At 40.5% G+C, this 72,089-nt stretch overlaps 1 protein-coding gene across 1 annotated transcript; it reads left to right on the top strand.

Annotated features, from left to right (window-relative positions):
- The first annotated feature begins 28,992 nt into the window (after positions 1-28,992).
- Positions 28,993-66,735, top strand: sf3a3 (splicing factor 3a, subunit 3). Its single transcript, XM_048558155.2, has 17 exons — positions 28,993-29,157; positions 35,176-35,223; positions 37,646-37,698; positions 38,212-38,317; positions 39,817-39,889; positions 40,559-40,650; positions 40,929-41,011; positions 44,813-44,951; positions 46,800-46,868; positions 50,755-50,822; positions 51,375-51,479; positions 52,662-52,731; positions 55,069-55,233; positions 56,828-56,938; positions 59,684-59,774; positions 62,326-62,381; positions 66,142-66,735. Exons 1-17 carry the CDS (start codon positions 29,062-29,064, stop codon positions 66,217-66,219), a joined length of 1,503 nt encoding a protein of 500 aa, XP_048414112.1. The 5' UTR covers positions 28,993-29,061; the 3' UTR covers positions 66,220-66,735.
- Positions 66,736-72,089: the final 5,354 nt, after the last annotated feature.

Raw genomic sequence — 72,089 nt, 5'->3', positions numbered from 1 at the left:
CTTTGCTGATGGGAGACATCAGCATTTCCCATCTTTTTCATCTGCTTATCCTCCCCAACTGTCTTACGGCATAGCCACCATTAGCTTTCCAGCCCCCTTCAGTTCCAAAATGGAGTCATATTGGAATTGAAACATGAACTCTGTTTCTTTCTGGCTGCCAAATCTGTTGAGTTTCTCTAGTATTCTCTGTTTTGATTTAAGATGCAGTCTCACCATTTTTACTATTTAACCTCAAAAGGTGTTCCAGTCTCACACTGCTCCAATTTACCCACTGATTTTTTTTTCATTCATTAGGTGATGGCATCACTGGCCAGGCAGCATTTATTGCCCATTGGGCAGTTGAGGGTCAGCAACGTTGTGGTGGGCCTGGAGTCACATGTAGGCTAGACCAGGTGAGGATGGCAGTTTCCTTCTCTAAAAAACATTAGTAAATCAGATGCATTTTTCCTGTCAATCAATAATGGATGCAAGGTTATCATTAGATTCTTAATTCCAGATATTTCACTGAATTCAAATTCTACCATCACCTTGGTGGGATTTGAACCCAGGTCCCTAGACAATTATCTCAGTCTTTGGATTAACAGACCATCAGTAATACCACTAGGCCAATAACTCCCCCAAGAATGACAGCTGCGAAAGCTGCTAGAACAAGGGATGAGAGTGGGATGAGAGTGTGGGCACAGCAAGTTGACAAGGAAGTTAAGAAATGGCTAGGAAGTTGACTTTTTAAATAGAAGCATTGAATAGCAAGAAAGTCTTGCCAAACTTTTACTTTTATAAATCACTAGTTAGCCTTCAGCTGGATCATTGTGTACAATTCTTGGCACCATACTTTTCAGGAAGGATATCTTGGTCCTGAAGAAGTTACAAATGAGATTCAACAAAGTAATACCAAGGATGGGTGAATCTGTCTGCATAAATATGGTAGAAGTAGCAATTTTTCTCCTAACAGCTGACAAGGTCAAGGGGAGATGGAATAAATATATCAGAATGATGAAGGCTTTTGCTTGAGACAGTATGGAATAACTGTTCCCACAGTAAAGAAGTCATAGATCCAAAATAATTGGGAAAAGCGTTAGAGAGGAAACCAGGAGAAATTTCTTCACACAGCACATAGTTAAGATCTGGAGCATGCTACCAGATCCTGGCAAAGACTGACTGACAGTGACTATTTAACTGAAAAAACACTTATTGTTGGACCATCTCATGGTCACTTCTGTGCCCAGTGGACAAGACCATGTTGGGTTGATTAAGTACCACCTATACAAGTTTAAGAGTTTCATTTATCTGTTGTTGGCATGTAAGTATTACTGAAAAGGAAATAAGAGGTGCGTTAACCATCTTCTTCAATCTTTATATCCATACGTAGGCAGGGGCAAGGACAGAAATCAAGAGTTCCAATGCTGCACCTGACCAGAGACAATGCTCCCCAACCCAAGAACTGTGGACTAACTCCTGACTCAAATGGAGCAAGGTCTCACTGATAGCCCCAGCCTCTAGGCTACAGTTCATGAGCTGTAGTGTATTCTCTGTCTCAGGCCCTAGTATAGATACACCCACATGGCTGTTAGGGACAGAGTTCCATTATTTGATATAGAAGCATTGAAGGAACAAAAATGTAATCATATTAAGATGGTGTATGACTTAGAAGGAAAATTGTAGATGGTTGTGTTCTCATACATTTGCTGCCTTGTCCTTCTAGTTAGAGTGATCACAGAAGTATATATTTTCATTTTCTGGAATTTATTCATTCAGCAATGAATGCCCATTTCTAACTGATCTTAAGAAGCTGATATTGAGATGTCTTCTTGAACAATCACAGCCCATGTGGTGCAGGTATATCTGTATTGCTGTTGTGGATGGAGCTCTAGGATTTGGATCTGGTGATACTGGTGGAACAGCAATATATTCCCAACTCAAGTTGGTGTGTGACATGGTGTGGTGTTTTCCCCATGTGCCTGCTGCTTTTATCTTTATAGATGGGAGAGGTTTAGAAATTGCTATAGGAAGAGCATTGGAGAGTTGCAGGAGTGCATCTTGTAGATGTTTCTCACTGTTATCTTTGTCAAGAGCAAAATTGGAAAGATGTTGGATTAGGTCAGCCATACATTCTCCACAAGTATCTGCTATCATATATTCTTTGAAAATTTCTCATCCATTCTTAGGTATCCCTCTAATACTCATCCTGTCAAGGTTAAGATAAAATGCGAGGACATGAAGTTGAGTAGAAAATCAACTATGATCATATTGACTGGTGAAGTAGACTCATCAGACAAAAAGTTTATACTGCTTCAATGTTTTGTCTATCTTGTGTTTCAAAATCACCGGGTGAAATTTTTTTGAATATTGATCTCTGGATAAAGAGCTGGCAAACACCTCACCTCACCTCTTTCCAGGAAGGCTCCTTGCATTTTGCTCCACTTAGGCACTTCAGAGGACAGCAGTGGGTTTGTTGATAGAACTAAGAACTTTAGCAGTGGAAATGACATGCTCCAACGCTAGTGGCCAATTGAATCTTGGCTATCCAATTGAATGATAGTGATTCTAGGCTGGCAGTGATATCTGCCAGTAGACATCTATCTGAGGCCCACCCACCACCGGATTCTACATGAGGAATGAATATAATGGTTGGGGGGGGGGGGGCGGCGTTGAGAAGGAAAAGTTGGATATCAAGGTGAGGGTAGGTGCTGTCAGAAAGGATTTTCTCAGCAGGACCCAGTCCTGGGGTTGTGTCCCCTGATTACTGAGTACCTTTGAAATAGTAGCCCCAGCCCATTCAGGAGCCTGCAAGTAACCCTGCCTGGATTTTCATGTTGCCCAGTCTGACCAGCCACGCACCAATCCTTAGGCTGATAACCACAGCAGGGTGCAGCCCTTAAGTTGGCTTAAATTGGTGAAATGCCGCACTGTGGAGTAACGGGTCAATAATACCTTCAGTCTAATTCTGGCAACTGAGCTTGTGCTTAAGGAACTACATTATAGTAACATCAGATCACATGGAGCTGAGACCTAAGTCTATCAGGTTCCAGCAATGCCCTTTCTTATGATCCTGTTATATAGCTGTGTTTAATAAAACCTGTTAATGCTGAACCACCTGATCTGGTATCAACAGTGATAGTCTCACCGAGCCAAAGTGAAGCTCAAGACAGTACTGTTTAAGTAGTGAAGGAAGAAACCTAGCCAGCAAATCTGATTGTGGAAGAGAGACAGAATCCCAAAGGGGAGTGCAGAGCAATAGAGTGGACTGCGACAAGGATTCTAAACCACACCCACACAGAGAGCAATACAGGAGACAGATTTTAACTGGAATGAGCAGTGAATTCTGCCTGAATGCACACAAAAACATTTTGGGCGTTACAGGGCTGTACCAGGCCTGGGGTGCTACAGTGGGTGCAGAACCCAATGCACATCACATGAGCAACATGGAAAACATGTGGAGAAGGCCTTTTGCAAACTCCCTGGGATGGCCTGAAGAAGGTCAAGTTGTGGGAGGAAGGTCCCATCTCCACTACAGAAAACCATAGTTCCAGTACCTGCAGTCCCCTTTTATTACAGAAATTCATATTCAGCAAAATGCCAACCTTTTCACCAACTTTGAAGGCAAAGCTGCAGAACAATTTTTTTTGTTGGGAATGTCACAGACCAGGATTGTCACTATTGGAATATTAACAGTGCTATCAGTGAATACAGCGCACATTTTAAATCACCAACAGAGGCTGGAGTCACTGTTTTGTCAGGCAGCCTTGAATAGCTTTGTAAGCTGACCGGAACATCTTCATCTTTTTCCAACTACAAGGCCCAAAAGGAATCAGGCTGAAGGTCAAAAGTCAGCTTCAAGCAATGCTAAGACACAAAGATACTGTTGGAATGCCGTAGGTTATCCATATTCACTGCACAGCAGGGAGCCTGCATAGCTCTCAACTATTCCTTAAAGTTGTCAATCAGGAAGCAACTCTGCCACACTGTTAAAAAGAACGATGTGCAGATTCAAGGTTTCTCCAGGGTTCTGAAGCATTTCCAAAAGGGTGAAGGATGGAGTTTGCAGGTTGTGTAAATAGTCAATGAAGTAGTTAGTTTGTGGGAAGAGTGAACTTGAATTGAGCAATGGAGTGAAGGGTTTACTGCGCCTTCTCTTTGAAAATACTAATGGGTATGTGCCTAATGAGTTAGGTCATTACAATATCAGATCACATGGAAGTGGTACAATGTCTCTAGGATATTAGAGGAGCCCTCACTTCCCATTGCTGGTATATTTTTATGATCAGAAAAGTCTGTTAATTTTCAGTCACCTAAGTGTAGTACACAAGAACATTCTTGACAGTTCAGAAAAATGGCTAAATCTATTGCTTGTAATAAATATTTACTCAGTAAAACCTGTTGCTTATAACTGATTGGATTCTTTGAACTCGCAATGTTTTTTTTACTCTAAGAATTGAGAAATACACCACCAACAGCCAAAAGCGAACATGTGATCATCTGCTCTCGTCACTACGCAACAACTTGCTACTTCCTGTTTCCTAGAAGAACACCTGGCAACTGTTGCTAATAAAGTTCAGCAACTTCTTTGCTCCCAATTTTTATATTGCGCAAATTTTAGAACTTGGTGTTGACTTCTTTGTTTTTCTTGTAAAGTTTCTCTTGAAAGGAGATTCGTGAGGCTGTTGCACCATCTTTGTACACCATCTGCACGAATCTGATTTTTCTTTTGCTAAAACTCCTTTAAAAGCACTTTAAGTGAAATCAATCTCACCTTTTCAAATCAATGTTCTCCTCTTCTTTAATTGTCAGATTTAACTGGGTGGTTGTGCTTTCAGTTCTGTTTCAGCAAGTCATGGGTTCAAGTCCCACTCCAGAGATTTGAGCCTCTAATATAGTCTATGCTTGGTGTCACATCGATGAGATGGTAAACGATGATCTTGTCTGTCCCCTCAGGTGGATGTGAAAGATTCTATGACACTAGAACAGCAAGGTAGTTCTCTCAGTCTTCACATTGATACCTAACCCTTATTCAATACCTAATGACAAAAATCTAGACATTTATTTTCTTGTTATTTATAGGAGCTTGCTGTGCATGGACAAGTTGAAACGTTTCCAACAGTACAAAGTGACTGAAGATCACTTTATTAGCTATAAGGGGCCTTGGGCTTCGGCTAGGATATTGTTATGACTCCAGCTGATGTTATTACTGGAAAGGTCAAATCCCATACATAAAAAATGGCTTGAAGGACTATAGTTTGTTTTGTATTCGTTTTAATGAGATAGCCTCTGATAATGAAAAAAAAACATGCATTGTTGCACTAACAGTAAAACAGGAGTTTCTTAAGTAAAATAAATGAAGATGAACTGGAATAAAGGAGTAATACAAATTCAAAGAGTTTTAAACACATGGTAAAACTATAATCCCATTCCTCCCAAAGTATTCCTTTACAAATTTTAAAAAGTCCCTGTATAGTACCCAACAGCAACCTTGCATAACACTCATACCAGAATCCTTTGTTTTCTTTTAACAAAACCTACTCAATAGATTTAAGGTAAATGTGACTTTAACAGCTAGATTGGAAGCAGTGATTGCTTCGTCCTGGAGCTTAAACATTTTCAACTTTAAATAGATTCTTCAGGGTTTTTATTCTTTTATGTCTGGCTTGGGACTATCACTAACTCCTTACTCTAGGATAATCAAGTTTTATAATATTCTTTCTTTCTCAGGAGTTCTGCTCTATACATGTATATCCACACCAGCACTTCATAGCCCACTCAAAGTAAAACTGAAACAAAATTCTCTCTTTCTCTAATACAAATGTTTCTCTTAAGCTTTCCTTAATAAAAAGATCTTCCAGTCCAGAAACACCTAACAAAAATCTTGAGACATGATTGTCTATCTTGCTAGGTTGTAAAATCCTAAAGTAAACAAGAACCTATTAGGCTACTAAAGTAGCACTCACAAACTGTTTTAAAAGAAATCACTATGGCTACAGAAATACTTACAAGTTAATTACTAACTTCAGACACACAGAAAACCATACGTTACTAACTAAAAATTCAAAACCCAAACCTAAAATAAATTATATTAAAAAAATATATTTTATGTACATATAAAAATATGGGTGATTAAATGCCTTCTCTCATTCTAAACAAGGCATCATACAAGGGTGATAATGCCACTTTAAATTGGGAGCAACAGCTGTCTGTAAATCCTTTTTTGGTTAAATGAATCAGTTTAATATCGTTTTAAAGAGTTTCTTTGCATGGGATTTTTTTCTTCCAAATGCAGTCATTGTTGCTTTAGTAAAGCAGGAGCAGGACAGGCAGTGGTTCAGTTGTTTGAGCAAGTCTGATATCAGCCTTCTCTGTCAGAACAAGTAAAATATGAAGTCCTCTCCGTCATCAAATCCAGTGTCACATTATGATGTGTCATGAATTATAAAAATACAGTATGCTTTTACTGATTAGATCTGGGACTTTTCAATGAACTGTATTGTCAAATATTAACTTGCTGCCTGAATGAAATGATTGAATAGCTTTTATAAATATTTCAGGAGCGATGCTGCTGTACTTTGACTTGAATATTAAAATAACAGATTTATTTTTCCAATGTTGGGCACTACGATTCTTTGCTCCCAGATTCTAAAAAAATGATCTTTGGAGAGTAAGACCTAAGTATAAGCAATAAATGATAAAATTTGAAGAAATAATCCTTTCTGTTTGGATTTGTGCTGGTGTAGCTAATGGATACCAATGGTCGGTGCTGGGCAGGGGGAAATGGTGTGGTGGGGATGGTAGTGCAATTGACTCTGAAGAAGAATATATGTTTAAAATTCAAAAAATTAACTCTGTTTTATTTTCCACAGATGCTGCAGACCTTGCTGAGTTCCTCACTTTGTTTTTATATAAGCTCTCCCTTCAGTGACTGCCCATACAATGCGTACTTTCACAGCAAAAAAACACCCTGCTAAACTGTGAGGTGTTCCCTTTCAAAGAATGAAAGTCCACCCAGCTCTTTGTAATAAACACAAGCAATATCATTCAGCTGCCTTTGAAGTGCCTCATTCAGCCCAGTGACCCTTCTCTCTAGTTCCTTAGCCATGAAATCCTGTTGATAAGTGATTGCCGCTCTAGTTAACTAGTTTACTTTCAATTTTAATCACCTTTAAGAAAAAGCTGGAGGAAGTTACTTCATACTATGTTTGTGGTTGACTGAGGTCATCTGCCTGCTTCTTGAATGCTTCTCACAGATCAGCATCTACAAACATGATCATGGATTATTCTGGAGAATTGGTGTAATTTTCTGGAATTATCACCCATTCTGTTATTATCTTTCACAAATTTCTCCACTCAAATCGTTTCTGTAATTCCAAGTGAAGATCTTGCTGTAATGGGTATCTTATCTAAATGGCCAATCATCATTGACAATGCAGAGTGAGGAAAAATTGCATTGCCAAAGATGCAGCCTCTCATATGAGACACTAATAAGAGCCCACCTGCTCTGAAGGATCCCAAAACATGATTTCAAAGATGACTAGGCTATAGACCCTTGTTGTTATGGCCAATAATAATCTCTCAATCAACGTCTCAAACCAGATTATCATGTTGCCAGCTTGTGGGAACCTGCTATGTGCAAAATAAATGTTTTGGTTCCATGGGAAAGTAACCATGGGTGATTATACATACTTTAAAAAGCACATTCCTGACTCAAAAGATCTCTGGAGATGCCTGAAAGATTGGAAAGAATTATATAAATATAAACCTTTCCATCATTTTAAGTGTCAACATGCTATTTAGCCACAGTGGTTATCACAACTGAATTAGCCTTGACCTAACACATACATGCATGCTAAAAGAAATCTTATTGTTATCAGGAGTAGGCTGGTAATCCTAGATATTCAGGACCAACTACATTTCTCCAACTGCTATCCTTGTAATCAGTTATCTTAGCACAGTAACTGAGAACCATGCCTGGGTCTCAGGTATATTTCCTAATAGACTAGTGGGGGTGAGGGAATCTGATACAAAAAGGTCAATGAAATCAACAAAAAAACTTCTGAGCACATCCATCAACTTTAAGCTAGGGCTATCCACCATGGTATAAATGCAATTGTAGAAAGTCATAGAAATGGTAAAGCTGACCTGCATTGTAGTGGGGACTGCAACAAAGAATTCAGGCTAATATGCATTTTGCCTCCAGCAGGGCATCCGTACCTGGTATGCATTGGTTACATTGTCTCCATAACATAAGGATTAGACATCGGTAACAGGATATTGAAGAATCTAGCTTTTACAGCTCACTGTTATATTGAAACAATTGGGTTCGCAAACAACGTTCTGTCGCTAAGTCATCGAACAACGGGAAATTCAGAGAAGTGACCAATCTCAAGGATGTACTTTCCTTGTGCATATTGAAGAAGTCTGTTGCCACCTTGGTTGTGACTCCTTTGTGAAAGTTGTTTGGAGAAGTACAGCCTTGCTGTTCAATTGCAGGTGAGTACTTTCAGGTTTCCGTCACTCGTGGTTCATGCCATAGAAGAAATGATCTCAGCATAGGCTCTTTCCTCTCGTTTTGCTGCAAATTGGATTGGCAAAGTGGCCAAACTAACTGACCGTTACAGGCAGGTAATGTTTATTTTTGTGGAAAACTACGTTTAAGTGTTCCTGATAGCTGTATTCTCTTTCAAGAAAACATTACAGCTGTGCTGTGAGGAGCATCAAACTGCGTTTGTTTTCAGTTTCGGACTGCAGATACACAGATCCTTGAATAAAATGAGCAACAGTGATCTAGAGAGACAGTATTCACTGCCTCAGTGCAGCACTGAAACTGTCAACCTTGCTTTTATTTGTAACTTCTCTATTAGAAGTTTATTCAAGCATTAAAGAACTTAGACTTCAATCAGAAAAAAATGCTAGCTCGGTCTTCTGCACTTAGAGAAATGGATAATACTGATTGTCTGAATTCTTTGATTTTTTAGGGCTATTATCAAATTGATCTTCAAGTAAATTTTCAAAATATCTGCCACTGAGACTTTAAAATCTTCTTTGTAAGCAGCCACAGCTGCTCTCCATGATGTAATTTTTTGCCTCCAGCAGTGTATTTGTACCTAATGCAGCAAGACTTATGTTGTCTTCCATAACATCAGAACCAGATGCAGATAAAATGGTATTGAAGAAACTAACAAAACATTTACTGCAGCACATTATGATACACAAAATCAGATTCAAAGACACTGAAGTGTTTGAGCTAATATTAGGCTATTTGGTTACAAATAGCAGTTTGCTTTCCTCAGTATGTCTTACCTCAAGTGACCCAATTAAGATGGTATTTGGGACCTTTTATACACTCAGGTCACATGCTCTGATACTGTGATGATATCATGACCATGTCTCTTAAAAGGATACTGATGCACTGACCACAAGGCATACTTTTAATCAACTACTTTGGTATTGTAGATGACCAGTGGATGCTGGCGTTCTTTGGCTTTTTTGGATAGAAGAACAGTTTGTCACAATTCAGGGCAGTATGTAATCTTTCCTTAGGAAGTAACGCCAGCTATATTCAGAATTAAAAATCAACATGTATCCAAAAGCTCTCATTTAATTTCCTTTAAATAAGAGTGAAGTTCTTAAAGGTAACAGCAGAATGAATGAACATTCTGCAAAGTTATGTCAATTGTCCAGGACATAGATCCACAACAAACTGGGTTGTACATATTAAATTTATATCATCTAGATGCTTGGCACGGTGGCTCAGTGGTTAGCACTGCAGCCTCACAGCGTCAGGGACCCGGGTTCAATTCCCGCCTCAGGCGACTGTCTCTATGGAGTTTGCACATTCTCCCTGTGTCTGCGTGGGGTTTCCTCCGGGTGCTCCGGTTTCTTCCCACAGTCCAAAGATGTGCAGGTTAGGTGGATTGGCCATGCTAAATTGCCCATAGTGTACAGGGGTCTGTGGGTTATAGGGGGATGGGTCTGGGTGGGATGCTTCAAAGGGATTTGTGGACTTGTTGGGCCGAAGGGCCTGTTTCCATACTGTAGGGAACCTAATAGAGACAATGAAGTGTCAATTTGGGTTTGAGACACTAACACAGTTTGTCTCTGCACAGATTCTGCCCGATCAACTAAGTTTCTTGAGCACTTGTGTTGATGTACTAGCTGTTGATCCATGTGCAGTATTTAGGAACTAGAATGTGGATTCTAGTCAAGCACCAAAAAATAGCCCAAAGCAGCTTCTCCCATTTTGGTCTAAATGTTTTAAAATTGAAGGTGTGACCTGGAAAAGCAGGTGACAAGAGAAATAATCACTTATCAATAGAATTGCAATATGTAGGAGCAGAATAGGCAAGTCACAGGACTAAATGAGGCACTGGTCTTCAAAGGTAGCTGAAATACCTTATCCTGTAAACTCTTGCATAGATAACAAAATGTTTGGTAAACTTATTCTAACCTAAAATTTATTAAAACATAGAAATTGGTGAGAGCAGAACAGTGGCAGATCTTGGTGCAGTTTCTTTTGTAAATCATTGTCACGATGTGTTCAAGGTTCTAATATCACAGTTGGATGCTTGTCCATTTCACATCATTGCCTGGATGCCCTGATAACGAATCTGCCCTCTAGCACACAACCATTTATTGTCTATTTGCTGCCGACCATATCTTGCTTCACAAGCTATTGCCTGAGTCTTTATTATACAATGTGTATCTAGAAATCCACAAAGCAAATGGTGGAGTACAAAGGGGCACATTAAATAAGTATTTACAGATTTTGTTAAAGTTGCGATGTTTCTGAGAACATAATTGCTGACACTTAACTCTCCTTAAATATCGCAAAAGCACTCCCTAATTAAAAACAAAACAATTTCACTGTAAAGTGTAATTTCTGAAGTCATTTTTATAATTGGTTAATTCTGGTTGAGCTAAATTCACCAAATTATCAACCAGAACATTTTCACATATGGACTAATAATGGATTCCTTATGTTGTTCAAACATGAGATGTGCTAAATATGCCTTTTATTTAATGATCAAATATATTTTCTCTCTGTGAATCAGTTTGGAAGTTCTGCTGAAGTTGCAAAGCCATAGTCTGCCCCTGTAATCTCCCTGAAAAGCCATATGTGCATTATATAGTCTTTATTATCATTCAGTCAAGTTTCTCACATGTGAAGGTTTAAAGGATGACAGTGAGCTGCTTGACGATTCTCACAAAGAAACACAGTAATTACCTGAAAGTTGACCATTGCTGGTGACCATAATATTCACTCGTTGGATATTAATGGTGTGGAAACCATCTTGAAACATGTCAGCAGTTTGTGGGTTCAAGTCCAGTGCAGATACTTGTCCATAAATTTGGGCTAATGCTTCAGTACAATGGTAGTGCAAATACTACACTGCAAGAAATGCTATCTTTCAGATGAGCCATTCAATCATCGGACCTTCCAGGCAGACTGCAAAAGATTCTATGGCAATTTTTCCAAGAAGACCAGACGTGTTGGTCCAGTTTCCTCACCAACGTTATCTCACAAGCAGCATCCAACACAGGTGATTTGGGCATTTCTCCTGTTGCAATTTGGGTAGCCACAATCATAATGACAATGACTCGACTTGATAATACTTCATTGGTGTAAAGCAATTGATGCTGTTTCTTTTGAGTTCGGGAATTATGAACATCACCTTCCTATGCTAGATCATTGTAACTGCTTTCTCTTGTGCCATTCACGATTTATGGGAGTCATGAGAAACTGGCAATTGGGCAAAGGTAAAAACAGTGTTAACAATCCTGATGAGATCATTTAATAACAATTTCCAAACATTATTAGATCATTTCTCTAGAGGGGGGAGCACAGTTCCCTGTGGTTCAAGTGGGCTTGTGAATTTACAGGAGCATGATGTCAATTGTGGTTTTTGCTGAAATATGAGCTAGTTTCTCAAGTTGCCAAGCAGATTTTGTGTGGTTGTTCATGGCAAGGTAACATTCTTTCATAAATGTAGTTATACTTAATTGCTCAGGAATCACCACATGGAAACAGATTGTTTGATCCAAACAATCTCCGTGGTTCTTACAACTACTCTTAATCACATGTGCTCCCTCTGACCCTTTTTCTCTTTTTTCAATCACCTATGGTCCCTGATACAGTTCCGATAGTACACTTCATAGTCTTTTAACCTTTCGTGTAAAAATTTTTCTCCTGTTATCTCATCTAAATCTCTTGTATTTAGACTTACAACAAGCTCTTCTTATTCAAGACCCCTCTTTTAATGGAAGCAGTGAGGTCCCAGTATTGACCAGGAGGGAGGGTGGGAGCCAGGGGCTGGTGGTGGGGCAACTGGCCAGAATGGGAAGCAGGTTAGCCATCCAGCAGGAAAGGCAGCAGTAGAAGTTTAGAGCCGAGGATCATTTATGATTGATTCCAGCTGACATGATGATAGCCTTGTGTGTACGATGTCTTTACGAATTTGCTGTAAGACGATGACTGCGTCATTGCAGAGGTTACATGTCTATGACAAGCTAGTATACTGTGTACAGCGTTATATATCTATCCTAAACACAGCACTTGGCAATGATTATTACATGACATGAGGGTCCCAGCATCATAATCTGGTCTCTATCCTCTTCCACTAAGGTCAAGATCTTTTCGTGGAGGTGATGACATGAATATTGGACCACTTGTCATGGCTCTCTCTGCCCTATTGTCAGCTATTTTGTCCTGGAATGAGACCAAGGGAGGTATTGACTGAGATGAAACTGGCTGGCATGAAGCGGTTAGGTGGGGAAACGGTGGTGAAATGGGTAAGAGGCACAGAGGCCATGCAGGATTTATAGTCTGAGGCATTGGAGTGGGAGAAGAAAGATATTGCATTCAGTAGCGAAATGGGTGCATCATGAGTCTTGGTGGGTGGAAAGTAAAGGTAGAGTGAGTGTGAGGAAATTAAAGCTTTTAGCACATGGAATGCAGAACACCATTACACTTCTTGTGGCATTGCTGAGCATTTCTCCAGACTACAGACACTGCACAGACCTGATTGGCAATATCAGACTGGTTGGTGGGGTCTGGTGCTGAGCTCTCCTCTGGCAGTCTTGAAGAAAAGAGGTCATCCTTTCTCTGCACCATCCTACCCCCAGGACTTTCATGTCTCTATCACCAAAGCAAGGAGCTAACTTCCCTTTCTCAGCCATCTCTAGGGAAATTCTTCATTACAAAGAAAGGCAGCTCCATACTGGCAGCATATAGCTGAGTACACAGCTTTAATAAGAAAACTTTACATAGTTTTAAAAAGAATTCCAGCGCTAATCTTGGGAGGTCTCTGCTACAGAGTAATAGAGCCAGTTAGACAGAAACCAATGTTTTAGTCTAACCAGTCCAAGCTGACCACAATCCCAAACTTAACTAGCCCCACCTGCATGCACTTGGCCCATATCCCTACAAACCTTTCTTATTCATGTATTTATCCAAATGTCTTTTAAACATTGTTACTATACCTGCATCCACCATGTCCTCAGGAAGTTCATTCCACAAGTACTGAATATTTCTCCACTGCTGAGCAGGTTGCTAGAGATCTGTGGTATATAGCTTCAAGAAGTGAGTTGCAAAGGATAACATGAGAAAACCCATTAGAGCTCACAGACAGACACCTTCCATGAAACCGTCCAAACATTTTGGTAAAATTTAGTCTTTTTTCTCATGTGGGTCCAGAAGATTTCAAACAATTTATCCTTAAGTTTCTTCACGGAGAGTGTTGCTCTCAACAGCATGTTAGCCATATACATCTGTTTCCTTTATTTGTCTGCCACACCTTTATCCCTGAAAAAGGAGTAACATTTTAAAAGGCTCTAAGGAGCGGATAACAGCGGCTTGAGTAAAATACTTTGAAGTGACTTGTGGTTAGTCTCCATTGTTACTTTTTCTCTTACTATTAAGAATTAATCAAAATATTCCTAAGCAAAGACTAAGCACTCTTTCTCAATCTGAATATAATGTCATCCATTTGCATTCACAAGGTGAACTCCCTATCTTTGTTACAATATTTTAGCTCTAGCACGACCGTCATTAATTCCTTGATTTTAGTGAATGCTGATTCTTGTTCTAAGCCTCACTTTTATTGTATGTCCTTGGCAGTAAGTGACAAAATGCCTCATACTCTGATGCAATTCAGAGCACAACATTGAGGAGGGAAGGAATGATCAAATAAGAGTAATTATATTGTGAGAGTTGATTGATTGCAGAGAGTGGCAAACAGATCAAAGCAGCAAGTTGGATTCTGGGACCAGGGAAAGCATTCTTAGACCATCAGTAATGCTGTTAAACTCATGTAGCCGCTGCAGATAGGCACGGCTTTTTCCCCTTCTGTCTGCGTTCTTGGTTGATGCAGCAAACCCAGCCCTCAACTGTTAAAATTCAAGTGGCTCTGAAAATCTGACGAAAAGAGAACTTACGTAAGTACAATAATTACAGAGTCAACTTTCCAGAGCAATTTGCTCAAGTGGTTTCAAACCCACCCACTTATATTGAAATTTTACATGCTTTCAGTCAGTTTATGTTGGGCGTCTTATTCTGACTTGTGTATTGCCCCTCCTCCTCAGCTGGGGAATCGGGTTGGCAGAGGTACAGGTAGACAGGGACTCATGATTCCCAATGTTACTATCCATTTGTGTCCTAACTTGATAATTTTAGCACACGCTATAAAAACACTCAATAATTTCCAATAAGCTTGAACAAAACAAGCTTAACATTTTTTTCAGAGATAGTAGGAACTGCAGATGCGGGAGAATCTGAGAAAACAAGGTGTAGAGCTGGATGAACACAGCAGGCCAAGCAGCATCAGAGGAGCAGGAAAGTTGACACTTTGGGCCTAGACCCTTCTTCAGAAATTTCACCTTATTATCTATGCTTAACATTTTTCCGGTTTTAATTTGTATTTCATTATAACAGGCAAAATCCTTGTGGATTTTGTGGGTCTTGACTGTACTCCTGTAAAGGTCTTAAATATATAATTCTTATCTGTGTATTTAAATCTCACCGTGTTTTTTCCTGTTTCTACAGTCTTCTCCAGCCAAAGAGCAACATGGTGTCTCAAAGGTTAGCGCTGGTGCCTCACAGTGCTGGGGAGCGGGGTTCAATTCCAGCCTTGGACGACTGTCTGTGGGCCTGGGTTTGATTCCAGCCTTGGACGATTGTCTGTGTGGAGTTTGCACATTCTTCCTGTGTCTGTGTGGGTTTCACACTCAGTCCAAAGATGTGAGTTTAGGTGGATTTGCCATGCTGAATTGTCCCATATTGTGCAGAGTAGGTGAGAAGGGTTGGGTCTGTGTGGGATGCATTTTGGAAGATTGGTGTGGGCTTGATGGACCAAATGGCCAACCTTTGCACTGTAGGGATTCTAAGGCAGTTCAGCAACAGGGATGATGGGCACGGACCACGGAGTTTTGGTGGGTGGATTGGAAGCCGCATTCAGTGCTTAGAGGGATGATTTGATTGTTTCAAAAAGCAACAACAAAAGGCCTAGAAAACCATAGCAGGCCTTGGAGCAGATCCAGAAACCATAAATGATTTTGGCAGATGTCCCATCGCTAAATCGCACATTAAGCTCTGTAATGCTCACCAAGCTGTGTCTTAATTGGCATTGAACAGCAACAGCAGTTTAAAGGTTAACTGGCTATTTCATATTTCCAGCAATTAGGATTTAACATTAAGGATGAGCCTATCTGAACACTGTCTCACATTAATGCAAATTCTGTGCTTCATTCATCATTGTTATGACTTCAGAAAAACCCAAACTTAAATCAGGCATCTTGCATTCCAACTCTGCACACAAGTACTCACTTTATTTTAACCCTTAGAAGATGGTAATCACTTAATGAGAGGACTGAGTGTGTGATAAATTCTTTTCACCTTTGTCAATAACCATTTTCTTTCTTTTGTCTATGAATAGATGGGGTATCAGTCATCATGCTTACTGATTTGTTTAAAGATATTTAAACACTTGTCTTTCCTATCACAAATTGATTATCAAAACCCTGCCACGTGTCAATCAGCCAGTTTGATCCCGTGGTTCTGTCTTTCAGTTTTGCATCATAGATAGCCATAACTCTGCATGCCTCGGCCTGTGCTGTTTTGTCAATTGAGGTTTCTGGGCAAGAAGTTATAAGCCTGATGAGTGTGCACCTTGTAACTATCATAGTGGAAAAGAGCTACCAATATTTAACTTCCAGCATATGACATTAATACCTGGCACTTTCATTAAGTAAAAATGGTTTTAAAAAGGACATTCCTGACCTAAAATGGCTACTGTGATCACCTGACAAATCCAGGCCATTCACATTGAAATACAAAAAATGTTTGCAATTTTAATTAAGAGGTGCTGAAACTTGGTGAGATGTCAAGAAATAGATAGCTCTTGTCTTACGCACACTTTCATACTGAGTCACAAGATGTTTCCTTCGATATCCAGCTTGGGATGAAACCATGACACACACCTCAGGGTCTGCAAAGGAACTGTATATCACCTGTGGTCATTGAGGAACAAGTACACAGAAAACAACATGAATTGATAAGAGTAAGGATAATGAAAGCTCTTCCCTTCTTATTTCTCCCAGCCTCTGTCACGTTCAGAAACTAGCCGGCAAAAAAGAAACTTAGAAAAATCACAATTCACCGAGAAATCAACGTTACCTGCAAACGTCACCACTTTTAAAGAAACAGAAGACGAGCTGAACAGTTGGGAACCACATATCACTCAATAACTTTAAAATCTTTTCAGTGCAGTGGCCTTTCAAATCCCTTCCCTATTTCCTTATCAGTTTATTACCTGAGTTAGTGTATATGTCAGATGCTATTTTCTTAATTTTCTCATTTGTGATGGGGAATTAATCTCCACTTTGTATCACGCAAGAAAATCTTAGAATTGGCTTCCCTTCATTTTCATCTGGTTCACTTATTCTAATCAAAGTGTGATATTCCAAAAAAATTGTCATGCCCATTTGAGGAAAAGTAAAAGCAGAGTTGATCATCAACCTCACTTGGTGGCAACAATATGGAAGGCTGTTGGCATCTGCGCTGGAATGTAAATAACTCAAAAAAGTGCAACACTTGAGGGCTATTCCTTGGCTGGTGCTTATGCCATCGTCTGAGACTGCAATTCTAGTTGGTATTCCAGTTTCTGCCAGGAAGCCAAGTAAAAAGTAATGGTTTATTGGTTTTATGGATACACTACATAAATTAAATCTGGTCATCCAGACTGAAAACATTGCTCAACCCCTTTTGGTACTGCTCTAGACCAGAAGATTTTCAGGTTTGATCAAGGGCAGAGTAGTAATTGAATGAGTGAATATGTCGATGTGGTTGAAAGCTAAGCTGTGGCATCACTCAGTCTTCAAAAGTCATTCATTTCAGCAATAAGTGGGAACCTATACAGCTCAGAGCCTCTGTTGTGTAGCCTTATATGGTGCAACAGTGAACAAAATTCATCAGTCACTAAGAAGTCTGGCCTGACTTTACAATAAGGCCTGAAGAACCAACATGAAGAATACAAAAGAACAGCAGTGCTGAGTTAGCTAACCTTAGCTGGGAAGGCAGTGTTGCTGGTCTTTGGAGGGAAGAAAGAATTTGCCAAAGGCTCCTGCGGGTAAGACTTCAGCAGAGGATGAACTGGGCCTGCACTGTTACACACTCGGCAGTCTGCCAACTCTTACTAAGTTCAAACATGACAATTGGCTACTTGTTGAGATAACAGAGTGAAGTTGAATCTATGGAATTCTACTCCCACAAGAATTCAGCCTTGTCAGAAGAGGAAGCAAGAGGCCTCCAGCAAACGGCTGTGGTTTGGCAGTAACTGCTGCCCTCTGCTGATTACCCATGTTAACAGCCTCGAGCATGAACATGAGCCAATGTAATTTGGTGAAACCTTAACAGTATAAGTGAATGGGTTTTCAGTCAGTTAAAAATCAGGCCCAAGTAACTGTATTCCTCAGACAGTGTATTTTTAGACACTCTACCATACAGCAGTTTCAATTTCAGCTGGTAATAACTTTACCATGTTGATTTAAAACCAAATGATTTACGCTGAACTGGATGAACACAGCAGGCCAAGCAGCATTAGAGGAGCAGGAAGGCTGATGTTTCAGGATCTAGGCCCGAAACGTCAGCTTTCCTGCTCCTCTGATGCTGCTTGGCCTGCTGTGTTCATCCAGCTCTACACCTTGTTATCTCAGATTTTCCAGCATCTGCAGTTCCTACTATCTCTCTCGATCTACACTGAACGCCTGGGCCAGATATATCTCCTGTCTGTGAATAGTTTCCCAACAGGCACCCATATACTTATAGTGACTATGGTATTTTCCCAGATGGCCGCTGCTGGCATCTTATGGTATTTGCCACTTTGACACGGATGAGGTACTGGGTAAGAGTTGTTTGAGGTAGTTCACTACCACCAATCCCCCTTTATCTATGCTTGGTGTTGGGCCTATCTAGTTATTGGGAAATATTCCAAGCAAAATGTTGACAAAAGAGGTGATGCTCCTAGACAGCAAGAAGGTTTACTGCATAATAGCAATAACGGCAGCTATATTTGGTCAAGCATTATTACTAGGACCTTAGAGAGCTGGCACAGTTACATCTATGCCCTCCGAAAGTTAGAGGAGAACTCCTTGTGTCCATTCACTTAGGAAGTACAAAGTCTTGAAGTTCGAGGGGGCTGAGTAATACTGAAAGAGAGATGGGAGCGGGTAGACAGGGAAGTAAGGAGTGAGAAAGAGGGAGAGGGAAAAGGGTGAGAAAGAAAGACAGAAGGATAAGAATGTGGAACAGGGAGAAGGAATACAGGGAGGGGAAAAGGGGTAGTAAGAAGCAGAATAGCAGCATGGTGCACAGGGAGAGAAACAGAGAGGGGAAGGAGGAGGCTGTGACAGACTGAGGTGGAAAAGAGGGAGGAGAGGGCATGATAAAGAATAGAGTTATTGAGAGCCATTGTGGGAGAGGGGAGTGAGGGATAATGAGGAAAGGGAGAGAGCAACAGACAGCATGGAAGAGTTTAGTGCTGGTGCTCGTGGACAGGGATTTGGGGGTCACAAAGTTGGACAGTGACCCAAGCACCATCATCAACCTGGCTATGTCCCATACCTTATTGGAAACAAGAGGTGGCAGTACTATGGTAAATAGGGATTCCTTAACATTGATTCCAGACTCATACAGTGTCACAGCATCAGATGAACATAGGCAAGCTAATCTCCGTCGGATTAGCACCTACTAAACACACACACACACACACACACACACACACACACACACAAGTAATTGAGTGAATGAGTGTGGGTGAGTGAATGAGAACGACACCCGCCCAATATCCCCCACTCTGCCCTCCCCAAAACGCTATCCACAAAGCAGGCAGCAAGAAGAGGAAAGCCCAGGTTGAAAGTGAATACACTTCATCCCCCACCAGGCCAGTTTAGAGAGGCAAGCCAAGGTCAACATTAGTTAAACACAACTCCTTAGTTCATTCCCAGTTGCTACCCCCTTCCCTGGTGATCATGAATTGGAACCAATTCTCTTTCTCTCTCTAGTTTGACTTTTTAACCCAAAATGAAAGAATTGGCATTGTATTAAGTTTTGCAGCTTTGCACATATTAATGGCCACTTGCATTAGTTACCTACTTACAGTATCAATTTATTGCTTTTGATTTTTTTTCATGAAGTCGATATTTACTGTTCTAGCAGCCCTTACCTATTTGAAGACACCCCTCAAACAAGGAGAAAAATTGAAATGTACACCCCATGCACAAGTTTGGACAGCCTTGATGTACAAGATGCTCTACAGCAACTTGCCATGGCTCTTTTGACAATACCTTTCAAACACGTGGTATTGATTGGTGCACTGAGCGTAGGAGTTGCAAGGTAATGTACAGGCTGTACAGGACATTGGTTAGGCTGCTTTTGGAATACTACATTCAGTTCTGCTCTCCCTGCTAAAGGAAGGATCTTGTGAAACTTGAAAGGGTTCAGAAAAGATTTACAAGGATGTTGGCAGAGTTGGAGGGTTTGAGCTATAATGAGAGACTATATAGGCTGGGGCTATTTTCTCTGGAGTGTTGGAGGTTGAAGGGTGACTTTATAGAAGTTTATAAAATCGTGAGGGGCATGGATAGAGTGAATAGCCAAGGTCTTTCCCCAGAGTAGGGGAGTCCAAAACTAGACGGCATAGGTTAAAATGAGAGGGGAAAGATTTAAAAGGGATCTAAGAGGCAACTTTTTTTCTCAGAGAGGATGGTGTGTGTATGGAATGGGCTGCCAGAGGAAGTGGTGGAGGCTGGTACAATTACAGCATTTAAAAGACATCTGGATGGGTATATGAAAGGAGGGTTTGGAGGGATTTTGGCCAAATGCTGGCAAATGGGACTCAATTAATTTAGGATATCTGTTTGGCATGGATGAGTTGGACTGAAGGGTCTGTTTCCATGTTGTACATCTGTATGACTTTACGACCTCTATCGTCCAGAGGGGGAAGGGCAGCAAATGCATAGGAACAACACCATGTGTAACTTTTGATGATAGCCTAAGCCTGGTTACAGACAGCATTGTAACTGAACTCAACAAATTCATACATGATGCTGACAGAAGGTAATTTTCCATGAACTGATCTGTAGTAGGAATCCTGATTGATATTTATTCTGCCAGCAATTCTTGTGATGCGAAATTATTACTAAGGCTATTACTTTTGCTCATCACTAATTGTCCAGAGAAGTTATCAGGAGACAGCTCCTTGAGCTGTTTCAGTCTGTGTGATTGAGATACTCCTTAATTAAGGGTCTGAGAGTTCAAAGACAGTCTTCTAGTTTCACGTACTTGGAAACAAACTTCACATTTTCCGGTATGTACAACACATCATTACCAGCTCTTCCCCCCCACCCACTGCATCCCAAAACCAGTCCAACCTGTCTCTGCCTCCCTAACCGGTTCTTCCTCTCACCCATCCCTTCCTCCCACCCCAAGCCGCACCCCCAGCTACCTACTAACCTCATCCCACCTCTTTGACCTGTCCGTCTTCCCTGGACTGACCTATCCCCTCCCTACCTCCCCACCTACACCCTCTCCACCTATCTTCTTTACTCTCCATCTTCGGTCCGCCTCCCCCTCTCTCCCTATTTATTCCAGTTCCCTCCCCCCATCCCCCTCTCTGATGAAGGGTCTAGGCCCGAAACGTCAGCTTTTGTGCTCCTGAGATGCTGCTTGGCCTGCTGTGTTCATCCAGCCTCACATTTTATTATCTTGGAATTTCCAGCATCTGCAGTTCCCATTATCTCTGATTACAGTCAGTGGTGCTTTTTTTCTGATGTCGCTGGGGGTTCAGAATTTCTTTTATCATTTGTTCACAATATGTGGATGTTGCTGGAAAGTTCTGCATTTATTATAGACCCTATTTTCCGTTGTAAAGGTGGCAATGAGCCTATTTGTTGAACCACTCCAATAGCCACACCTACAGTGATGTTAGGAGAGGAGTTTCAGGATGTTTGCCCAGCAAAAGTGAGGGGATAGCAATGTAGTTTGGTGTATGAACAGCGGCAACTTGCACATGGTTTTGTTCTACTACATTTGTTGCCCTACCCCCTCTAGGTGATAGAGGTGACGTGTTTGAAAGGTGTTGTCAAAAGGGGCCTTTCTGAGTTGCTGCAGTGCATTTTGTATATCAGGGCTGCCTGATCTTTCTGCATTGGGTGGAGGGGTTGCATTTAATTTTTTTCTCCTCAGGAGGTGGGGTATGGTGGTGCTAAGTCTTCAGAAAGATAAAGGCTGCCAGAACAGTAAGTTCAATTTCATTTAAAAAGTCAAAAGCAATAAGTTGACTTTTTAAGTTAACACATAGCCTCTTGGGTCCCAGTGCCTGTAATTATTACAGAACTAGTCAAGAAGGTCCACTTATTGCTTCCAACTGTTTGTTCACCATTGATTTTGCCTTTGCAACACTTAACTCTGAATATTATTTTGTGTCCCAAAAATAACAACAATAAAGCTAGCTTCATGATGTAGACTTGTTCCTATAATAGATTCTGTATATTTTATTTAGTGGAGAGCCGTTGACTTAGAACTTCAGTGACTCCTTCAATGGAATAAAGTCAACCTTGAAATAGCTTGATCTTAACCGTGCATTGAGTCTTGTTCCACAAAAGAGAAGAAACATCTTCTCCCTGTTGTTTGAGAGGCACCACTCTACTGCAAGTGTGGAGTGAGTCAGATTTCAATAAACCACCACAGTTCGCGCACAGATTAAACTTATGCTGTTGCTATCATTGAGCATCTCACTCTGACCACCTGAGCTGAATAACTCCCAAACCATAGCCTTAGGGTCAACCCAAATCTGAATTTAAGACAGCATTCACCTGAAACTGATGCCAAAGCTAAACTTTAACTTGAACCAACATCACTGTTACCAACATAACACAGTATGGAGCTGGATGAACACAACAGGCCAAGCAGCATCTCAGGAGCACAAAAGCTGACGTTTCAGGCCTAGACCCTTCAGAATCTGCAGTTCCCATTATCTCTGATCACTTTTACCAATTATTATTTGGGAAATTTTCCTGCCACAAGCGCAGCAAGAATAGCAACAAGAAATTAGGACTGAATACAAAGATGTTGCGACTGAAGATAAGGTGACTTGAGAGCTATACCGATACTGGGAGTAACAACAATGGGACTGGAAATGACTGCAAGGTTATTGGAAAGTGACAACAGGCAGAGAAGAATACGACAAAGCTGATTAGGACAAGCAGAAACTGAATCAAAGGCTAAAAATATGGACATAGCCACACTACTTTTGATGTGTTCTGAGAGTTTATTGAGGCAGGTCTGGAAGACAGGCAATGAAGCAAACACAAAGGAATTTCATTATTTGATGTAATCCAACAGGCAATGGAAAAAAACAGCTAGTTTCAGTAATCTTGTGAGAAAATCAAAAAGTGAGGCCCTGCAACTCAAGCAGACCTCCGTCTGCAGAATCACGGCAACGCTTGTGGCTCTATCAGAATGCCAAACTCAGCCCAAATTATGGGGTTACAGAAACACAGTATGATTTCAGCATTCATACAGGGCAAAAGGCAGACCTGGTAACTGGGCTGTGTGCATTTTCAGTGACTTCACTCAAGAACATTCAATACTGAAATCTAGGAGATTAGGCTTTCATTTGATCTGTCTATTTTAGTTGATCTCGCATTTATTTTTGTTGCAAATTCCCAGCACATTTGTGGCATAGACTAGGGCCTTTGGGAATCAGACCAAGGCATGCAGCTCATTTTACAATACTGGTTAATTAGAAGAGTCAGGTCTGGTGTCATTAATAATTTCTTACTTGCAAATCCCAATTCCTGCTGACAAACATTGGAGAAATTCTTGGCAGCGTTGTAGTTTAAATACGAGCAACAGACAAATCGGGTCTGCCAGACATTTACAGTACTTACCTGGCAACTTTGACAGTGGGATGTTCTTGTAAATGATACGTGTTCTCTGTTCCCACTAGCCCTCCCCCCCACCCCACCCCACTTCTTTGTGACCATTACAGTAATTATCTGCCTTCACTACATTTCACCTCTTGGCTTAAGTTCACTAATAGTGATTGCTTACCTCTGAAGATTTGTTCATCTCTTTTTGCTCCTACACCCAGGAGGTTTACCACATGATTCACTCTTTGGCCTTTTGTCGACATCATTCATATATCCAGCCCAGAGTAAACTAGGGAACAGGTCAAGACAATGTATTCCACAAACTTCTCACAACTTCATCCTTGCTCCTACTCCAGTTTTATCCTTTCTATTCCTTTCTTACCCCTCCAACTTTTTTCCTTTCGTCAGTGTGTGGTACCACATAAAGTAGCCGTTCTGCATGGATGTCAATGAGTATTAGCAGTATTTTTCTAAGGCAGCATACAAATGGCCACAGACTCGGTGTTTATACCCAACACTCTCTCATGTACCACATCCTGCATAGTCAATTGGAACTGGAATTTTGTTCCCCATCCCTCTGTAGCTGAGCAGACTTGAGGCTAATTATAGCTCTTGCCCTGTCCATGAAGGGCAGCTGATGAGCATTCTGTCGATTTGCTTCATTTAGCCATCAAACTATCAGAGAACCACTGGGCCTTCCCCTCCATGACAAAAGAAACTTAGCTTCCATATTCCCTTCTTCCCTGCCAATAGATCTATCTCAATGAAGAAAGAATAACAAGCTCAGTTCTGGCATCCATTGCCTTCATTTTTCAGTCTTTTGAGTATAGGATTTGGGACGTCATGCTGACGTTGTACAGGATATTGGTGAGGCCTCTTCTGAAGTACCGTGTCCAGATCGGATTGTCCAGTTACAGGAAGGATATTATGAAGCTAGAGAGGGTTCAGAAGAGATTTACCAGGATATTGCCAGATACAGAAGGCTTGAGTTATAAAGACATTTTACACTAGAACATAGGAGTCTGAGAGGCGGCCTTATAGAAGTTTATAAAATCATGAGGGGTATGGAGAGAGTTAATGGTAATTGTCTTTTCCCTAGGATAGGGGGTTTCAAGACTAGGGGGCACATTTTAAGGTGAGAGGGAAGAGATTTAAAAAAGACATGAGAGACAGATATTTACACAGAGGGTGGTTCCTGCAAGGAATGAACTTTCTGAGCAAGTGGTGGATGTGGGTACAATTACAACATTTAAAAGACATTTGGATAAGAACATGAATAGGAAAGGTTTGGAGGGATATGGGTCAGAAGTATGCAGGGGCTAGTTTAGTTTTTACTTATGGTCGGCATGGACTGGTTGGATTGAAGGGTCTGTTTCCATACTGTATGGCTCAATGGAGAATTTCAGAGCAGGCACAGTGCAGAAGGAGAACATTGAGCTCACAACGTCTACATTGGTTCTCTGCATGCGCAATTCACTTAGTACCAATTTCTCACCTTTTCACTGTAACACTGCACATTTTTCCTTTTTAGTTAGCCCAACAGCCTTCTAAGTGCTCCTACAAAATTGATCTCCACCATGCTGTTTGGCATGCTGTTTAAAAAAAGAAGTTAGGTGCTAATTAAATCAACAATGTAAAGAAAGGTTTTACTCCTTGGCTTCCTATATTCATCCATCCACGTATTAATTTGCGTCCAGCAGTTGCAAACACGCGAGGCGAGACCAGTTTTATCCAAAAGATGCTCATCCATTGGGAGCTGAATCAAGACTGTAGCCTAGAACTTTTTCTAGTAAGAAATTTAAGAACTCTTATGATGGTGGAAATGATTACTGGACTTGGACCCAAGAGACTGGCCTAACATCCTCTGGCAGCAGTTCTCCAGCTCAAGTATTTGTGAAGGTAAAACCGAAGCTGAGCTCAGTACTCACCATCCATAAGGCACCTTTTGTGCCATCTAGTGGTCATTGAATGATTAACCCAAACACTGGATGGGATAAGAAGCACTGTTGAAGCAACGAGCCCCAAGTGTTGGACTCACTGAAAGTTCAAATGAAGAATTTATATGAACTTATAATTCTTTGATAGAAATTTCTGGAAGTGCTGAGGTCTTCCAGCACTTTCTGCTTCCACCACAAAAAAACTGGAAGCACTCGCTTTTCCAATTGGTCTCTTTATGAGGGTGTCACCTGTTAATACCAGACTATGCAGGCAAAAGCTGACACCTGAACGCTTCTTGTAATGTACTTGTAGCATCCCTACCTTTGAGCTAGGAGGCCTAGGTTCAAGTCACACCTGCTCTAGAGTTGTCTAATAATATCTTTGGCCAGGTTTGGTTAGAAAATATAAAAACAACTACCTCCTGTACTAATACAGTGTGGAGCTGGAGGAACACATCAGGCCGGGTAGCATCAGAGGAGCAGGGAGGCTGACATAGGCTTTTCTGAAGAAGTGTCCTGACCCGTAACATCAGCTTTCCTACTCCTCTGATTCTGCCCGTCCTGCTGTGTTCCTCCAGCTCCACATTGTGTTGCCTATGACATTGGCAGTTCTTATTATCTCTGACTCCTGTATTTCCTTATTTAGACATACTTTCCAAACCTGAAGGAAATTATATTCATCCTTAATATTAAAATCATGCAAATTAAAATTAACATTACACACAGATTTTGAGTTATGTTGAAGTGCATCTTAAATTTGATGTTAAGGTACAATGACAGAAGAAATCATTGACACAGACACAAAGCAAAAATTAAAGTAACTGGTGGAATAAAATTCTGACATCCCTTAAAAATTAAAAATAGGCAGATTGGGAAGCAATTCTTCTCTCAAAGTGCAATGAAACTTTGGAACTATTGCTGCCAAAAAGCTGGCTAAGGAGTGGGGTTGGGACGGCCACAGGGTAAACTGGATGCTTGCCTTGGGCAGCATGATTTGGGGAGCTGCAAAAAAAACCCTGCGAGCTTTTTAAATAATTTTGAACTGAAACGCATAATTTTATACAACTTGGTTTCATTGTTGTTGTTTCCTGGGTCAAACACCAGTGCCATTATGATAGGACCTGACAGCTGCCCCGTAATTTAGCTCAGATTATGTTACCACAAAGGTTGGGTTCTTATTGGGACAGATATATTGAAGTTTATTCACAATATTTATTATTTACATAGCTGTAATATTATAAACATAGAAACTGCACAGGTTCTGTACTTTCTGATATTAGCCCATATGTTATACAGATGACAAATTGGCTGAACATACAACCCTGACTCCATGACACAGAAGTAACTGGTAGGTACTGGGACATCATGTATTTGAATGATGTGATGCTTGAAGGCGCACAACATGCCTTGGCCTGGAATCTATGCAATACCAAAACATCGCAATTCACACCCTTGTCTGCAGGGAAAGAACCTGCAATTGCCATCATCTTCCAGCATTACCATATGTTGATATCACATCCAATGTAACATCACCCAATCAAATTCAAACATCTTTAAACATACCATAAAAGCTAAGAGAACAGTGATTGGCTAGGATTCTGGTAGGTTGTGATGTGATTGATGGTGTTTTGAATTTCATTGAGGGGTTGGGTTAGTGTTTTGCAATGGATGTGAGAGGGGATTCATATCATTTTAATCTTTGTTGGGTCAGGGTTTGTTTTTAAGATTTACTGCAGATGGTCTTGCATTATTTTGACTGCGACTAGAAGTTAAACAGCAGAGCTTTAACCAACAGCCAATTCATTGCCTGGGTGTGTCATGTTAGTGATAAATTGACCAATGATAGTTCACTTGTCAAGAGTGACTGGCTCTGAGTGTTGGTCCATCCAAAATAGGAAAACACATTATCACTTATGAAGCAATTCAACTGACCTCTGTGTGTGTGTGTGTGTGTGTGTGTGTGTGTGTGTGTGTGTGTGTGTGTAGTACACACACTACAGCAGACTAATAGATGGGTAAATTTGCCGTATGGTACATTGGTAGAGGAGCGGGTCTGGTGGTTACATAGTCCACCAGAGCTGGAGTGGTGTGGGTGCTGACAAGGCCATAACGGTGTGTGGAGGTGGTTAGCTGCTGTCACAGCTGGTCCAAACTTTGAGTCCCCCACCACCGACGCACCTGAGCAGGGAAGGTACATGTACACATTGGATAAACAAAAAAAAAGCTATAGTGTACTCTGTACTGTGGAATAGTGCTACTTTGAGAAGGTCAGACCCTCGATATGCAAAACTGGGACATGGCATATACAGTTAATGGTAGGACGCTGTAGAGTGTTGCCAAACAAAGAGACCTCGGGGTATCGGTGCATTGTTCCTTGAAAGTGGAGTTGCAGGTGGACAGGGTAGTGAGGAAAGCATTTTGTATGCTTGCTTTCATTGGTCAGAGCATTTAGTGTATGAGTTGGGGTGTCATCCAGCAGCTGTACAGGACATTGGTGAAACCACTTTTGGAATACTGCTTACAATTCCGCTCACCTGTTTATGCAGCATGATTTTGTTAAACATGAGAGGGTGTAAAAAATATTTACAAGGATTTTGCATGGACAGGGGGTTTTGAGTTACAGAGAGAGGTTGAATAAGCAGGGGCTGGACTCTTTTCCCTGGAGTGGTGGAGACTAAGGGGTGACCATATAGAGGTTTATAAAATCATGCAGGGCCTGGATAGGGTGAATAGCCAAGGTTGTTTCCTGGGGCAGGGGGAGGGAGTCATGCAAAAGTAGCGGGCATAGTTTTTAAAGTGAGAGGGCAAAGATTTAAACAAAGATCTGAGGGGTAGCTTTACCATCGGTGTTGCATGAATGGAATGAGCTGCCAGAGGACATGGTGGAGGCAGGTACAATTACAACAGTTCAAAGGCATCTGGACGGTATTTGAATAGGAAGTGTTTAGAGAAATACGGGCCAAATAGTGGCAAATGGCATGAGATTAATTTAGGATATCTGGCTGGCATTGTTTGTTTCTGTGCTATATATCTCTACAACTCTACGTGGGACAAAGTCTTGGGTGAGCTCTGAACAGTGAGAGCAGAAAGCATAGTCACAGTCACTAATGTACTGCAATGGAGGCAGGAGTTGTGAACGAACCTGATTGCAACAAAGAATGTTCCGACTATTGACCAAGTTAATGCAGATATTTCATGAAGTCAACACTCCAGCCTCCGTGGACTGTGCTGTGAGCAAACCAGGATAAAACTCGCAGAAACATCAACATGAAGTAGAAACATGTTTCCTTGAACACTCCTGTGTAACTTAGTTGTGAAACATGTTGTGCGAATCTCACTGAGTTGGGAACTGCTGTCACTTTGGACAAAGCTGATAGACCCAGATGGGTTTCCCACAGCAACTCATTTTATTTGCTGAACAAGAAACAGAAATCACGGGAATGGTGGGATACATTTCCAACAAGGGAAACAAATCGACGTAAAAACACAAACAAATGAACGCAACAGTAAAATATATTGGCAGAAATGAAGCGTTTTCACGGTTGTTTTGCCTCTCTTTTGGGGGGGGGGGGAACGTTTCTCCAGCGGTCGCTGACGGCGGAGGCAGGAACGTGAACACCCCGAATTCCGGAAGGCAAGTCACGTCACGTCCGGCGGTCTGTCCAATCCGGGAGCGGGTCCGTCAGTTTCAGCACGGTCGTCGTGTCCCGCCGCAATGGAGACCATTCTGGAGCAGCAGCGCCGTTACCATGAGGAGAAGGAGCGGCTGATGGATGTGATGGTGAAGGAGATGATGGTGAAGAAGTCCACGGTGAGCGGGGGAGGGCGGTTGTGTTCAGGTTTTCGGCTGCTTCCTCTCCTCCCCCGGGAGGCCGGGCCCCTCAGCCTCGCTGTAGGAAACCCCTGCCCCTCCACCCCCCGGGGGCCCGGGGTCGTACACAGAAAAGCTCATAGTTTTTAAAAAGGGCATCTCAGACTGTTAGACCGTGAAATGTATCGGTGGAATAAGGCCATTCAGCCCCTCGAATCCACCCATCACTCAATGAACACAAAAGCTGGCGATTACAGTGGGTCAGGCAGCATCCACCCACGCCCCTCCACCTCCTCCCGAACTTCCAGTTCCCCGGTCCCCCACATCTCATTTTCACCGTGGACGTCCAGTCCCTATACACCTCCATTCCCGTACAGATGGCCGAAAGGCCCTCGGCTTCTTCCTGTCCCGCAGATCCGACCAGTCCCCCTCCACTGACACCCTCATCCGCTTATCCGAACTCATCCTAACCTTCAACAACTCTTTCAATTCCTCCCACTTCCTGCAGACAAAGGGGATGGCCATGGGTACCTGCATGGGCCCAAGCTATGCCTGCCTCTTTGTACGTTACGTGTAACAATCCCTCTTCCGTAACTACACTGGCCCTAAACCTAATCCCTTCCTCCGTTAAACTGATGACCATATCGGCACCGCCTCCTGCTCCCACGAGGAGCTCGAACAGTTCATCCACTTCAACATCTTCCAGCCCAACCTTAGGTTCACCTGGATCATCTCTAACACCTCTCTCTCTCCTTTCTGACTCCTCTGTCTCCATCTCAGGCAACCACCTCAAAACCAAGATCTGTTTCAAGCCCACATACTCCCACAGCTACGTAGAATACACCCCCTCCCACCCACCTTCCTGCAAAAATGCCAAAGCCATTCTCAATTCCTTTGCCTCCTCCACATCTGCTCCCAGGATGAGGCATTCCACACCTGTACATCTCAGATGTCCTAATTTTTCAAGGACTGCAAACCCCTGTAGTGGTCAAGAATGCCCTCAACCATGTGTCCCGCATTTCATACAACTCATCCCTCACTTCCCACAACTCATCCCTCACACCCCGTCCCCGCAATAATCACCAAAAGAGAATCCCCCTTGTCCTCATGTACCATCCCTCCAACCTCCAGATACAACGCATCAACCTCCGACACTTCTGCCATCTGCCAAAGACCACCTCACCACCAAATTCATTTTTCTCTCCCTACCCTTGTCTACTTTCCAGAGGGATCACTCTCTCTGTGACTCCCTTGTCCGCTCCACACTCCCGTCCAACCCCACCACACCCAGCACTTTTCCCTGCAACCACAGGAAGTGCTACGCCTGCCCCCATCCCTCCTCCCTCACCCCCATCCCAGGTCCCAAGAAGACTTTCCACATCAAGCAGATGTTCACCTGCACATCTGCCAATGTGCTATATTGTATCCAGTGGACCCGGTGTGGCCTCTGCCACATCGGGGAAACCAGGCGGAGACTTGAGGACCAATTTGCAGAATACCTCCACTCGGTTAGCAATAAACAACTGCACCTCCCAGTCATGAACTATTTCACCTCCCCCTCCCGTTCCTTAGACGACATGTCCATCCTGGGCCTCCTGCAGTCCCACATCGATGCCACCTGAAGGTTGCAGGAACAGCAACTCTTGGGAACCTTGCAGCCCAATGCTATCAATGTGGATTCACAAAAAACTAACTGCAACTAACCCCTACTGCATCCCAAAACCAGCCCAGTTCATCCCCGCCTCCCTAACCTGTTCTTCCTCCCACCTATCCCCCGCCTCCCACCTCAAGCCCCACCTCCATTTCCTTCCTACTAACCTCATCCCGCCCCCTTGACCTGTCTGTCCTCCTCAGACTGACCTATCACCTCCCCACCTCTACTGGCTCCATCCCCGCCTCTTTAACTTGTCAGTCTCCTCTCCACCTATCTTCTCCTCTGTCCAACTTCGATCCACCTCCCCCTCTCTCCCTATTTATTTCAGAACCCTCTCCCCCTCTCCCATTTCTGATGAAGGGTCTAGGCCTGAAATGTCAGCTTTTGTGCTCCTAAGATGCTGCTTGGCCTGCTGTGTTCGTCCAGCTCTACACTTTGTTATCCGTGGAATTGCGCACATGCTAACATTTCATGTCCAGATGACTCCTTGATCCCCAGCACTTGTTTTTAGTACAGACTCCAACATCTGCAGTAATTTGCTCCATCACTCTGTGAGATCGTTATCTGACAGTCCATTTCCCTGCCATACTCGATAAACTCCTTATCTCGTGCTGGTCAGAAATCTCTCCAACCTGGCCTGAAATGGATGTTGTAGTGCGGGGAATCCAGGCCAAGTGCTTCAAAGAAATAAACAGGAATTGCTGGAGGAACTCGGCAGGTCTTGCGGCATCTGTGCAGAGAACTGAAAGAACTGTGGACCTGTAAATCAGGAACAAAAACAGAAGTTGCTGGTAAAGCTCAGCAGGTTTGGCAGCATCTGTGAAGATAAAAGTCAGAGTTAATGTTTAGGGTCTGGTGACCCTTCCTCGGAATTGGAAGGGTCACCAGAACTGAAACGCGAACTCTAGTTTTTTGTTTCTTCGTAAGTGCTGCCAGATCTGCTGAGCTTTTCCAGCAATTTATGTTTATGGAGAGAAGTTATGAAGAACAGACACTGGACTCAAAGCTGTGACTATTTCTCTGTCGACCATTGCTGCAAGGCTAACTGAGTTTTTCCAGCATTTTTTTCCAGATTTTTAGCCATTCTTTGTTTTGTTCAGGTGTTTAAAATCTTTGGTTGATTCATTGGACTCAGTGTCATTCCTGAATTCATGTCCATATTGTCCATGTTTTCATTTTTGGAATACGAGTTTGAAAATTTCCAAATCAACATGATCTTTACTGAGATAATGAAATGTGAGGCTGGATGAACACAGCAGGCCCAGCAGCATCTCAGGAGCACAAAAGCTGACGTTTCAGGCCTAGACCCTTCATCAGAGAGGGGGATGGGGTGAGGGTTCTGAAATAAATAGGGAGAGAGGGGGAGGCGGACCGAAGATGGAGAGAAAAGAAGATAGGTGGAGAGGAGAGTATAGGTGGGGAGGTAGGGAGGGGATAGGTCAGTCCAGGGAAGACGGACAGGTCAAGGAGGTGGGATGAGGTTAGTAGGTAGGAGATGGAGGAGCAGCTTGGGGTGGGAGGAAGGGATGGGTGGGAGGAAGAACAGGTTAGGGAGGCAGAGACAGTTTGGACTGGTTTTGGGATGCAGTGGGTGGGGGGGAAGAGCTGGGCTGGTTGTGTGGTGCAGTGGGGGGAGGGGACGAACTGGGCTGGTTTTGGATGCGGTGGGGGAAGGGGAGATTTTGAAGCTGGTGAAGTCCACATTGATACCATTGGGCTGCAGGGTTCCCAAGCGGAATATGAGTTGCTGTTCCTGCAACCTTCGGGTGGCATCATTGTGGCACTGCAGGAGGCCCATGATGGACATGTCATCTGAAGAATGGGAGGGTGAGTGGAAATGGTTTGCGACTGGGAGGTGCAGTTGTTTATTGCGAACCGAGTGGAGGTGTTCTGCAAAGCGGTCCCCAAGCCTCCGCTTGGTTTCCCCAATGTAGAGGAAGCCACAACGGGTACAGTGGATGCAGTATACCACATTGGCAGATGTGCAGGTGAACCTCTGCTTAATGTGGAAAGTCATTTTGGGGCCTGAGATAGGGGTGAGGGAGGAGGTGTGGGGGCAAGTGTAGCATTTCCTGCGGTTGCAGGGGAAGGTGCCGGGTGTGGTGGGGTTGGAGGGCAGTGTGGAGCGAACAAGGGAGTCACGGAGAGAGTGGCCTCTCCGGAAAGCAGACAGGGGTGGGGATGGAAAAATGTCTTGGGTGGTGGGGTCGGATTGTAGATGGCGGAAGTGTCAGAGGATGATGCGTTGTATCCGGAGGTTGGTGGGGTGGTGTGTGAGAACGAGGGGGATCCTCTTTGGGCGGTTGTGGCAGGGGCGGGGTGTGAGGGATGTGTTGCGGGGGATGGGGAGAGGGAACTGGAACAAATAGGGAGAGAGGGGGAGGCGAACCGAAGACGGAGAGAAAAGAAGATAGGTAGAGAGGAGAGTATAGGTGAGGAGGTAGGGAGGGAATAGGTCATTCCAGGGAAGACGGACAGGTCAAGGAGGCGGGATGAGGTGGTAGGTAGGAAATGGAGGTGCCGCTTGACGTGGGAGGAAGGGATAGGTGAGACGAAGAACAGGTTAGGGAAGCGGAGACAGGCTGTTCCTCCGTTACACTGATGACTGTATCGGCGCCGCCTCTTGCTCACCAGAGGAGCGCGAACAGTTCATCCTCTTCACCAACACCTTCCACCCCAACCTCCAACATCTCCAACACATCGCTCACCTTCCTGGACTTCTCAGTTTCCATCTCGGGTAACCAACTAGACACTGATGTCCATTTCAAGCCCACTGACTCCCACAGCTGCCTAGAATACACCTCCTCCCACCCACACTCCTGCAAAAATTCCATCCCCTATTTCCAATTCCTCCGCCGCATCTGCTCCCAGGATGAGGCATTCCACTCCCGCACATCCCAGATGTCCACGTTCTTCCAGGACCGCAACTTTCCCCCCCGCAATGTCAAGAACGCACTTGACCGCATCTCCCACATTTCCCGCAACACATCCCTCACACCCCGCCCCCACTACAACCGCCCCCAGAGGATCCCCCTCGTTCTCACATACCACCCCACCAACCTCTGGATACAGCGCATCATCCTCCCACACTTGCACCATCTACAATCCGACCCCACCACCCAAGCCATTTTTCCATCCCCACCCTTGTCTGCCTTCCGGAGAGACCACTCTCTCCATGACTGCCTTGTCCGCTCCACACTCCCCTCCAACCCCACCACACCCGGCACCTTCCCCTGCAACCGCAGGAAGTGCTACACTTGCCCCCACACCTCCTCCCTCACCCCTATCCCAGGCCTCAAAATGATTTTCCATATCAAGCAGATGTTCACCTGCACATCTGCCAATGTGGTATACTGTATCCATTGTACCCGGTGTGTCTGCCTCTACATTGGGGAAACCAAGCGGAGGCTTGGAGACCGCTTTGCAGAACACCTCCGCTCAGTTCGCAACAAACAACTGCACCGCCCAGTCACAAACCATTTTAACTCCCCCTCCCATTCCTCAGACGACATGTCCATCATGGGCCTCCTGCAGTGCCACAATGATGCCACCGAAGGTTGCAAGAACAGCAACTCATATTCCGCTTGGGAACCCTGCAGCCCAATGGTATGAATGTGGACTTCACAAGCTTCAAAATCTTCCCTTCCCCCACTGCATCCCAAACCAGCCCAGTTCTTCCCCTCCCCCCACTGCATCACAAAACCAGCCCAGCCTGTCTCCGCTTTCCTAACCTGTTCTTCCTCTCACCCACCCCTTCCTCCCACCTCAAGCCGCACCTCCATTTCCTGCCTCCTTGACCTGTCCATCTTCCCTGGAATGACCTATACCCTCCCTACCTCCTCACCTATACTTTCCTCTCTACCTATCTTCTTTTCTCTCCATCTTCGGTCCAGCTCCCCCTCTCTCCCTATTTGTTCCAGTTCCCTCTCCCCCTCCCCCTTTTCTGATGAAGGGTCTAGGCCCGAAACGTCAGCTTTTGTGCTCCTGAGATGCTGCTTGGCCTGCTGTGTTCATCCAGCTCCACACTTTATCTTGAATCTCTTGAAGTTGAGTTGGAAGTGTCAGGAAGTATGAACCATCCTTAGAATATAGCCAGGACATCTGTCCACACAAGCATACACTTCATTTATGGATTGCACTGCCTGTGTCCAATGTTCAACAAAGTTTTTCACTGGTCAGTTTTCTTAATGTTTTACTGCTGAAGCAAGAAATATTTCCCTTTGTTCTCGGCTTCCTTTTGTGGGTCTAACAAGTGGTGAAGGTGCTGAGGGAAATCAGTTATAATTAGTGAGACCAGGATTAGACTTTCAAATAGTTTTGTTGTTTGTTTTAAAGCATATTAACTTTTAAAACTTGTTTTCCAGCTTCGGGACCAAATCAATTCTGATCATCGGGCCCGAGCAGTGCTTGACGTAAGTAAACTCATTGTAGCCTGGTCTTTGAGCTTGGTTGTGATTCTAGGACTGCTTACATTTACTCTTGCTTGGATTAATATCTGTTGCTTAGATCAAATGTGTACAGTAGTTGTGACTCTGAATTGTGCATCAGGTCTGTTAAATTGACAGACTTTTACCCTATGTCATAGTCTATATGGTAATTCAGGTTGCCAATAAGTTTTCCTTTATTCTCAAACTGAATTCATTTTATTGTGCATTGATAATGCTGCAGTATGGGGATATTGGGAGGCTGTTCAATTTTAGTTTTGTATATGTAGGTGTTGTTGGCTAGGCCAGTATTTATTTCTCCATCTGTATTTGCCACCCAGAATGTGGTAGTGAGCTGCATTCTTTAACCGCTGCAATCTGTCATGAGTGTGTGCACCGACAGTGCTGTTAGAATGGCTGTTCTAGGATTTAAACCCAGCAACAATGAAGGAATGACAATATAGTTCCAACTCAGGAAAATGTGCAACTTGGAGTCAGACTTGTAGGTGATGGTATTTCTATGTATTTGCTGCCCTTGTTTTCGTAGGTGGTAGAGTTTGTGGGTTTGGAAGGTGCTATTGAAGGATAAGATTGAAGATATTCATGCACATTTACAATTGGATGTATTGATAATTATCAGGATCAGAAACTCAGTGCCGTGCTGTCTCAGCCCCGACCTTCTGTGCTGTTCTGAGGAAATCTGTTAACTCAGTGCAGACGTGGATTTAGGATAGGTTTTTTGGGCCTGTTCAAAAAGTCAGTAGTGACTGATCTGTGATGTAAGCAATTATAGCAATTAACCTTGCTGCAACTTGTGTTTGTGAAAGAGAGTTACAAACCTTATCAACTGTTGTGTTTTAAAGTGTTTCCTAATTTTCATTCTGAAAGACCCGTCTATAACTTTGGCTGGGTCATAGCTTCAACCCAACCAGCAGAAACAAGCTTATCTCTGTCTACAAATGGGAATGGATTAATTTAGGATATCTGGTTCACACGGACGAGTTGGACCGAAGGGTCTGTTTCCACTGTTTCCTTTCAGTATGCTAAATGTTCTGATTAAGTGACTCTTAACCTTTTAAATTCCAGGGAGTGCAACCCTGGTGGATCTTCCAAATCGCTTAGTTCTTGGAATTCTGACCACTGCCAAACTCAAACATGCCTTAATGTAAACTTTGTTGTTCATAGAATCATAGCATAGCATAGTTTTGACGGTGGCTGCTCCAATCCCACTGTCTGCGCATGTCACCATGCATTGTCATAGATACCATTTCACTGGCGTGGGCTAAGTTTCTGCCAGTCCCCACCTTTATGACAATATGACATAAAGAAGGGCAGTAGATAGGCAGAGATAATGGGAACTGCAGATGCTGGAGATTCCAAGATAATAAAATGTGAGGCTGGATGAACACAGCAGGCCAAGCAGCATCTCAGGAGCACAAAAGCTTTTGTGCTCCTGAGATGCTGCTTGGCCTGCTGTGTTCATCCAGCCTCACATTTTATTATCTTACAGTAGATAGGCAGCCCAGATCAGACTTTAAAGTCACTGAAATTGCATCCCAGTTTAGTAATTACAAAGCAACTGGAGACTCAAAATATAAGAGTGCTAGAGATTGAAGGAAATTCTTGACACAGCTGAGACGAGTGCCTCAGCGTACTTGTACAAACAGAGGTAATCCCAGCAATGGTAGCAGAAGGAAAGTTGCAAAACACATTAAGGAACAGTGCCAGAATGGGCTCTCAGTTTCTTACTTATCCAAATCATTACCCTGGAACAACCAAAGACTTCAAAGGCAGTCCTGGATGGTGTGGCAGGTTTTTGAAAAGAAACAATTTTTGTGACAAAAGACAATTATGTAATTTTAAAGTGCCTTGCTATCAGTATTGCCAGCACTGAAATGTGAGAGGATGGATTTCAAACTGCCAGATGTTACTTGTGTAAAAGTCAGCGCCTACCTTTTGGCAAAAAATTCACTCTTAATAATTCCGCTTTTACACTACAAAACCTTGAACCTATACATTATTCTTGAACAAGGGTGTTCTGTTTATAAAGTTCATTCAAATAGTGTCCTCACCAAACAGCAAGTAAACACCTTTCTGTTAAGAGATATTTTCTGGTAGAGCTGAATTATTCTGATTTGTGAACACCCAGTCTTCAATTCTAGTGCACTTTTGTTTTTGAGGTTGCTAAAGTTGTGAGACTGTTGCTGGAATGTTAGTTGTTCTACAGTGATTGTTACAAGTTGTGCTGGAATGAACAGCAATTTTTGGTGTTATTTATCTGAATGAACTTAGTCAAGTGAGTGTGCAGTATTCTGCATTTTGAAGCTTGTGAATGCTGATTGCTGTCTTCTGTTCACCTGTAGTAATATTAAATGGATTAGGTTTTGAGATGCCTTAATTTATCTTTCAGAGGTACATGGAAGTGGCAGGAAATCTAAGAGACTTGTATGAAGATAAAGATAGGTATGTGTTGTTATTGATTTTATTTCAGATAGTAACAAGTTTTGTATTTACTGTCAAATATATACAACTGAGCATTTTAGAACAATATGATGCTTAATCAAACGTGTAAAATGTCCTACTGCATTTTAATAGCATGATGACAGGTTAATGAAGCAATTATAATTATGATGCTTCTTTCTTGTGAAGTTTTCACTGTGTTGCCATCTAATATCAAAAACCTATTCCTGTCCAGAAGTACTCCTTGTACCTTAACCAGCAAGGGTGCTTCCATATTCAATAACATAACTCAGTTACAGCTTTTGTAAATGCGAACACACTAAGATATTTTCTTATGATATTGATGAATATTCAGCATATATTCATCCTGTCGCAGTCCTTTGGCTATATGTGTTTTCTGCTTGAGAGAATTCGTTACCTTGAAGATTTATTTATTTGTTGCTGCTATCTGTTTTGACTGTAACCTGTTGCCTAATGCAGTTCCCCACATTGTTATGGCTTTTTTTTTGCTGACAGTATGCGAAAGGATGAGTTAAATGCCATTTCGGGACCAAATGAATTCGGAGAATTCTACAATCGGCTGAAGATGATCAAAGAATTCCACAGAAAACACCCAAATGAGGTTGGTACCCCCACAGACATGAAGCATTTTATTCTGACATTTGTATGAAATGTTTGAATACAATTCTGACAGACAGCATGAGACTTTTTTTTAGATAATTCTTTCCACTTAAATGATTTCACCCATAAATTAACTTACACACATTTGGGATATTTATTTAAATAACGTGGAGACACAGACAGCATATTGGATTTCGGAAAAGCTTGCTTGCTAAGTTTTTCATGAACTGCCTGGAGATTTAAAAAAATTAATGTTTTTTGATTTCTTTGTGAAAGATCTCCTAATAGGTTACAATACTCATGGAAATGGTGCATGTGAATTTGGAGCAGAAGTAAGCCTTTTAGCCTCTCAAACCTGCTCTGCCATTCAGTATCATTGCTGATGTGTTTGTGCCTCGAATTGCAAATGTATCATGTACCGTGATAAACTTTTGATTCCCATGTTCAACAATAATTTATCTGCCTCGACCTTAAAAGTATTCAATGGCCCTGCCTCCATTGCTTTCTGAGGCAGAAAGTTCCAATGTCTCTCAACCCTGAAAGAAAAAAAAACTTCTCTTCATTTCTATCCTAAAAGGTTGACTCCCTAAGTTTTAAAGCATGACCCCTAATTCTGGTTTCACCCACAAGGGGAAACACACTCTCCATGCCCAGTTTTTTGAGATAGCTCAGGATCTTGTATATCTCAGTCAAGTTACTTTCACTTTTCTAAGCTGTGGTGGAAACAAACCCATAAGATCTACACACTCATTCCAAGGATGAATCTAATCAACCTGCTTGAACACTTCCAACATGTGTACGCTGTTTAAGTAAGACAATAAAAGCTACGCAGTATTCAAAACATGAACAGACCAATGCCTTGTGTAAGAGAAGCATACACCCTGACTTTTTTTTTCCTGTTTCTATTGTACTAAAGGATAGCATTCCATTAACCTTCTTTAATCACTTGCTGTAGCTGCATATTCATGTTTTGTGAGTCTTGAACTGGAATGCCTACATTTCTCTTCAGCTCAGTATCTACAGCTACTTTCCATTGAAGTAATATTCTGCTTTTTTAAAAATTCTTCCTGCTAAAGGGAAATCTTCACATTTTCCCACATAATTCATCTCCCTGGCTTTTGCCCATTCACCAAGCATATCTGCATCCTCCTTATGTCCTCGACTGTTTAAGTTTAACTGAATTTTTAATTAAGTGGTCCTACGTCCTGAATCTAAACATTTAAGTCTGATACAAACAAAATGCTCCGCAGTGGCAGATAATATGGTAATGTTTATTTCTCTATTGCTTTGCTCTTGCACTTGCCCCATAACCTACATGTCCTACAGTGTGCAGTTCACCATTACTTACTCGTAGCTGGTAAATTGGATATGATATGATCTAAAATAATTGAAACATTTTTATTCTCTTTAAGGTTTATATTTATCATCTGGATATTTGAAGAAAGTTCAAATTAAACTGTTTTAAAGTGTCGTTCACTTTTGCACTTTCTCCTCTTCTAGATAAGTATTCCAATGTCGGTAGAATTTGAGGAGTTAATGAAGACCAGGGATAATCCAAGTGAGGAGGCACAGAGTAAGTCTGCATACATGTTTTTAACCTTTTCTGCTTTTCTTTTTTAAAAAAAAGCACTGTTTTTATCATTGGGTAACCTTAATTCAGCAGCAGATCAAATATGGAAATAAATTTGTCCCAGTAGATTGTAACCAATCTGTTCTGAATGTACAGTTGCATTAAACGTATAATTACTAAATCATTGTGATACATAATACGTTATTAAGACCAAGCATAGCATTTCTATTGATTCAAGTTTGAAGATTTTCTTCTAACTTATTTATAACCTTTTTAATGTTTATGTAAATGCTGGCAACTGCATTTAGTATTTATTGCTGCTACAACAACAAAAGATATGACGTAACCCTACTAAACAAACGCATTGACACGTGCAACTTCTTACACAGAGTGGTTCATGTGCGGAATGAACTGCCAGAGGAAGTGGTGAATCCAGGTGCAGTTACAGCATTTAAAAGACATTTGGATAAGTATGTGAATATGAAAAGTTTGGAGGGATATGAGCCAGACACGGGCAAGTGTGACGAATTTAGTTTGGGAGCGCAGTCAGCATAGACTAATTGGACCAAAGCATTTTTTTTTCATGCTGTATGACTGTATGATTCTATGATGTGCTCTGGCTTGTGACTGAAATACGTGCAGATGGAAATTAAATCCATTTGTTTCTTAAAGATCTAGTGGAGTTCACAGATGAAGAAGGATATGGACGTTATCTTGACCTTCATGACTGTTATCTCAAATACATCAACCTGAAGGGTTCAGAGGTTAGTCACAATGCAAAGAAAGGAAGTTGGCTGTCTAGAAGTTCAGTAATGCGAGGGACGATGCAATGATCTTGGAGCTCTTCTTTGTTACTATAGTGATGTAATTCTGCAATTCCTCAGCATGTTAATCATTCGTGTTATAGAGAAAGATGCCAACTGAAAGTAAAGGTGTCTAGTGTCTAGAAACTTTTCTATTCTAATTCTAGCTGTTTCGTGTCTGAATTTGCATATGGATTATAAAATTCCAGTGGATTTTACAACAAGTTTTGTTTTTACAGAAATGTGATTATATTACCTACTTGATTACATTTGACCAACTTTTTGATATTCCAAAAGAGAGAAAAAATGCAGAGTATAAACGGTAAGTGAAAATACTTCTCATGTATATATTGGTCCCTTACTGTTCAGACTGCAAATTCCTTCTCAGTTGGCTGCTGCTCATCATTCTTGCTGTATGTCAAAAGCTGTTTTCGGCAAGCAACTTTAAATAACCAAGTTATTAATGAGTATCAATTTAAGTACTTGGCTATTAGAATCATTGGGTTTTCTTCTCCTGTAAGTCCAGTTGTTTAATTTTAGATGGCTTTATCCTGACCTTGCAGATTGATGTAGTTACAACAGGGTTGTGCTTGCCATTTGAGTTAATACAGCCTTGCAGAAAAGCTATAGCTCACACAAGTATTCGTGCATTCAAAAGTTTAATTTTACTTTTAATTTCAAATGTTCTATCCTACGTGTGAGTTAAGTGTACAGAATTTTATCTGTTTTTAATTTGCCTCCCCTGTTGAAAATTGACAGGGAGAGAAGTAATGAAATGGGACTGTATGAAAAATATGTATAAAACCAATTACAAATTCAACTGATTATCTTAAATTTGTTGTTAGTTAAACTGTGGTCTCTTGCATCTATTATTTGTGGAACAATCGTGCAACCGTGTTTTCTTTGAATTTTGCAAGCACAGGCTGGTTCATTGTAGTCTGTACAACAAAATCTGTTCAAAAGATGTCCACTTCACAATTAAACAACTTTGTGTATGAATTTTAACACCAGTGTGATGCCAGATTTGTGAACCATACATCATAGTGATTGGCTGATCAAATCAGATGGCGTATCAATTTAGATGTTTGTTTTATGCAAAATACAGATCATACTTCACCAGCCTGAGTGTGGACCGTTTTGGAATTTGCAGCCCAAACTCTGGACTCATGTTCCACTGAGAACAAAAATCTAAGCGATAGTTGTACTGAGAGTGTGCCCCCTTTTGAGCTGACACATTAAACCACAAGTCCACCTGCTGTCTCAGGTGGAAATGAAAATACTGGTGGCACTATTTCAAAGAGAAGCAGACGATAAATCCCTAGTGTCCAGACTAATATTTATCACTCATAAAAATCACAAAAACCATTACCCTGTTGCCATCTATGGAAGCTTGCTGTGTGCAATCTCTTTGTCACATTTCCTACATAATTCCAGTGATTATGCTTCAGAAGTACTTTGTTGGATATAAAGTGATTAGAAGTGTCCTGAAATCACAAAAGGTGATATCCAAATGAGTGAAGAACTGTTACAATTATATTAGGAAAAGGGTGAGTAGGAGTAATATGAGATGCTGGAAAACACAGAGTGATATTTTATCACTGAAAATAAGAAGCTAATAGTGGATATATTAAACTGGCCAGATAGCTAGTGGAGTGCCAGTCATCAACGCTTTGGTCTCAATTGTTTACAACCTTTTGTTCATTTGAATGAAGCAATCATTGTAGTCAAATTTGCTACTGATACAAATATTGGAAAAGCAAATCTTGAGGGCACACCAACTGGAAAGGGATACAGATAGGTAAATTGAGTGTGAAGAAATTTGGCGGATGGCACATAATATAGGAAAATACAAAGTTATCCACTTCAGTTAGGAGAATAGAAAAGTGGTGCATTACTTAAGTAGATGTTGCAATACAAAAAATACTGGGTGTCTTTTTATGAAACATGCAAAGTTAGTGTACTGCATGTAATTAGGAAGACAAATGGAATGCCTTTGTTTTGCATGAAGGATGGAATAAAATTGAAGAAAGTGTTGGTTGGACCCTGTCTGAAGTGCTCTTTATTTAGAAGAGAGATACTTGCTATGTCAGTAGTTCAGAGAAGCTTCATCAGGTTGATTCCTGGAATAAAAAGGTTGTCTTCTGAAGAAAGTTTTGGGTAATTTGGGCCTGTGTTCATTGGCTTCAGAAGAACTGAAAAAAAAATCCAGAAGGCAGTAAACAGGGAAGAGATACTGTTCTCTGTGGTCAGAATTAAGAATCCTGAAGGCATTCTTTTCAGGTTGATAACCATTACAGTGCGGTTCCACAGGGATTATTGCTGAGATCACAACTTATTACAGTACATATTAAAGACTCAGTGGAAGAAAGTGAATGTACTGTAACCAAATTTGCAGATGACACAAAAATAGGTGGAAAGGCAGTTTGCAAGAGGGAAACAAACAGTTTACAGAGAAATGTTGATAAGTTAATAAAGTGGGCATATGTTGGCATTTGGATTATAATGTGGAAAAATATGAAATTGCTAATTTTGGAATGGAGAGTAAAGGAGTATTATTTAAATGGAGAAAAAAAACTAAATAAGCTGCAACACAAAGGGACTGGGGGAACCTGTATATGAAACACAGGAGGCTAGCACACAGATGCAGCACGTAATCAGGAAGATTAATGGTATGTTGGCCTTTATTTAAAGGGATTTGGAGTAAAAGTAGAGAAGTCTTTACTGCAACTGTACAAGTTACTGGTGAGTCCACATTTGGAGTACTGTGCGCAATTTTGGTCCCCTTATTTAAGGAAAATTATCATTTCGTTGGAGGCAGTTCAGAGAAAGTTCACTAAGATAATCCTTAGTATGCAGGGATAGTCTTGAGAGCAAAAGTTAAAGAGGTTGTGACTCTACTCACTTAGAATGACGGGCGATCAGATTGAAACATAGGATTCTTAGGGGTTTGACAGGGTAAATGCTGAGGGGATGGTTCTCCTCATGGGAGAGTCTAATGTATGGTATCTGTTTGAAGAGACACCAACTTAAGATGAGGAATTTCTTCTCTGAGTGTCGAGAGTCATTAGCCTCGGAGAGCTATGAGGGCAGTGTCCTGTGTATATTTAAGGCTGAGATAGATTCTTGATCAGCAGAAAAATCAAGGGTTGTTGGGGAAACAATGGAAAGTGGACACAGGAATGTCAGATCAGTCACCACTCTGTTGAATGGCCGATTATGCTTAAGTGGCCACATAGTCTACTCCTGTTCTTTTGATCCTATAGACTGGGTTGATTACAGAGAGGATATTTGCCCTGAAGGAAGAATCACAAACTAGGATTTGTAGCTGAGATTAAGAAACTCATCCATTTAAGATGGGGATGAAGAGAAGATTCTTCCCTGTCATAGATCTCTTAAAATGATTTACATAGAGACCTGCGGAGGCTGGGACATTTGAAATATTGTAGACTGAGCTAGTTACTTGGACTATGGAGCAAACAAGAATTAGGGGATCAGATGGAAAACTGGAGTTAATGCCAAGAACATGAAAATAATAGTCTAATTCAATGATGTTACAGGCTGTATGGCCAATTGCTGCAACTTTTTACATTATATCAATGCAGTTGTGAAATGTAAAATTTGAATAATTTATCTGGTAGTGATGTTGAATTTTGGTATATTTCTGCTTTCACTTGGCTTACTTAGTCTCATTTTGCACTGAAATTTTATTTATTTGCCTCTGTCATTGTTTCATGGGTTCTGCAAATGGTTTGCAGTTTCTCAGCTGTCACGTCACATGGTAAGGTAGAAAATGAGAGATAAAACTGAAGTGAGTACAACTTATGAAAGGTTTCCAATTAAGAAATTCTTTGAAAAAAAATTTAAATTGCCCATGGATGAATTAAAGAAAAGTGTTATGTATTCAGGAGAAACTACCGCAAAAATGAAAACTAAAGGCTACAATTTCTCATTTCACATCATTTAGACTTTTGAGTCACAAATGCATTTTTTTGTCAATGCTTTGGTTTGCTTTAACTGGGTCAAATGTGAATCACTACCTTTTTCACTATATACTATGGAGTTATTGTTCTTGAAAGTACGTAACTGGAAAGTTAATTTCCTCTGGATATTTTGATTCTCCTAGGTATCTGGAAATGTTGTTGGACTACCTCCAAGATTATACTGACCGTGTGAAGCCATTATTGGATCAGAATGAGCTGTTTGGAAAAATACAAATTGACTTTGAGAAAAAATGGGAAAATGGCACCTTTCCTGGCTGGCCAGTATGTAATGTGTTAATTATTCTAGTGTAATAATGTGTTGGAGTAAACATGCTTGTCAAAATAAACTAACTAACTTCTTGACCACCATAACTTTGGAATATTTATATTCAGCGGCATTTTCACTTGGTTTGGCCTCTCTCCTCCTCCTATTCGAAAATTATAGTGATTTTCAATATTCCTAGACCATTGTGAAGCCAATCTGTATCAATCTTTTGCATCTGAGAATTAAAACTACAGAAAAGCATCGCTCTCCTGCTTATATAAGATAGCAAGGTGTAGAGCTAGATGAACACAGTAGGCCTAGCAGCATCAGAGGAGCAGGAGAGCTGATGTTTCGGGCCTTGACCCTTCTTTTGTTCATCCAGCTGTAACCCTGTTATCTCAGATTCTCCAGCATCTGCAGTTCTTAATACCGCACTATACTGCTTAATATTTGCAGTGTTGCTTGTTTAACAAAGGTGGTAGCATACAAGAAAACACATTTATTTCTTGTATATTCTGTACACTATGTCTGTTTTGTGTTCTGAATGGGAGTTGTTAACATGCTGAGGGCCAAATATTCTATTTTAGATTGAGGTGGGGCACAATATCAGAAAATAGTAGAATCAAATAAAATAGTTCTAAAAAGATGCAGTTCTAGGTGCATTATAGAATTGCTAGAAAGAGTTTTGAATTGATGTTGAGGCTTTTTTTTAACAGTAGAATTTCTCTTTGTCTCTTTTCTTCCTCTCACTTTGTCTTTCTCTTTATTTTTCTCTTCTTTCTTTTTCTTTCTCCCAAGTTCAGGCTGCTCTCCAGCCCCTAGGATATAACCAAGACAGCACTATCTGTTGTCTGTTGTACTTCACAAAGGTCTCAGGGGAATTATAGTGTGTACATTCACTAAGAGCTCTCATTGAGTTTCTAACCACAGAATCAGCAAGATAAATATGGCAAGCAGAGGATTACGATTTGATTTATTGTTGAGACGTCTACCAAGATACAGTGAGAAGTATTGTATTGCATGCTAACCAGACAAATCATACCTTACATAAGAACATCAGGGTAATAAAACAGAATGTAGAATATAGTGGTATAGCTACACAGAAGGCGTAGAGAAAAATCAACTCTTGTATATTTAGAGATTTGTCCATAAGTCTGATAACGGTGAGGAAGAAGCTGTTCTTTAATCTGTTGGTATGTGTTTCCAACTTTTGCCCGATGGAGTGGTAGCATCACTGGACTAAGTAATCTTGAGCCCTATGTTAATATCCTGGTGACATTCGTTCAGGTTCCATCATGGTAGAGGGTGACATTTGAATTTGATAAAAATCAAAAGTAAAAAGCTGCCCAATGGCATCCCTGTAACTACAAGATTGTTATAAAAATCCATCTGGTTTACTAATGTCCTAAGGGAAGGAAATCTGCTTTACTTTAGCCTAGAAACAGATGTTAGTAGTGTGACAAGTCACTGGACTGTATAAAATGAAGTATTGGCCTTTATACAGTGAGGAGGAGAAAAGTTAAAACTTCCCCCGGGTCTGAGTGATTCACATATGAGGAACTCTGGAATTTCGGCAATTAATGATGAGACAGCTCAAAACATTTTCACACAATTGAACACTGGACTATAATGCAGATTAAAAACATTTTCTACTCTATAATTTAAATGTGATTCTGAATGTAGCTATTCATAACAAACCTCTGTGCTGTGAAGAGATTACTTGATTGGGGTAAACCTAAATCTGGTGGTTTGAGCTATGTCACCAAATCTCGTAGTATTGCATGGAATAGTCTGTCCATGTTGATAATACTTATGTGAATTATTTATTTTGACTGAATTAATATAATTGTCATTTCTCTTGACAGAAAGAAACAAGCAGCGCCCTGACTCATGCTGGAGCTCATTTAGATCTGTCAGCTTTCTCGTCCTGGGAAGTAGGTTGTCATTTTACTTGTTTACTGTTTTAATTCTCTCTGGTTTAGTTTTAACCTTATGGTGATCTTTACTCAAAATTTCTCAAAGTTAAATGTTCTGTGTCCCTAAATGCTTTTTTAAATGGTATTTATTTATATTTGTAAGTGAAAATATTTTACAACTATGTATTTTTAAAATGGCTGTATTTAATGTACGTACATAATAGTTTGGTAACTTTTTGAACTCTTATTTTCACTATCAGGTAAAGAAAGGGACATGGAAAATATACTCTCTCTATTCTTTCTATTCTTTCAAGTTTTTTTACTCTCTAGTATTTGTGAGAGTCTGTGGTGATTTCAGTTTGTCACATGCAAGTTTTTAAATTAATACACTGGTGAGATTCTGAATCATTTTTGCTCTAAAATCACCATTGGCCAAATCAGTGTAGAAAGTGGATTAGAGTTCAATGGGGTTCAGATAATGCAAATTCTGGTCCATTGTGTCATTGTGGGAATAAAGCTCAGGAAGTGGTATATTATTGAAACTTTTGTGCTATAATCACACTTCACTTCATGACTTTCACCATGGTAAACATTCTGTCTTGCCCCCTCAACCTTTTTTGTAGTATCAAGTCGCAGTCCTTGACACATCACGTAACTTTTAACGTCAATAGGCGTCTAATGGTGGCTTTGAAAAGACTCGTACTGGACTCAATGTTCACAGTTTTTCTCTTCACAGATGCTGCCAGACTTGCTGAATTTCTCCTGCATTCTCTTTGTTTATTGTATATTGGTGCGTTTGGATCGAGCGAAGAGGCAGGAATGAGGCAAACCTTCTGATATTTTTAAAATGCTGTGTTGGGGCGTGAAAAGTTTCACTACTCCCACTCCTTTATCAACAATAAAAATTATACTATTTCATTGTGGGCACCCTGTGTATCCAATACCTTGTTGCCAATTTTCAAATGATGATAAACGGTGAACTCTTCTCTCTGTCAACCCCAATCTTCATCTTGCTCAGTGTTTGCAAGCATAATATAACAATGACTGAATAATAGTCAAGTCCCTCAGACTGGTCTGGAAAGTAAAAGCTCTATGCAATTCATGGTAGAGGATCCAAAATCAGCCAAGAGGCATCAAGGAGAAGGTGGCAGTAGAGGGATATTTCTGTGACTGGAAATCTGTTTCCAGTCAGATTCTGCAGGGCTCTGTGCTGGAGAGCCTTGCTAATTTTGAGTTTATAAAAAAAATTCATTCATGGGATGTGGCATTGCTGTCTGGGCCAACATTTATTGCCCATCCCTAACAGTCCTTGAAAACATGGTGCTAAAATGCTGCCTTGAACCACTGAAGTCCATGGTACTGTAGGTAATCTCACAGTGCCATTAGGTAGGGAATTCCAGGAATTTAACCCAGTTACACTGAAGGAACAGCAGTATATTTCCAAGTCAATATGATGAGTGACTTGGAGGGGCAATGCTGTTCCCTAATATTTGGTGCCCTTGTCTTTCTCGATGAAATTAGTCATTGGCTTTGGAAGGTATACGTTAATGAGTTAGACATATATAGGGAGCATGATCAAGACAGTTGTTAATGACACCAAAAATTGGTGGAGTGGTACATAGTGAGGAGAATAGCCTTCAATAGCAGCTGGATATCAATGGACTGGTCAGCTGAACAAAACAGTGACAAATAGAATTCAGCATGGGAAAATAGAGTTAATGCAGTTGGGAAGGCTACCAAATCAAGGGATTACACTACGAATCTTAGGAGTCTAGAAAATCCTGAAGATCAAGGGGCTTTGATGATCATATCCATAGATCTCAGAAGGTGGGAGATAGAATGGTTGTGTAGGTATGTGGAATACTTGCCTCTTTTAGACGAGGCATGAAAAATAAGAGCAACAATGTTATGTTGGGACTGTATAAAACAGTAGTTAGACCACAACTGGAATGCTGTGTGTAGATCTAGTCACTAAACAATGGGGTAGATGTGATTCTATTGGATAAGGTAAAGTTGATTTGTTCCCAGAGGACCACAGGGCTGCGCTGTCATTGGAGAGAGACCCGAGAGTCATCACAACCAATTTCATCTGGAAAGACGAGGGCACCAGATATACTGGAACACCACTACCTCCAAGTCACTCCTCATCCTGACTTGGAAATATATCCTTCAGTGTAACTGAGTCAAAATCCTGGAATTCTCTCCCACCGCCCCCCCCCCCCCCCCCCAAAAAAAAAAATTGGAATTGTTAGTTTACGTACAGTACCATGGATTTCAGTGGTTCAGGGTGGCATCTTAACTCTCTCATATGAAAGGGAAGGAAGTGAAAAGGAAAATCTTTCATGGTGCCCTCAGCTGGAATTTAACCAATGCACTGCACTCTGCACCACAAACCAGCCAACCAGCTAAGTGAACTAACAGAACCCCCACCCCCCCCCAAACCACCATTCTTCTAGAGAAGGTGCAGAAGAAATTTACCAGGTCGCTGCCTGAATAGAAGGTCTGAGAGATGAGGAAAATTGGATAGGCTGGAGTTGTTTTCTTTGGAGTAGTGATGGTTAAGAGGGGATTGATAGAGCTGTGTAAGTTTGAGGGGCATAGACAGGGTGGATTGGCAGGCAGTTTATCCATTAGAGGGTTCAGTAACCAGGGGACATAGATTTCTCCCTGTTACATTAAATCGAAGAGAATAGTTGAGAACATAGTATTTTTTTTTCACTGAAAGTGGGAGTCAGAAACACACTGCTTGAAAGGGTGGTTGAGTCAGAAACTCACTTAATATTTAAGCAGTATTTAGGTATTTGTCTTAATTACCACAGTCTCCTTGTCTTTTGGCCAAGAGCTGAAAAATAGAACTAGTAAAGTCAGATCTTTGTAGACCAGCATGGATAGAATGAACTGAGTGGACCCTCTGTGCTATAAAGATCTATAAGCCTGTGAGGGATAGGAACACAGACCGTTAGGAGCATGGATTTTGTCAGAACAACAGGGGTGTGCCCAATGGTCAGACAGCCAGTGGGGAGCTCGCATCAGTTCTATGTGGGATAGCAAGGTGTACAGCTGGACGAACACAGCAGGCCAAGCAGCATCAGAGGAGCAGGAAAGCTGACATTTCAGGTCTAGACCCTTCTTCAGAAATTCTGTGTGGGAGGTCTTAAGGAATCAGGTGTCCTTGCAGACTTAAGTGGCCACCATTGGGCATTCCCTATGGTTGAGGTTTCTGGTTGCAGAAGTGCCACATGCAGTGTACCAGTCACTAGCAGGAGCAGTGGCTACCGATGGCACTGTATCCACCCGGGTCAAGAACGTCATTGGACCCTGGGCCAGTGGTGAGTGGGAGAGGACATGAGCCTCGGCATGGGGGACACGGAGATCAAAGGCAAAGGCAAGGGATTGATATTCATCAGCCCCACGATCCAAAACAAAGTGGCCAAGGGAGCCATTGAGAGGCAACCCAATAAATCATTTCCCAATAAATCTTCATGGCGCTGTAGGTTTCAGTGGGCTGAGACAATAGGTGTTATTTTGTTCACCAGTGAACGTAAATTATGTCTTGACACTGGTAGCTGAATATCCCATGTCTTTGCTTCCGTTCTTCGAATTAGTGAGGATAGGTTTCCTGCCATTGGGAGATTGACATGGAACTTCTGTTGATTAAGTGCATCTGGCTGCCGTGAGTTCCACTGTGAGACTCTGCATCAACTCCATCCCTAGGTGTACTCGTTGTGACTCTGATTTGATGACTGTATTTGATTTATCTTTTGTTTACATCCCTTTTCGTTTTGATACAATTGCAAAACTGTTTTAAGAGAGTCCTGTTTGCGACTGTATGCACTGAGCAGTTCTGTTTGTTTTTTAATGCATAGGGCATTTATATATTTAAAAATACTCTTTGAATCAACAGGAATTGGCTTCCTTGGGGTTGGACAGACTGAAATCTGCCTTAATGGCTTTGGGTCTGAAATGTGGTGGGTAAGTGTTCAGCTTATTGACAAATTACATAATTAAACACTATAGAGTAAAAATTCATCACAGGAAGTGGGACAAAACAAGTAGCATTGGTTAATCTCCCTGCTGGAAACAGTGCCGGAGTTTTAATTCCATTGCTGTCACTGTTTTACCCCACTACCCAAGACCAATATCTTCCCCAACACTGAATTTCAAAAGTTTTTTTTTGGAATAACTTTTAAACTTGTTTTTAGGAGGTTGGAAGATTTTCCCTGGGTTTGAAATTTGGTTTTTGAAAAAGAAAATAAATTTAATTTGTAAATTTGCACTTTAATTGTAAATGTTTGGAAACCACTTTGCAAAAGTGTTTAATTTCTAACTATTAAAATGTGGAATAATGTGAAAATACAAGAGCAGTTGATATAAACTGATGTTCTGAAATTCACTGCCTGTAGGTTTGTAATAGGCTCTAAAATTAATGGGCTACTGATTTTAAATGCAGTTTGAAGGCTTTGAATATATTTTAATGTTCTCTTCATTAACAGTGAAATGCATTTTTTTCTTGTTTTTTCTCAGAACCTTAGAAGAGAGAGCCCAGAGGTTGTTCAGTACTAAAGGGAAGTCCCTGGAGGCACTGGACCCTTCTCTGTTTGCGAAGTCTAAATCTAAAGGCACTAAGAAGTCAGTAGAATATAAAATTGTGTATTTGCCCTTTGATATATCAGGTAGATTATGTCCAGTTGTGCAGGAGACCCATTCTTCCAGTTTTCCTTTCTCTATCAATCCAGCAGAACTCTCTTCACAAAATTCTTTTTCAAAAAAAAACCTCTACATCTTGCTGTAACTTATTCCCCTTCTCTTCATCGGAAGTTACTGGGGTTGAGTTCCATTGCTATAATTCTGTATGGTACCTTGTCCATATATCTATCTATCCTTCATGTATTGGCTGAAGCAACGGATGTTAGTCAGTTCAAAACTGAGCTCTGAAGAAGCGCCACTGGACCCAAAGCATTGACTCTGCTTTCTCAAGGCAAATGGAATGTTTGCTTTTATTTCAAAGGGAGTGGAATGTTAAAGTTGGGAGCCTTGCAAAACTATACAAGGAATTAGTCAGTCCACAGCTGAAATACTCTGAACAGTTTTGTTGCCTTTATCTAAAGCAATATATATGGCATTGGAGGCAGTCCACAGAACATAGAACATTACAGCACAGTACAGGCCCTTCGGCCCTCGATGTTGTGCCGACCTGTCGTACTGATCTGAAGCCCATCTAACCAGAGAAGATTCACTAGGTTCATTCCAGGTGTGGAGAGATTTTCTTTTGAGGAAAGGTAGAAAAGGATAGCTTTGCACTCATTGGAATTTAGGGCAATGAGGGGCAACCTTATTGAAACATTCAAGATTCTTGGGCAGTTTGATAGTGTAGGCACAAAGTTGTTTCTCTCTGTGGGAGAGTCTCGGACCAAAGGTCCTAACCTGTGGAAGGGTTTGCCGATTTAAGACAGAGGTAAGGTTTTTTTTCTCTCTCCCAAACATAGTCACTCTGTGGAGTTCTTTACTGCAGAGGGCTATTGAGGCTAGGCTGTTATGTGTTTTCAGGTTGAGCTGGATAGCTTTTATCTATTCTGGAATTGAAGGTTTATTGGGATAAGGCAGGAAAGTGGAGTTTAAGATTTTCAGAGCAGCCACAATCTCGTTAAGTGGCAAGCAGACTTGATGGACTGAATAGCTTACTTCTGTTCCTTAAGATCTTGTATGTTCTGCAGCATGAAAGACTAAAGGTGATGCCTGTCTGTATTGAATTGATATATTTTAAACTGCTCTCAACACAGTTAATTTTTTTTTACTCCGCTACCACTACAGGGACTCAGAACGCAACAAAGAAATTGCTTTTCTTGAAGCTCAAGTGTACGAATATATAGAAATTCTTGGGGTGAGTTTTCTGAGATTGTTGCTTTTCAGTTGACTGTTTGATTAGTGGGACATATAATTTACTCTGGCATTGTTTAAAACTAAAATTGATCACTTGTTTAGTTTTGTCTGAACTGATGCTGGCTTTTATTCCAGGAGGCCAGTAGAGTATTATTTTGGTATATCTTGTGTAAAAGATATAATTTAACATATTAATGGAACAACCAGATCGTATGAATTGTAGCAAAAGGATCTGCTGTCACCACAATTGTTGCACTGAAATGTAGCACTTGTATTTCAAGAATGTGCTGCGCTTGGACTGACATTCCTTAATATGCACATTCTATGTTACAGTTGCATTTAGTGAATTAAATATCATATTCATAAAAGGCAATAAATGTGAACTCTGAATGACTTGTAAACAAAATCTGTTAAATTTTTTAAAAACGCAATGATTTAATGAGTTAAGCTGAAAATGTTTTAGCAAGAAGCAGTATTACTCTAAAGCATAGTTAGTTTTTAGATGATATTTTTCCAAGAAACATTAGTCTGTCAGCTAAACAGAGTTGCCAGCATTGTTTGTACCTGCATTTCTTTGGTTCCTGCAAGGGAAAGAGCATCGATATGTTCATAGGCATTAACACAAATGTAACTTTTAGGAGGCTGTTCTCTTCTTAAGATTTATGGTCTTGTTTTTCCAAATGATTTGAAAACAAGCCAGAATATAAATTTTAAATTAAGGTAAAATTCAACGAGAAAATCGTTACCAAGTACTTTTGTTTAAAACTTGGGGACACAGTACAAGTGGACAAATTGGGCATGAGTATATTTGCATTGCAAATTTAAAAACAAGTTTGTTAAATTTTCTTCCAAAATTTGAGGCATGTATTTTGTTTGCCTTTAATGGTAGTTGACCTTGTTATTCCCAAATTATTTGAAACCAGGCTGAACTGACATCTGGTGGATTCTGGGGTGGTCTGAACGTAAACTATACATTTTTTTACTTTGGAACAAGATGGAATGCAAAGAGGAGTCCCACGTAGCAGGAGATAATTATAGCAGCTTCATGTTGTATGAGAATTACTGAGAATTTGAAAATGATGAAAGTAAAAAGATTTGACTGATGCAACAGTGCTAACAATTGTTTTGAATCATAGTGGGCAAAAATGTTCTCTAACACAAAAAGATAACAATTTTAATTTCCTCTAGTGGTTTCTGATGAATATTCGACTGGAAAGCTTTTGACCCTTAATGGCTCAGCACTGGTTTTTGCAATTGATTTTTCCAAGTTTTTATCACTGGTCATTCTTAACACACAAAGCAGTGTAATATTTGACTTGCCATTAGTACTGCCACTGGGAAGTTACAAGAAACTTATTGAAACAGCATTTCACACGATCTTGCTGATACTAAACAATTTTCTAAGATGCTTCTAATATGTTTTTAACCTAAGCCTGAAATTGCAAAGACATTTCAGCGTGCAAAATTTGCTGTCCAAATGACAATTCACCTCTCTCCAATTGACTGTTTGATATTGTGACCTCAAATAGGGAAGTCTTCACTCAAACAGAATTATTGTGAATTATGTAGATTAATATTCTTGCCCTTATCAAATCCCATGTTCACATTGCTGTAGTCTACTGTGTGCTATTCACTAGTATATAATACAAATTGAGTTACGTTACACAGATGTTATTTACAGTCATTTATTCTTAATAGTAACAATCCTCTTGCATTACATTTATACTTTTGCAAACTATTGCATATTCCATAAATAATCCTTAAAACCGGTTAGTGGCTAATTCTACACAGTCAGCTGTAGTTTATTCATCAGTTGAAATCTTCACATAATTAGCTCATTGTTGCTACAATATCTGAGAATTCGGACACATGGTCATTGCTGTACTTCAGTGTTTTTTGTCCTATAAAAGGTGGCTAGTGATGATGGACTTGTGCAGTTCTAAGCCAGAATTATTGGAGGGCAAGATGTCATAACTCAATTATGCATATATGAGTGTCTAGATCTGTAGAGTTGCTGGTGGCTCAGGGATATTTCTCTGTTTCTTATGAGACAAATCGAATGGGTGGTGTTTTTTGAAGATGTTACTAACAAAATTAGTAAAGGAGAGCAGATAGACATGTATGCTTAGATTTTCAAAAGGCTTTTGATAAAGAAAGATTAAAGTACATAGGATAAGAGGTAATGTACTGGCATGGATTAGTGATTGGTGAACAAATGAAAAACCAAGATTAGGAATAAATGGTTCATTTTCATGTTGGCAGACTGGGACAAGTGGCATACTTCAAGGATCACTGTGGCTCTTTGAGTGTTCATTTTATTTTTAAATCCACTTGACAGGAACAGAGACAGCTCACCAGAGAAAATGTACAACGCAAGCAAGCTCGAACTGGTGAGGAACGAGAGGAGGAGGAAGAGGAGCATGTCAGTGAGAGTGAAAGTGAAGATGAGGAAAATGAAATCATCTATAATCCCAAGAATCTGCCGTTGGGTTGGGATGGCAAGGTGAGCTCAAAGAAAAATGGTCACAGATCATACTTGTATTCTCTGGTAATTTTAATTGCTGATTAAATAATAAGACAGTCGAGTGTTGTGTGATCTGAATTTTAATTTTGACTGCTGAGGTTCCAGTGAACCCCATCTTAATCTGCATTCTTAATAATCCATGTTCTGCTGCCTTTTTGTCTCTCCGCATACTTTCATGATTCTAATTTGATAACTGGCACTGTGTCAAATCTATATCCCAAAATGTTAAGCATTACACAAAGGAAAGAGCGTGAATTGCTGTGTAAATATGCAGAGCCATAATATATTTTGTTTCATAATAGGACGTGATCATTGATTGGTGAGGAGTCTTCCTCACTCTCAAAATTGAGTACCGTGCACAACAAAGCAGTTGTGCTGTAAGTGCGGTATGCCCTTGAGTGGTGGTGAATCTACTTCACCTTCCGAGGTTCTAAAACAAAAGGAAATGTAAGGTTTTGTCAAAAAAAAGATAAAGGCCAAGTATTGCATTCCTCAAAATAATAAACGCTGGAGTCTGAATACCAGAATATCCGAGGCTGAGTCCTAGAGGTAAGAATATGAGAACAGAAGTAGACCATTCAGTTTTTGAACCTTTTCTACAATTTAATGAGATCATTGCTGATATGTGGCCTAACTCCATGCATCTGCCTTTGACCCATGTCCCTTAGTACCTTTGCTAAATAAAATCTTAGCTATCTCAGATTTAAAATTAACAACTGATCTAGCATCCACTGCCATTTGCAAAAATTAGTTCCAGACATCTTGCACCCTTTATATGGAGAAGTGCTTCCTAACCACCCTACTGAACGGTCTTGGCCTAATTCTCAGACTATGTCCCCTAGTTCTAGAAACCCATCCAATGGAAATAATTTATCTTTATGTATTGTCTTTTTTGTCAATATCTTGAAGACTTAGATGGTCAAGGGGTGATCTGATCCAAGTTCTAGAGAAAACAGGCCTGATTTGACCAGTCTCTCCTTGTAATTTAGCCCCTGAAGTCCAGGTATCATTGTTGTAAAAATACATTGTACTCCCTCCAGGCCAGTATATCCTTCCTAAGGTGTGGTATCTAGATTTTCTTTTGATACTCCAAGTAGGGTTTACCAGGGTTTTCTATAATTGCAGGATAATTTCTACATCTTTGGCTTGTAGTCTTCTAGAAATAAAGTTCTTTAAAAATTGCATGTAACTTTTTTTCCAATAGTTTGAAAGCTTAGTTTTGTCACTATATTGTGACGTATTGAAAACAATTAAATATCAAAACTAGTAGCTTTGCTTATGTCTAGGCTGGAGTTTAATTAGTAATGTGAGTTTTGAAGCAGGTTGTGGTATTTTTGTTTAAGGTGGTTCTTTGTGTTTAGTATGGCAAATCGATGATATTTCAATATGTTGTAACAAATATTTCCCAGCAACGCTATTGAACACCAGTAGAGGGCAGAGCAAATTAATTTGTAATTCATTACTGTAATAGAACATAGAATAATACAGCGCAGAACAGGCCCTTTATTACGTATAATTTTGCATTGTAGTTCTATCATTTTATTTTGTTGTGACTCTATACTTTCCGTTTCAGCCCATTCCATATTGGTTGTACAAGCTGCATGGTTTGAACATCAACTATAATTGTGAAATCTGTGGAAATTATACATACAGAGGACCCAAAGCATTCCAGCGCCATTTTGCTGTAAGAATAATGATTTTAACTTCATATGTAAACTTTTTAATCTCTGTGAATACCTCTGTAGGGATTTTTAAAACTGGTTATATTCTCCTTCTTCTGGACTGTGTACTAATTCCTAGACAAGGGACTAACAATTATGATTTCTTAATTAGTATTATTTTTCATTGGCTTCTGGTGATATACTGAGGCATTTTGGGCCACTCCTATGTAGACCTCTTCCCCTGACACCTTGGGAAACTTCTGCTTGTTGCACATCAAATGGTGAATTGCACATCTAGGATCTTAATGCTTTTATTCTGAAGGTGACAGTCTACCTGAATTGTAATTTTCCTTTAATGCCTTTCCTTAAACAACGTTACAATTTAGAGCTGAGAGTCTAGGGGGAAAACAAATTGCTTTTAGACCCTGTGCATGTGTTCTAAAGCTGTGTGGGAGTGATTTCAGTCCACACTTCCTGTAACAATGTGGCAAAACATCTACTAGAGCTGTAATTAGTAGAATGGATAAGCAGAGAACCCATAGATGTGTATTTGGATTTATTAACAGACTAGGGAACAAACCTGCAGTACACAAGTTGGGATAATATGCTAGTACAGATTGAAAATTGGTTACAGACCTGAAACAGAGCGAGAATAAATTGGTCTTTTGAAGGGTGACAGGCTGTGTCTTGTCATGTCCCAGAGGAATCAGTGCTTTGATCTCAACTATTCACAATACCCATAAATGATTTGATGTGAAAATGTGGTGTTAGGTTGTGGTGGAACGAAGTCAGAAGATATGACACCTGGTTATAGCCCAACACATTTACTTAAAATTGCATGTTTTCGGAGCGTTGCTCCTTTGTCAGGCGAAGTGACAGTTACCTGAAGAAGCAGCACTCTGAAAGCTTGTGATTTAAAATCAACCTGTTGGACTACAATCTGGTGTCTTGTGATTTCTGACTTGTAAATGATTTAGATGAGGGAACCAAATGCAATGTTTCCAAATTTACTGATGGCACAAAACTAAGTGAGATTGTAACTTGTTAGGATGGTACAAGGAGGCCTCAGGTTGATCTAAACGATTTGAGTGTGTGGGCCACAAATGGCTCAAGCAGTATACTGTGGATAAATGTGAAGTTTTACACTTTTGTTGTGAAAATCCAAAAGGCGGAGTATTATTTGACTAGTGATATATTGGGAAAAATGGATGTACGAATGGATCTCATTGTCCTTGTACACCAGTCAATGGAAGTGAACAGGTAGCAAGCAATTTGGAAGGGACAGTGTTGGCTTTCACTGTTAAGAGGATTGATTCGAGAATAGGGATGGTTTATTGCAGTTATACAAGGCCTTGGCGAGACTACACCTACAGTATTGTATGTAGTTTTGGTCTCCCTACCTAATAGTTGATACAATTATCATTGAGTGCAGCAAAGTTCATTAGGCTGATACTGAGAATTATTAAAAGCAACAAGGCATATAGAGAGAAATTGGAATAACGATTTAAGATAGTGGATTGACCACAAACGTGTTGAATGATACAGTAGGCTCAAAGGGCCAAATAACATTCCCTTGTTAAAGTTTTGCTGTAGCTTACAGCAGTGTCCCAGGCCCAGCCACCTGTAGCTGCTTCATCAATAACCTTCCCTCCATCCTAAGGTCACTGACGATTGCACAATTGTCAGTATCATTCACAACTCTCCAGACACTGAAGCAGTCGGTTTCCAAATGTAGTAATACCTGGACAGTATCCAACTTTGGGCTGACAAAGTGGCAAATAACATGCTGTACAGTATCAAGCAATGACAGTCTCTAACAAAGGAGATTGTAACCATCACTCTTTAACATTCAGTGAGATTGCCAACACTGAACCCCCCCCCCCCCACTGCAACCTGGGAGCTACCATTGACCAAAGACTATTGAACTGCGCTAACTATGTAAGGACCGTGGCTGCAAGATGCCAGGAATCCTGCAGTGAATAATTCCCCTCTTGATGCCCAAAAGCCTGTCCACCATCTACAAGATACAAGTAAGGGATGTGATGGAATACTCCCTACTGGCCTGACTGATTGCAGCTCCAATGAGACTCGAAGTTTGACACTTTCCAAGATAAAGCAGCCCACTTAATTGGCAGAGATCCACAACGTCAATGCACAGCAGCAGCAATGTGTACATGTACAATATGCACCGCTAAAAATTCACCATGGTTCCGTAGACAGTACCTTACAAACCCATAAATATGTCTAGCTAGAATGACAAGGGCAGCAGATATTTGGCAACACTACCAGCTGCAAGTTCCCTTCCAAACCGTTCTCTGTACCGACTTGCAAATATGTTGCTGTTCCTTCACTGTCACTGGGTCAAAATCTGAAGTGCTGTCCCTCATGGCTTCGTGGGCCTACCCCTAGCACACGTACAAAGCAGTTCAAGGAGGCAGCTCACCACCATCACCTTCTCAAGGCAACTGGGGATGGATATTGAGAGCTGGCCCAGCTGACAATGTCCATATTCACATGAATTAATTTTTAAAAAAAATCTGAGATCAAGAAATCTTGGCTGCAAAGGTCACAAAGATGTGGGCATGTTGTACCTCTGTGGTGCATTGGCACAGTCTGATTTCTGGTATCAGTGATACTGAGATTGATTGAATAAATTGTTATCACAGCCAGCTGCTGTTCAGTAAATGGCATGCTATTTGATAGTTTTAAGTTTGCTTAAGTTTCCTCTATTATTACTGTAAATGTGGATCTTCTTGTACAACTTCTAGGAATGGCGCCATGCTCATGGCATGAGGTGTCTTGGAATCCCTAACACAGCACATTTCGCGAATGTCACCCAAATTGAGGATGCCGTATCCTGTAAGTATTCTTCTATTAAATTCAGGTTTAATCACAATGTAAACCTTCACTAGTCCAAAGCATTTCCTAGAATGATTAATAATCATTCATTACCACTTTCACTAGTTGTATATATCCTAAATAGCCACCAATATCAGACAAATGATACTGAGCCTTTGTCATTACAGAGGCATTGCTTCAAATGTGTGGAGTGTTTTAGTGATTTTGTGCAGTTCAGTATTTTACCCAAAGTTAACAGACCTTTTAAATTGTATTGTGTTAACAATTACATAAGATTTATTACTTTCTGTAGCCAGTTATAGTTTTAATGTCCAACATCCATAATGGGCAGATAATTTTAGCAAGAATACAGCTGTGAAACACGAAGTCTATTTTAAACCAAAGGAATGTTGGAAATATGCAGCAGATCCATCAGCATCTAAAAGGAAAAGGCAAGTTAATGATTCACGTTGCTTATTATTACATCTATCCATTTGTTCTGTCGATTATTGATTTTTTTTTTTTTCCAACTATTTCCAAGTATCATTAGTTATAAAACAAGTTTCAGAAAGAAATGGAACTTTGGCCCTTTACAATCATTTCAGATTGTTGAGAAGATGTTTTATATTTGTCTAAGCCCATAGCTAACAGCAAAGTTTATTCTTAAAAACATCATTTTTAATTTTCTGCTTTTTCAACCACCCCAGAAGGGAAAAAGTGACAAGTAGCTTCTTAAAACTTTTGTTAGAAAATATAAAAATGATATAGTACTTCAAAAATGTGCTCTAGATGCTAAGGGAAGTAAATTTACTGTCTAATCAGTTTTCAATCTTAAATCCTAAACTTCTGAAAATAAATAAATTGAGAAATTGGAGGATTTGCAACAGGTGAATTGTATGTTTTAAGAATTACTAAATAGTTTCATCCCTTTGACAAAGTTCATTTGTGGTCCATATTTCTAATATCTTTTGCTCTGCAATTTTGTATTCCTGCATGTAGCACATCATTGACAGATAAAAGTTCACATCCCTTTCTAATTAATGCAAAGTCTCTGAAATCACTAAATGGTAGTAGCAACAACTGAAATGTTCGCCTTAGATTTGTTCATGTGGGACACTGCATCTCACCAAAGTAAGCCCTGTTTTGAAATGGTGCTGCACAGTCATAAGACTTTCCGCTTCACTGCACTTCTTTTTAAGCATTCATTTCACTAGAGTTCTTGTATTCCCTGTTGGGGTAAGCATTATGTAACATGGGTACTGAGCTTCTTGAAACAGGAAAGTTGATGGTTAAATCCATACTCTGCTGATTTAACAGATCATAGCGATTGAGACCTTGTAACTGGCAGTGGTAGCCCACTCTGAGGCAAAATGACGGTTGTGATTTCAGCTTCAAGTTGCTCTTCATTTGTATTGTTTACATATAAAGGCATTCTTCGTAGGTAAGAACGAAAAGAACTGCGGATGCTGTAAATCAGGCAACAAAAACAAAGTTGCTGGAAAAGCTCAGCAGGTCTGGCAGCATCTGTGGAGGAGGAAGAAAAAGAGTTAACGTTTTGGGTCTGCTGACCCTTCCTCAGAACAGTTCTGAGGAAGGGTCACCAGACCTGAAACGTTAACTTGTTTTTTTCCCTCCTCCACAGATGCTGCCAGATCTGCTGAGCTTTTCCAGCAACTTTGTTGTTGTTCTTCATAGGTAGTCTCCTTGTAGGGTGACTGCGTAAACAACTTCCTTGTCTTGTGTGAAATTTTTGTGATTCTAGTATTAAAAGTTATATTCTACGCTTCTAAATTCTTTTCATGAGCATTGGCTGATGTTTGATTTCAAAAGTTAATTACATTGTCTTTTTCAAAAGAAATGCTAACCCTCCATGCTTACTCCTTGTGTTCTAATCCTAATTTATATTTGCCATTTTGATTTTTCACTTTGGTACATGCAGAATGGTACATGCATTCAAAAAAAATTGCAGAATTTCTTATTTCGTTTAGTTCTCAAACCATCAGCCATGTAGTTCTAAAATCCAGCTTCTCCATTTTTCTGTCGTTATTTCTGCTACCTAAACAGTGGCAGAGTACAAAACACATAAATTTCACAGTGAAGATCCATGATCAGGGCAGCCATGTTGAAAGCTAGTCAGAGGATCAGCCTTAAGTAAACACAGTGGATTCATTTAACAAAGTGTGAAGCTGGATGAACACAGCAAGCCGAGCACATCCTCTGCTTGGCCTGCTGTGTTCATCCAGCTTCACACTTTGTTATCTTGGATTCTCCAGCATCTGCAGTTCCCATTATTTCTGATACAGTGGATTCATTTGTTTGTTTTTGGGTGAATATGAAAATCTGTACTGAAACAATAACAATGCTAATTTTATTTGCTTGCCAGTGATTAATTGAAATCAAAGTGCTACCTGCTCCAATACCATATTTAATTCTACCTTTAAATCAAACAGGTTGGATGTAATTGAACAAGCTATGACTCAGATTTGTATTTTCTGTGACTGGTCTAGCTTAAATAATTCACGCTATTGTCCTATATGGAGAAGAACAATAATAACTTTCTCTTTCCACTTAGTGTGGGCGAAACTGAAGCATTCAAAGGCAGCAGAGAGATGGCAGCCAGACACAGAGGTAATTTTATGTAAATGAGCTGTTTGAGGCCTGAATGAAGCATATTGCTTAATGTATCCTAATTGCTGCTAGTTGTGTTTTCAAAGTGGCCGAGGATGGCCCAGTAACGCGTCATGTAACCATGCAACCAGGAGAACTCAAAACTGTACAGTAGAAATTCATGATGTACACTCATTCCTCATTATCCACGAGCGAAGGACCACAGATCTCCCTCTGCTAACAAATGTGGATACCATGAAGGCCTTCTCCTGTATATCCAATAGATCACCCAATTGCCTCATGATGTGGTAAAAGCATTAATATGCACTAGTAAACACATCAATGTTTAAATACCTAAAAGGAATATTAGTTAACAAAGAATTTTTAAAAGTAGCATTAGAATGTGCATACATATAATAGAGTAACCCTGAGAAAGAGTTGATAAAAAAATTACATACAGTATGATATGCTCATAATGATTGTGATGTTGACAGCAAGATAGGTAAATCTGATGATGAAGGTGAAGTTAGAGCTGATATTTAACAGCCAACAACTGTTTGACCTATGAGATTGAGACCGAGAACAAGATAACAGTGAGGTTATATTCTTCCGGTTTTGTTTTTTGGCATGGTTTTTGTAAACAATATCGTTTTGGGGAGATGTGATGCCTTTTTCTTTCTTTTAATTCTCAATGAGCACATTGTACAGTTCAGTTGAAACTATATGTGTGAATACACACGTGTGCAGAGGAATACATCTGTACGTACTCCAGCTCTTTTGGAGGTATTTCAAAGTCTCTGGAAAAAAAATTGGAATTGGTTCTGGGGCTAATCATGCAAGGACACAGATCGCAGGTAGCAAATCAACAGAAAACAAGGACTCATTTTTAGTCAGCTTCTGAAAAAGACATGGTCATTACTTGTTTTATTGGATAGACCGTTGTAGCACAGATCAAAATCCAGACACGGAAGACATTAGTACAGATATCCTAACTGCTGTTACAATGAAACAATTAATGGGATTAAGACCTAATAATTAGATTTTGATGTACGATGCCCTCCAGGAAAGACGAAAGGTGAGGCTGGGGAATGTGAACCAGCTATTCAGATAATTTGTGTCCTTATTTGGGGGACTTGGTTGCAACGTTTGAACGTTCCACTAAAGAATACCAGCTATATTTATCCTTCAGTGAAACATCATGCCTGCCATTTGATAACTAGCTTATAGTAGAAAGGGCAGTTACTTTTTCATAATTCTCAGTATTTTCAAATCAACTTTTTGAGTTTACATTATATATCTTTTCAGTAGTTGGGACTTGAAAGTAGTGACATTACCACTGTATAAGGCCTCTTTTATACAATTATGTAAATTCCCAATTCTCAATATTTCCTCAACAACATTCAGAATAGTCACAATATCATGTAACATGTACAATACAATGCCTGTTTTAGCTGAGAGATTTCTTGTTGTCAATGGTTGGCCGGTTTCACCGCAATCAGTGTCAGCCTATTCTAGCTATCTTTACTAATTAGGAAACTGTAGGCACTTTTATAATTTCCTGGCAATATAATTTCTGAATAGTAACCAGTCTGAGAAGTCATTGTTTACAAAACCCACTTACTAGAAAATGTCACATCCTCCAACCCTGTTGTGTTATGAACACAGCTGCAGTAAATTCAGCTGTTCATACTTATTTAGCTTCCCACCTTATTTCTGAACCTAGTTCACCATTTTATGTTTGGTATTTGCTATAGGAGCCATTTTCTACTTTGTTCATGCATGTTCTAATTTACATTAGTATTTGTGATTTGGAGCTCTCACCTTTTGAATGGCCTGAGCTATTTGAAATGCCAGTTGATCCTAACTTTTACTCAATCAGTTTTATTCAGATGGGCTGATGTACGCTTTTTTTGATCTTTGGTAATTGAATTGATCCTCACTAATTTTTATGACGAGAAGTTTCTGAAAATTTTACAAGAATTGCTCATTGGCAATCTGTCAACTCAGTGGACCGCACAGTGGTTCACAGTGCCAGTGACCTAGATTTGATTCCAGCCTTGGGTGACGGTCTCCGGTTTCCTTCCACAGCCCAGAGATGTGCAATTTTGGTGGATTGGCTGTGTTAAATTGCCTCATATTGTCTAGGGGTGTGCAAGCTAGGTGGATAAGCCAAGGATAATTTGGGTTTATGAGGATAGGGTGAGGAGTGTCTGGGTGGGTGTTCTTCAGAGAGTCAGTGCAGACTTGATGGGCCAAATAGCCTCTGCCTGCACTGTATAGTTCTGTGATTGAGTCTTAGAAAACTAGTGGAAAAAGTTTGCATTTGTGGCTTCATAACTAAACCACAATCTGTGTTTTTCCAACATGTATTTGTGTCTGCAGCCACTTTCATCCAGCATTTACTTGGGCTTTAGGAAATTGGAATTGACCAGCTTCGGGTAACAGGGCAACTGTGTGGCCCACTCAGAGCCTTAGGTTTTTTTTAACATTTGCACCAAGTCCTGTTTCTTAATATGTCAAAACATTTATTTATATTTGAATGTAAAATATGGTGAAGTTAAAAAGTAGTTTTAAAAGCCTTGCATTTGATATTGTTCCTTTTGATGTCCTTGGAATGTCCCCAAATGCTGTACAGTCAAGGTGGCATGTTTCCAGTATTGATCGTTTTATATTTATAAACAAGTGAAATAGGTAATTTGCCAGCACTTGTAAAGAACAGTTAGGTGGATGGCTAGTCAGTCTGGCTGTGATGTTGGTTGAAATTCAAATGTTTGCCCCCCCAGACACCAGGAAAGTTTGCCTTGCTCTTTCTCACATCGAGCTGTGCCATCTCTTGCATTTGACATCTTAACCAAACAGTGACCCTTGAAAAAGTGAGCTATCAAGGAAGTGCTAGCATTTGTTATGTAATGAAGCCATAGATTGAAAGTGGGAGTTGACCTTTGGCACTAAATAAAAACTGAAAGAACTGTGGATGCTGTAAATCAGGACAAAAGTAAAGCTGCTGGAAAAGCTCAGCAGGCCTGACAGCATCTGTGAAGGAAAAAAAGGAGTTAACATTTCAGGTACAGTGATCCTTCCTCAGAACTGATGGTGGCTGGGAAGATGTTAATTTATATGCAGAAAAAAGGGGAGAGGAATGGGGTAGGGAGTAAAGCTAGAGAGAAGATCAGTGGGACGGACAGAGTTGATAACGATCAGATTGGGAGGGTGAATAGTTGTTAATGGGGACTATTAGTGACTAATGATAGGTAGTGTGTAATCACTAATAGTCTCCATTAATAACTATTCACCCTTCCAGGCTAATTGTTACCAACTCTTTGTCTGCTCAACTGCTCTTCTCTCTCTTTAGGCTATGTCCTATCGGTTACTCTATACCCCATTCCCTTCCCCTTTTTTCTGCATATAAATTGACGTTTTCCCAGCCACCACCAGTTCTGAGGAAGGGACACTAGACCCGAAGCGTTAACTCGGATTTTTCCCTTCACAGATGCTGCCAGGCCAGCTGAGCTTTTCCAGCAACTTTGTTTTTGTTCCTGACTTTTGACATTGGTTAGTGCCAACAATTGAGTCGAATTCTAAGAGTGTGATTATAGGTTCAGTGATTCTTTCATGGTGTGAAATAGTATTGTCCTGTATTTGTTTTCTTTTAAAGGATTATATAAATTTGATTCCGAAATGTGAAATTTGGCTTGCAATCTCGATTAAATGTTTTGAGAACAAAAGCAGAATGCTTTCAGCAAAAGTGTTTTAACTAGTTACTCATATTCTTACATTACAGGAAGAATATGAAGACTCAAGTGGAAATGTAGTTAATAAGAAAACCTATGAAGATTTGAAACGACAAGGGTTGCTGTAAACTGTATTGAACATGAACTTTATTTCATGTCTCCAATAGTAGTTATCATTCAAAGATACTTTGTTTAGGTTCTCTCCTCCCTCTCAGTAACAGGAGGACTGTATCTTGTAATGGCCAATGTCTTTATTGAACTCAAAAAGCTGTAAAAATGTGATGCCTGACAAATTTACATAATTTTGTTTCTGATGGCATCATTAACTTTGCAAAAGTGATGTATTTCATAACATTATGTGAATTTTGCTTTATATCTGTAAAAATAGGTATGGAAGATAATTTCTATGCTGACTAGGAAAATAGAAACCCTTGGTGGTAGTACAGGTCTCTTGTTAGTGGACATGAGACATTCAAGATTAGGCTTAAATTTGATGAACAATATAATTTAAAGTAAGCAATATTCTTTGTTTAAAAACAAGTTCTGTTATACTGTACTTTTATTGTCACCTTGCCACAAATTTCTGTATTTGACATTTTCTTCACAAATTTAATAAAGAAAAATTGTGATTTTTATTATCTTCAGATTTGATTTTAAACTTTTTCTTTGGCAACATTTTATTTGAAGCAAAGGGCAAGATTTGACTGGGTACAGAATTTGATATAATGGTAAATGGTTGTTCTGCTTGGGTGTAAATAATGTGGTGATTTATGGGAAGAATACATCCTGCGTTGCATATCGCTGGCCATTTTGCATTCCTCTGTGGTGATAGCATAGCATCATAGCTTCCTGCTACTCCACAGCTATTTACTCAGCCTGTCAGACCCATGCTAACTCCTTGCAAGAGCTAGTCTCACTCCCTTGCCCATCTCCCATCGCCTTGCAGATTTTTTTCCCCACTTTAAGTGCAAATCTAATTCCCTATGTAGAGTACAATCAAACCTCCCAAAAACAACCTTCTAGCAGATGCATTCTGGGTATTAACCATTTATCACTATTTAAAAAAAAGTTCTCCCCCAGTCACCATTTGGTTATGTTGCCAAAACACTCATGTTTTCAATCCTTCTGCCATTGATAGTAATTTTCTCCACATACTGTGTCAGAAAATCTCAAGATTTACCAAACATCAATCAGGTTTTCTCTCGTTAGCCTCGTGAAAGTGGGAGTTTGCCATTTACTTTACTATGAGTTTGAAGAAATTGTTAAATTTATTCGACTGAAATAAACTTGTCAGGGTTGGTGCCTAACAACCTAAGGGCCCTTCAGAAGGATGGCAATTCGTTCTTGAAATAAACTTCCAACCCAGAGAGTAACATAAGAGTAGGTATAGGCCGTTTATCCTGTTCTGCTATTCTAGATTATCGTTCATCATCTACGTCAACAATGTTTTCCTGCACTATCCCCATCTACCTTGATGTTATTAATGTCTAGAAATCTATCAATCTCTCAAACATTCTTAATAGCGGAGATTTCACTGCCCTCTGGAGTGTGGAATTCCATTGATCCACTGAACTTAATGAAGCAATTCCTCCTCATCTCTGCCCTTAATGGCTTACCCTTATTTTGATACTGTGCATAGTTCAAAATTCTTCCACTCTCCAAAAACCCGCCTACCAGGGGAAGCATCTTTCCTGTATCTAACCTATTTAACACTTTTAAAATATCTTTAAAGTTCCGATGGGGTGAATCTTGCAATATTTTGACTGTGTCAATTTTGCTAAATTTCACAAGAGGTTTCTCTCCATGAAGCCTGGCAAGATTTCTCACTATATTGACCCAAACTCATCTCTTTACCTGCACCTCCCCATGTGTCCCCTTTGTCCAATGATAGCCTGACCATACCACTCAACCATAGCCATAACAACTTGTCACTCAGCAGATAACCTGGAATTGACTGATCCAACTTCCACCCATACCGTCTTTAAAATACTGCACACCTGGTCAAGTGTTGGCTGTCGAGAGTTACCCTGCACAGTTTGTGACCATTTTGCCGGATCTGGCAGGTGGGAGAAGTTGATGCCCTGCTTTGGAGATGGGATCCTAGCATTTCTGGTTGTTGCAGACATACAGATGAAGGAAGTCTTTTTCCCCAGTGCTGGCAGAGGATGCCACACCGTTATACCCTGTAGCATCTTCAAAGGTCACCATCAGGGTCAGCATGGACCGCCTGGGGTCTGGAGAAAAGTTGAAAGAAGATCAGTGACAACTTCTGCACTGCCAGGATAGATTGTACTGTCTGCTACTTCACAATAGGTTCTCACTATTGTCTATAACATGCCCCTACCCCGTACCAAACTATTCAGCACCTTCACAGCACTGGCAGCAATATTCCCAGTAATTTCTTTGCTATTTTATGAGAATCTCTGAGATTTGTGAATGGCAGTAGTTTCTACAGAACACATTCATCATCATGCCTATCAAATTCCGGACCATCCCTGCAATCATGTTAGAAATGGAGTTCTGATGAAGCAATGGAGACATCCTCACAGACAAAGAATGGATAGCTGTTCACCAAATAATGGTACCACCCAGATATCGTAAGGTTTGTTACAAATAGTACATGAAGTTGCTTTGGCAGGGTGTTTCAGAATATGGAGAACGCAATGGTAAATGGTAAGCTGGATGTGATTAATGATGAAAAGATGTTCCTTCTTATGGGAGCTAGAACTAGAGGACTCAGTTTAAAAATAAGCTCAGGTAAAGTTGAGGTGAGGAGAAACTTTGCATAATAGGGAGTGATAAGATTTTGGAATTTTCTTTCCCCAGAGTGTAGTGGAGACAAGGTCATTGAATAGTTTTTAAGGAGGTAGGTGAATTCTTGACTTACAAGCATATCAAGTGGTGATTAGGATTTTGTCAGAATGTGGAGTTGTAGACCCAATCAAATTGCCCCGTTCATATTGAATGGCAAACCAGGCTGGAGGAGCTGGATGGCCTATTCTTAGTTTGTACATATGTTCTAAACTTAACATTCCATTCTTTAATTCCTTCTCTTTGTGGAGTCTAATTCATCCCACTACTTCTTCTGTAGTTTGCAGTGTTTCCTTTTCTATCTCTTTAAGGAGATCTAAGGGTTCAGGAGATAGATTGCTGGTCCAGTCGTTCGCTTCTTATGGTCTCTCCCCTCAGTCTTCACTTCCAGCAATTTGCAACACATTTTTCAAGCTGCAGAATGTGGCATTCCACTGAAGCAATTGCTGGCCCATCGTAATAGATTATTCATTAACTTTTCATTTCAAATGAAAATAAAATTTAAATTGAAGAAATAGACTATGCTTACATATCAAGAGTATGAAATATAAACATGAAAAAGCATGGAAATCTGAAATCCAATGAGAAATACACAGCAGGGTAAAACATAAAATACAACTGCAAATGTCTAACTGTATGGTTGGGCTTGAGGGATACTGGGGCAGGGTGAGTGTGGAGGTTTTTGATCTGGAAAACCCATCACCTCCCAAAGCTCTGCCACTCACTGATTTAAGTAAGGCACAGAGAAGGTCAAAGCCAGGCTTCCCACCCCAGGACAGCTGAGATCCCTGCAATGACTTTGCAAGACCCTCACCCTGCTGTCTCTGGTAACCTCCCATCGGTTTGGGGCGTAGTGGGTGCAGGTTACAATGCCTAAAGCCTGGCTGGTTTGTGGTAGACCCACTGTCACACCTATTAAATTGAACCCCACCGTCCAAAAGGAAAATAACATGGTTCCAGTGCAACTAACCTTTCATTAACTAACTAACCTATCAGAGCAGATCTATCTTCTGTGAATTTCTAACACACAAAGAGCATAAATATATTTTGGAAGATCGTACAGGGTATCAAGGGGAAAAAAAAGTACAAAATGTTACTTTATATTGCAGTGTTTGAAGCTGGTATGTTTTCTGTCAATAATGAAGGTGATTTCATTATTTTTATAAATGTTGTGATATAGTTGCACAGTAGCCAGTTCATCTAGTAATAATGCTCCCAAAATACCCTCAGGGAGAGCAAAGCATCATATGATCAATTACTTTTTGATTGTAGTGGGGGAGATTCATAAAATGGACATGCCTCATTGTAAAGTGTGGGGCTTATTTTTATTCTTTTAAAATTGCAATGTTGAGCAATTTATTTATGCTGAGACTTATTGTTCTGGCAGGCAGTGGATGTGCAAAGGATATAATTAAAGCACCATTGACCAAAAACTGTTGGACTCTGGGGTGTGCACTATTACAATTACAAAAGTTGTGTCAGCGCAGAGTAGGCATGTTATTGACTCTGCGAGCTCTGTATAATGATATAAGAATGCAGTCCCACAATGATTAGCCTTTGAGTCTGTGCTGTGCGTTTTCAGTGGAAGCAGCTGTAGGATCAGGCCAATCAATCACTTCCCTAAAGAAATAACACTGGAAACATTGACTCATCTGGTGCCACGAAGGAAGTAGTGAGCGCTGTCCTTTCTTCTTCCACCAAATAAAAAAGAGCCTTACATTTATTGACATTTTCTAATCCAACTGATCAGAGATGGTATAAAGTACCTCTGAAATAGGTGGAACTTGACCCCAGGACTCCTGTATTAGAGATACGGACATTGACACTACCACATGAACCACCAGTGTATCCCAAAGCACTTTACACCAATGAAGCACTTTTAAAATGCAGACACCAGTAATAAGGAAAGTTTTGACCACAACAATGGGAACAACTCCCAGCTCTTCTGTAAAATAATGCCATGGGACATTTTACGTCCACCTGAAAGGGAAAACATGGTCTCGTTCTAAAGTCTTATCTGTAAGAGAGCACTTCTCATAGTGCAACACTTGGACTTTTCTGCCTTTGAACCTTTTGCCTTCTGAGAGCTGAAATTGTTGTATACTAAAGTGAGCATTTATGCACAAATATTTTGTCAAATTTCTTGGAGACTATTCACAGAATGGGTGCTGTTCCTTCATCAAGCATTATTGCAACCTTATTTCGTACTGGTAATAGTTGACACAAGGCTGAATTTTGACACAAACTTGGGAATCCAATGTGAGAGTTATTTCCAATTGATTTATGGGGAAGTGGACAAGGTCAGTATTTGTTGCGCATCCCTAAATGTTCTTGAGAGGATGTAGTGAGCAGCCAGCTTGAACTGTTACTGTCCACTTGGTGAGAGTACATGTAGAATGGCTTTCAGAGGGACTTCTAGGAATCTGATCCAGCAATAGCAAAGGAACAGCGAGAGAATTTCAAGTCAAGATAGTTTGTGACTTAAAGGAGAATGTGCAAAATGGTGGTGTTTCACATACATTTGCTACCTTGATTTTCCAGGTGGTTCAGTAGGTATTACAGGAGGAGCCTTGGTGAATTGCTACAGTGCATCTTGCATGTAGTACATATGACTGCCAATGTGCACTTGTCTGGTGGGAGTGAATGTTTAAGTTGGATGGTTAGATTCTCTCTTATTCAAAATGGTCATTGCTTTGCACTTATCTGGCACAAATGTTACTTGCCACTTACCAGCCCAAACCTGCAGGTTTTTGGGTCTTGTTACACATGGACACGGACTGCTTCTGTATCTAAGATATCACCAGTGGAATATCCATTGAGCAAACATTGACAAAAACCCCTACTTCTGATTTTACAATGGATAGAAGTAACTAAGGATCTTGTTTAAGAATATTCAGCACTGAGATGGTTGGTATCCAACAAGCACAAACATTCTGCTTTGGGGTAGATTTGACTTCAACTGGAGAGTTTTTCCATTGATTCCCATTGGCTTCTGTTTTGCCAGGACTCTTTGATGCTAAAAGGGCAGTCACTCTCACATTCCCACATGAATTCAGCACACTTGTCCATGTTTGAGTCTAGGTTGTAATGGGATCTGGAGTTTGGTGATTCTGGCTGAACCTAAATTGAAAGCCAGCAGTTTATTGATGAGTAATGGTAGAAATCTCCATAGGAGTTTGAAATCTGC

Source organism: Stegostoma tigrinum, chromosome 24, assembly GCF_030684315.1.
Source record: "Stegostoma tigrinum isolate sSteTig4 chromosome 24, sSteTig4.hap1, whole genome shotgun sequence".
Taxonomy (NCBI): domain Eukaryota; kingdom Metazoa; phylum Chordata; class Chondrichthyes; order Orectolobiformes; family Stegostomatidae; genus Stegostoma; species Stegostoma tigrinum.
Note: the sequence above shows the minus strand (reverse complement) of the source record. Positions and strands in the feature narration are given on the sequence as shown.

Coding starts and splice junctions, on each gene's coding strand:
- sf3a3 (XM_048558155.2), top strand. CDS start 29,062: ATGGAGACCATTCTGGAGCAGCAGCGCCGTTACCATGAGGAGAAGGAG. Junction 39,890..40,558: donor TCCAAGTGAGGAGGCACAGA/GTAAGTCTGCAT, acceptor TGTTTCTTAAAG/ATCTAGTGGAGTTCACAGAT. Junction 55,234..56,827: donor CGTTGGGTTGGGATGGCAAG/GTGAGCTCAAAG, acceptor TTTCCGTTTCAG/CCCATTCCATATTGGTTGTA.